General features: G+C 33.4%; 3 protein-coding genes across 3 annotated transcripts; 2 read left to right on the top strand and 1 right to left on the bottom strand.

Moving 5' to 3' along the window:
* Window positions 1–16,304: 16,304 nt before the first annotated feature.
* Window positions 16,305–26,250, top strand: LOC143085096 (heat shock 70 kDa protein 12A-like). The gene is made up of 5 exons (XM_076261281.1): window positions 16,305–16,431; window positions 19,221–19,606; window positions 22,230–22,451; window positions 24,462–24,618; window positions 25,103–26,250. Exons 2-5 carry the CDS (start codon window positions 19,289–19,291, stop codon window positions 26,155–26,157), a joined length of 1,752 nt encoding a protein of 583 aa, XP_076117396.1. The 5' UTR covers window positions 16,305–16,431; window positions 19,221–19,288; the 3' UTR covers window positions 26,158–26,250.
* A 9,813-nt stretch (window positions 26,251–36,063) lies between these two features.
* On the bottom strand, window positions 36,064–45,941 carry LOC143085091 (heat shock 70 kDa protein 12A-like). The gene is made up of 5 exons (XM_076261275.1): window positions 45,818–45,941; window positions 44,381–44,716; window positions 43,145–43,363; window positions 41,389–41,548; window positions 36,064–38,373 (listed from the first exon to the last, which is right to left on the bottom strand). Exons 2-5 carry the CDS (start codon window positions 44,696–44,698, stop codon window positions 37,319–37,321), a joined length of 1,752 nt encoding a protein of 583 aa, XP_076117390.1. The 5' UTR covers window positions 44,699–44,716; window positions 45,818–45,941; the 3' UTR covers window positions 36,064–37,318.
* LOC143085094 (heat shock 70 kDa protein 12B-like) lies at window positions 45,899–56,145 on the top strand. Its single transcript, XM_076261278.1, has 5 exons — window positions 45,899–46,006; window positions 47,952–48,322; window positions 50,553–50,771; window positions 52,109–52,265; window positions 54,965–56,145. Exons 2-5 carry the CDS (start codon window positions 48,002–48,004, stop codon window positions 56,014–56,016), a joined length of 1,749 nt encoding a protein of 582 aa, XP_076117393.1. The 5' UTR covers window positions 45,899–46,006; window positions 47,952–48,001; the 3' UTR covers window positions 56,017–56,145.
* The last annotated feature ends 12,982 nt before the right edge of the window (window positions 56,146–69,127 follow it).

Genomic DNA, 69,127 nt, shown 5'->3' with positions numbered 1-69,127 from the left:
TTTATTGCCGAGCTTTCGCGATTAACTGACTTTAGAGACACAAAGTGCCTATTTCTGTATTGGTCCAGGTTAGATGTTAACTGTACTTTTCCTGAGTCCCGAATACAACTGATGGAGAAGAAATACATATCCAAAAGGTAATAACAAAATATCATCTTATTGACACATGCTATTACTTATTGAAGGTATACATTTCACGTCAAGTTATATCCCTCCCGAAAAGTATCACAGAATATAGCCTTTTCAGAAATAAGATTTCCTTGCATTATAGCAAGTATTTTCAAATTCAAATTCAAATATTTTATTGGATAAAACACATATGTTAAATTGTGTAATCCAAGTGTACACCATACATGACATATAAAACATGACAAATAATGTACACCATACATGACATATAAACATTACAAATAATGTACACCATACATGACATATAAAACATGACAAATAATGTACACCATACATGACATATAAAAAATGACAAATAATGTACACCATACATGACATATAAAACATTACAAATAATGTAAATTAAATGATGCTTAAAATATCAGCACAACGCAATTGAAAATCTGCAAATTTGATTTTTCTTGTCTAGCCGGGATCCGAACTCGTGCTATAGGGATGTCGAGACCATGCACTCGACAACCTAGATGGAACTTAAAATTCAGTTTTTCGGTGGCCTAGTTTTACCTTCCCGCGTTAGTAGAGCAGATGAGTTGTAACACAGTACACGATATGTAAGGCATGAAGATGGAATTGATTGCAGATTAGCTATCAAAATTATTAGGTCTTTCCACTTTTCTGTGGAAAGACCTATTGTTTTTCTTCTGATTATTTTTTTTTTTTTTTTCTTCCGCCTAATTTTGTTCTTGCGATAAACATTTGTTTCGCAATATGTCGCTTAGATATTTGGTATATGATATCGAACAGTTTATGCACTTTTGAAATTTACCCTGCGTAAACGAATACTTTTCTTTGTAGGAGTTATCTCCCCAAACACTGTTTTCCTTGTTAGCGCATCTCCTTCGCAACCGTAAAAGATTATGACAAATTTATTTTACAGAATTGCTCGTTATATCCTTCGCATGATTTGTCCTATTTTGACCGAAGCGATATGACCGCTCCATATGAGAGTTATTTCCCCTTATGCATCTGATATAAGTGATATGAATTTCTATCTTATAAATCATAAGTGATAGAGACCTAGGATCTTTTGATTTGAGGTCCTTGGTCCCAAAAAATGAAAATTAGGTCAAGGTCAAAGGTCAAGGTCATATTCTAATATTTGAATTTGGCTTATTTTCACTTATATCCAAAGACTGTATAAGATATCAAAAAATTATTTTTACTAAATTGTTAGTTGCGACATGTCGTAAGATGTTAATTTTGATTGCAAGCGTACGTTGAATGTAAAAGGGAGTTTTCTCCCCTCTTGTATTTAAAAATACGCGTTTGGTGATATAACTCATTAACTAAATATAATAAAGACCTATGGTCTTTTGATTTGAGGTCCTTGGTTTATGACCTTGAAACTGATCTCAAGGTCATAGCTTAATTTGACGTTCTAGATTTTGACCTTTGCTTTTATTCTATATGTATACATGATAAAGATATACAACTTTTAGAAAAAGATATCAAACCATTTAACCTTGTAAAAAACAACCGGAAGTGACCTTTTGTAAACCGGAAATAGCTATTTTTTTGTACTTTTTAATATAAAAGTATATAGAACCAGATATTTTTGGAATCAGTGTCAAGTAAATATTCAAATATAATCGGAAGTAACATTTTTCAAACCGGAAGTAACAAATTATCTCCCTTATTTAAAAAAAATGTATGGAAACAATATATTTTTGGAATCAGCTTACTAGGAGCTATCATTTGACGATTGAAATGACATTTTAAACTTAGTTTCACAACTTTTCATATCCAGTGTCAAGAATCAGTCCGGTCCGTAATGCGCATGCGTCGCTGGTCATAGATTTTATCTATGAATTCGATATATAGAAGTCAACGGGAAATATATTTCAATTGACGATTTAAACATTTTCTTATAAAAAATTTGTTTCACCTTTGTTTGCATTATGTTCTTCAATATTTTAGCAAACAGGTAATATTTTTATTTATTTTTTCGGATTTTTCTTTCTTGATGCCAATTTAACTTTAGTAACAGTCATTGTTACAAATACTTACATGGTAAAAAGTAATTGATAACCATAAGGGCACATCTTTAAAAAATATTTTAAAATACTAAATCAAAGTACATTTATTTGACCTTGTTATCATTTAAAAGTAGAAAGATTGCAGAATCTTTTGATATAAGTTTCGACATTTAAAAATATATTACTCTTGATACCATCTTTAATACAAAAATTAACATTTTACCAATATTCAATGACGAGCGTCAAGATTAGTGTAAAATGATATACACGAGCACTAAGATGTCATGCGGCGCTGAATATATCATTATACATCACAAAATAGATTTTTCGTATTTAAAATAAGTAATTTATTAATGTTTTAATTGGTCCATATGTTTAAAATTTTTTACTGTACACGTTATCTTCGTTACAACTTAAATTATATACACATGTATAAGTCTATATGTCGTATTAAACATAAATAAAATATTTAAAAAACATTGGTTTAAAATTAATCGTGCACTATTATTTTCAAATTAGAAAAAAACAACTTGAAATACATTATAGTCAATATATTTCAAATTTATTTACATGAACATTTTATAAGTATTAGCAGCTTACTATACAAATATTCAAAATTAGGTAATAGTATAATCTCTATGACTATGAGAAGGTCACAACGTGACAAAACCAATAAAGTTAAGAATAGGTTAATTAAAAAGAAGTAAAAGAGAGATGCAGGTACATGAGGATATACTAAACAATAGTAGGTGGTCGACTCTGGTATAAGGTTGTATCAATATCAATTATTCATCATCATATATCTATATATGGCCAAGAGATTCAGTGTACGAAACAATGAAACAAGAATAACTATATATTTTTCTAGATACGATGGCAAAACAGTACTGTAAATTGTTATAATAATAACGTGGAGCTTCTCTGTACCGGTTATACAATATATAACGTTTCCTTCAAAGATATGAGAGTTTAGTAAAAACAAACGAATATTTCGTGATAGAATAATAAAGGATATCGGGTATCAACCCATGACAGAAATATATAACTTTGATGACAAATTATTTCTTGAAAGAGAAAAAAAATAAACACAGCATAACTCTTCACAAAAAAAGAATGACCACTGTCGTATCCTTTCTTTCAAATTAAACACAGAATATAGTGCGTGTGTCATTTATTACTTTGTAGCATGTACTTTAAGAGATCACTTTTGGGTGGTGCTTTAGATGAAATGGCAAAATGAAAATGTCAATATAATACTTCCATGATCTGTACATAGTATGCGGTAGTTGCATTGTCCACTTGTAATATTGTAAAGTAAAATGTTTGATAACCTCCCGCGGAGTACATGTATGATAGGAGATAAACAACTTGTAAAAAGTCGATCCATACAATATTGATACTTTTTGCCAGAATATTTTTCTCTAAGAACCGCATCTCACATTTGTGCAATGATTAATGTGAGTTTGGTTTATTTTGTTCTCTACTATGCATAATTAAGACTGTTTGGTGTCGAGACGCGACATAGCGAGTTTATTTCATAAAGACTTGTTTATTACGCCAATATTTTTATAAAGAAAATTTCAGTTAACAATTCTCGTATTGGTGCTTTTGGCAAAGAACCCCCCCTTTTTCTCGATGGAAACAATTTGTATTTTAATTTTATTCCATATGTCAACTAATTAACGCCTTATTTGCCATGCATGGCGTTGTCAGTATTTTTAAGATTGTTTTTTCGACTTGTTAGTCATGAGTGTCCCCTTGGTGTCTGCAGCCTCTGTTTTGAAAGATTGACCCGACGGACTACGCCATCAAAAATAAGAATATAAAATATGATTGATCATTTTATATCAATCAACGAAGAATCTGGGCTATTCTTATGACCAACACTAGGCTTCTTTGTATGTCATTCTCTATAGGGGTATTAGTACTGAGTTCAAATTGTATTGTTCCAACTTCTCTTGTATCCCACAACCCTTTTAAGTAGATTTTGCGCACTAGTATTCACAACTTGAGTTCATAGGCTTACAAGTTATTAAAGTTTGAAATTTGTATTAAGTATCGTACTTTTATGGTTATAGGGCCTGAATAACTTCAGTTTGCGTTCATGTCAGAAAAAAAAAACGAGCCGCGTCTGTACGGGCTATCACAAAACAACCATTTCTGGTCGTAAGCATTACTTTCTTTACGTGTATAGACATTTTATTGATAACTATTCATAATATTGCAATGGGATTGAATTGTAATATAGCCTAACGTCTTATGGTTCCTTCGTTAACATATAGTATTGGATTGGGTCAAAATAATTGTTGTAGAGAAAAACACACTTATTTCTTTAAATGAAACTTATGTTTATGTACGAATAATATGACCGAATTCTATGATTATATATATTCGTTCCAAGCCAGGACCATGTAGACTGAGTATTGCCATATCTAGGCGTTATTTGGTTATTTCTGTCATTTGGTTGCTGTCTCATTGCTGTTAACATCATCTTTTATTATAACTCAATTAAAACACATTTATGTTATGCTTGCCGTGACGTGACGACTTTCAAATTGATGAATGTTGCTCGAGTAAACGATTGCCGATTTATCGAATGAGCAAAAGAATGGAGAGCTATAACTATTTAACTGGCAAACTTTTATATCAAAGATTCAAATTACGAAAAGAAAAAAAGGACAAAACCGACCTACAATTATTACTTGAGCGAAATGTTAAGTGGTATTAACACACACCCAGATTTTTAAAACAAATCCCCATCATTCCTCGAAAAAAAAATGATAATAAAAAATGTAATTAAAAAAATAATAATATAAAACTTTAAAAAAAAAAAAGACACGTTGTTAATTGTAACAACCAGCTAACGTATCAAAACTGAAAAAAAAATAGAGAATGGAAACAGGGAATGTGTGAAAGGGACAGCAGCTTGTTATAGATGCGTTCATAAGAATGGGTTTTACGAAAAATTTTAGAAAACTATATCCAAAATGTAAACATAGTCGGTTCTTGATATATTATCAATTTCCATGATATAATCAGAAAATTTATTGTGAATGTTTATAACATGAATTTTAAGATAAGAGACAAAAATTACAAGGTGCTAATTACCAGACCTCGATATTTAACCACACACGCTGGGATGGATTGATAACAATGTATGCTAGAGTTATCAGTCCTTGAAATAAATTTATTGACAAGATTGGATTACCTCCATTAAACCGGACTAATTCTTGGCAATGCAAAATACATTGTTTTGATGGAAAGACCTTCAATTGTTCTCTGAACAATTGGTTTTTAATTATTATTATTATTATTACAAGGCATTTTTATAGCGTATAATATAAAACTACAATTACTCTAAGCGCTGTACATGTTAAAACAAAGTACATACACGATATTACAAAGTTAAAAATATACCAAAATATGTTTAAAAGCATACAGCATCAAATCAACTATAAAAAGCTTAAGACTCCAGCAACTTGGTTAAAAATGACTTAAAACAATTATCAATGAATAAGTAAAAATTTGAAAACTTGTTATCTTAACTAAATATTTCTAAAATTGCTGAATTTTTGTTTTTAAAAATAAGTTACTAAAATACTCCAGCTTGTAAAAAAAAAAAATTGTTATATCAAAATATACAGAAACACATGAAATCAGACTAAAATGTACAAAATATTAAAAATCAACCACAGTCAAATACAAACAATCACAGTTCCAGGTCTTAACTATGAGTAATCCACAAATGCAACTTTGAATAGACGCGTCTTTAGTCCTTTCTTCAATAGTTCTAGCGATTGTTCATTTCGAAGATTTGTTGGAAGGCTATTCCACATAGTCCCGGCCGCCACATCGAACCTCTTTTCACCATACATTTTGGTCCGCGCATTTTTTGGCATCTCAATTAAAGAAGCATTTTCAAATCGTAACGATCGTGCTAGTTTATAAAAAATGTATTAGTTCACTAAGATACGAAGGTGCAAGTCCATGCAAGGCTTTGAATGCGTAAAGCAACATTTTGTAATGGCATCGGAATTTAAATGGTAGCCAATGAAGAGTCATAAGTGTTGGAGTTATACGTTCAAACTTCTTTTTTGCGGGTCACTAGTCTGGCAGCTGTGTTCTGAACACGGTGAAGTTTGGATAGACTCGAGGCATTCACACCATACATCAAAGCATAACCGTAATTAAGTCGCGACGTAACAAGAGAGCATACAAGAGTTTTGCAAGCGTCCTCCGTTATATATGATCGAATCCGTCCTATGTTACGAATCTGATGGAAACAGGATTTGGTAATTGCATTTGTCTGTTGCTGCATGCTGAGGGTTTGATCGAGAAAAACTCCAAGATTTCGAACACAGGTAGATTCACTTAGTATAAAATTATCTGTCGCAAAGAATCGTAGGATGCAGTCACAGAAATAATTTCATGCATCTGATAAGTAAATTTGTTAATTCAACATGCGTATTGTTGTGAGTCTGGTTTTTTCTACATTGGCTAGATGTAAAGGGGGAGGGTTGAGATCTCAACAACATGTTTAACCCCGCCGGAATTTTGCGCCTGTCCAAAGTCAGGAGCCTCTGACCTTTGTTATAGTCTTGTATGATTTTTAATTTTAGTTTCTTGTCAGTTGTGTATAATTTGGAGTTTAGTATGACGTCCATTATAACTGAACTAGTATACATATTTGATTAGGGCCAGCTAAAGAACGCCTCCGGGTGCGGGAGTTTCTCGCTGCATTGAGGACTAATTGGTGGCCTTCGGCTGTTGTCTGCTCTATGGTCGGGTTGTTGTCTCTTTGACACATTCCCCATTTCCATTCTCAATTCTATGATAGCAGATCAATCTAATTAAAAACCGATCTCTCATCGCTCCTGTTTCTGATATGTCGCGTGGGAGATCTAACGAAACCCGCTTTGAGGTCACATGTGAGTGACCTCGTAGGTGTGTCTTTTTTGACCAATGAAATTGAGTCTTCTACGATCTTGGAAGTTTAACGTAAGGCAAAGGGATGTAACTCATTTTATTTACGACGAAATCGTCAGTCAAAATAATTCATAAACTTTTTTGATTGGCTTATTAATAGGTCGTCAACTCATTTGCATATCTTTATAAATTCATAACTTTTAGTTCGCTCACATGTGACCTCAAAGCCGGTTTCGTTAGATCTCCCAAGCGACATATCAGAAACAGGAGCGATGAGAGATCGGTTTTTAATTAGATTGATAGCAGATCATCTTTATATTTCAATTTTTTTGTCGTTACCAACTTTAATATCAGTTAGTATGACTAGCAGTTATTTAAACATTTATTTATAGGATATACAATATAATTGATAAATCTCCAGTTATGTATTAAGGTTGGAAGGAATCCTTACCAAGAACACCATATTTATAGGATATACAATATAATTGATAAATCTCCAGTTATGTATCAAGGTTGGAAGGAATCCTTGCCAAGAACACCAAGACTATTTTTCATAATCATATTTTAAAACTTTTCAGAAAGAAGTTCATTTTTTAGTTACGGTTTGTCTGCAATTGTTTGCACCTGTCCTAAGTCAGGAATGTGATGTTCAGTATTTGTCGTTTGTTTGTGTAGTTTATACGCGTTTCACGTATCTCATTTTTTATATAGATTAGACCGTTGGTTTTCCCGTTTCAATGGTTTTACAATAGTAATATTTTGGGGACCTGTATAGCGTGCTGTTCGGTGTTCGTGTTGAAGGCCGTTCTTTAAATGACCTAGTATAATGATTTACTTTTATAAATTGTGACTTGGATGGATAGTTCACTCTTATATCTATTATACTAAATCTGAGATCAACATTTTAGATCCATGAATGATTAAAGGTGAAGGTAATGTCAGAGTTAATTTTTGATAGAAATAATGGGGTTTACAGTACGTGCTCAACACTTTGAACATATTTATCTAGATCATCATTGAGTAAAAACTCATTTAATTCACCCATGCAGCTATTTCAATCTCCACATACCAAAACAATACCTTTGTCACTATAGTTATTTACAATACTTTCAATAATATCGTGAAAAATTGTGACTTGGATGGATAGTTTTCTCATTGGCACTTAGACCACATCTTCTTATATCTATTATACTAAAATCTGAGATCAAAATTTTAGATCCATGAATGATTAAAGGTGAAGGTAATGTCAGAGTTAGATTTGTGTCAGAAGTTTGTTTTTAAGGAAAAAAACATAACCCACCCCCTTTTTTATGAGTTAAATGGGTCGTTCCCTTACAGACCAGCAAAATGCCGATGACAAATTACTTTACTAACATATGATTTCGTTGAAATGAGCAGATAAACAACTTTCCTTCTTTGTATATGCATTCGTGATACGTGCTTCCTTGACAGTTTGTGTTTGTAATTGCAAATCAATTCAAATCAAATCAAATCATTTTATTGGTGTAAAATCCAAATATTGGATTGTTTCCAAGACAAACATGACAATCATTACAAACATACAATATTGAAATTTAAACAACATTCAAATTCGATAAGACTATATTTAGATGTTTTGGAGGAGGTGATACTTTTGCAAATTTGATTGTACAAGTACAAAAAATTATAATGCAATTGTTATAAAATATATCATAACAAATACTATACTTTGTTACATCGACTAGTTTTTCTTATCAGCCAGGCTATTTCTTAAAACATAGTAAATCATTAACTCCGTGACAATCATTTTAGTTATGTCATACTCATTAAATGTAAACATAAATGCAAATTTTTACTCATCAGACGTACATTTTGGTGAAATTTGGAACTATACTCTCTACTTCCTGAAAAAGTTTTTGCCTTTATTCTTCTAAAATTTGACATTTTAAAGCAAAATGATATTCATCTTCTACCTCCTTTTTACAGAGATGACATAATCTTTTTTCCAAAGGTAATGTACGGTATCTACCCTGTTCAATATTTAGATAACTATTACTAAAATTTGATACCATGTATCGATCTAGATCTATTAATAACAAAAAATCTAATTGTATTATTTTTTTTTATTTTTTGTATGATCTTATTTTGTTTCCATTAGGGTTATTTTGGTCGTTGAAAAGACTGTCTTTCCAAAAATCTGTATACCTTTCAGACCGACCGTGCAAGGGCTGTATAGCCAATCAAGGTCGTTAAAAACTTCCATTTGTACCTTTCAGCTAATTTTTACCTACAGCATTAATAAGGCATTTTTTGGAGAAAGTATTTTGATTTTCCCATACATGATTGAACCCTATGTTTGAAAGAGCATTTTTTAATTTGCTCGCAAAACCATTATTTAAATTTAAACTACATTTATAGGCATTTGAATCATAACCATCTTTTTTGCATTCATCAAATGGCACCAATAGAAGCCTTTACAGCATCAATAGTAATAGGTAACATACCTATTTCTGCTAAACTGCTGTGTTACTGCAGATTTATTTACACCAACAAGATATTTAGCAAATTTTATTTGAAATTTTGATGTTGAACAAGACAAATGTCTACATCCCAGACTTGAATTATCTTTAACTAACATTTTAAGTGCCCATATTTCACTGCAATAAAGTAGTATAGGTTTTAAACATCTTTCAAACATTTTTAAATGTGGATAAATATTAATTTTATTTGAGAGTAAGAGCTTTCTAATGCAAAACATTGCCTTTGAAACTTTTTTGCACAGATGATTAACAGCAAAAGTGAAAATTCCTGAGGGCTTTGTGGCACCGTTAAAGTCCATAACACCGCTAAAGTCCACAACAAATTACCGCTAAAGTCCACAACGCCGCACAAGTCCACAAACTTTCCGCTAAAGTCCACAAGAAAAAGCCGTTAAAGTCCACAATAACAAGTTCCGCTAAAGTCCACAAAAAAGCACCGTTAAAGTCCAAACATTTTTTTTTACTCCCATTTAGTATAGATCTAATGAAAAGCATGGACTTTTGTTCTTGGAAAGTATTTCTTTTCAATTTGAATTATATTTTTGATAAATGAAAAGATTACAGTATCTAATTTTGATCCCCATTGGCATAAATCTGATCTTTGTATTGCGATTTTCTATCAATCAAACAGACAACATTTCTGAAAAGTTATCTAGCTATGGTTCGCTTTTTGTATTCTTTAGTAAACATTAATTTTGTACATCCACAAGACACTCAAACATAGCGTTCTGTTAGGCTCCACAGCAGCCAAAAACTGTCCGTTAATCTCAAAATAGACTTTGAACCATAATTTTCTTGTTTGAAATCAACATATTGATACAGAATTTCACACATTAATGCATTTTGAAGTGCTAAGCAGATTTCCATCACTCATTGGTTTGCATGTTTGTTTTGTTTTCTAAAACGAAATTGTATTTGTTTCAGAATGCGTTGAAGATGAATTGAATAAATTATACGCGGATGCGATTCTATATTGTGTATTACCCATGATGACAAGTATAAACTATTTTATTTCAACAATGCTACATGATATACATTGTGTATGTTCCAGATAATATGAGTACGCATACGGTCTGGACCGTATACGTTTACACGAACGTATGCTCGGCGAACGTATGCTCGGCGTGTATGAGTATACTCGTACGGTCTAGGTACGAGCTCGACATTACACGTGTATTTGGACCATATGAGTTGATTTGTCAAATATCAATAGTTAAAAAATGAAATAAAAACTTTAACTGAATACAAAAGTGGAGCTACATTGTAACTTTATCAGTTAATCTCCTGTATTTTAAAAATATGAAATTGAGTTCAAATGCTCGCTGAAATTGAAGTTATTGGAAGTACATACGTATATACGTTTTTAAAATGTTCAGAACTTTAATAGAAAAAAACGTCAAGCCAGTAAATGGTCAGAAGGATGTCTCACCTATAATTTGTTGTTATATATATCATCATTGTATCATGAATATCTACGTTTTTCATAAAAAAATATTTAGGGACTATTTCATGCAAGATTTTAATCAAAATTAGTACCAATGGAAGCTTAAATAAAATACCCAAATATTTATATTCATTGGTCAAATCATCTGTGTGTTCATTTAATTTAAAGTTATAATTGTTTAGGACTTTACCTGATTTATTAAACATCATAACATTAGTTTTGTTTAGATTAGCATGATATTATGTCATTCTTTCTGCGCATATTGGTATGTGTGAAATGTTAAACGAAGAACAGCCGTAACATTATAAAGAATGGTAGCATGATTTCATATTAGCATATTAAACAGTTCGAGCTTAGTATCAAATGTGCCTACATCGCACCTCCTTTAGGCCAATTACCCCGGACTCCAGTATATAATTAAATAAACAATGTATAAAACTCCAATTCAAGTATAAACACTACTTATTACATTATATGCCACTGTCTTTTTCGTTTGAAGCTGAAATTCCAAATTCCAAATTCCAAATTCCAAATTCCACATTCCAAATGTCATTTTATGAATCACGTTGTTTTCATTGTAAAAAAATAATATAAAACAAGATAAATTCATGTGTTTTTATGTTCGTGTTTTATAGAAACAAGCGTTTAAAAAAAATGCCTTTATTGAGGAAAAGATATCTCTGGATTTCTTTTTCATATGAAGTGTAAATAAGAATTAATAAGAATTTCCCAATATTTTGCCAGAGCTGAATTTGAGATGTAAGCAAGATAAATGACGGGTTTACTCCAGCAAAAAGGTGTGAAATAATAAATTTATAGGAACTTGTTCGTACTTTTTTTTGTTTGCCACAAGAACACGAAATCGTATATATACGATATACAGTGGCACAACTTTAAGTCTTACAATGGGCTAGACCATGTCCCTTCAAAGAGCAATAACAAAAGCGCCATAATATGCACGGCACTCTCCCTATACGTGACATATTATTTAACATCCAACTTTCGTATAATTAAGGAGACATATGTCACAGGCGAATCACTGCAAAATCTGAGTTGTCTATGTTTAGGCGTCCAGCAGCAAATATTTCATGCATATTTTTAACAAAACCGAAATTAAGTAAGTGGATAATTCAATGATAGGGAAATAAGGTCTACAACTGTCGGAAGGTATATATTGAGTAGAGTCAACAATCTTTTGAGTAGAGTGCTACGATTTACCCTTGTACACAACGTGTTACATATCAGCAAGAATATCCTCTAGTTATTGTATGCGTAAGGAAAAGAACATGATATTTATGAATAGGACTATCACAATAACTACAATTCGATCCTTCATTTGCTCAAAGTCTAATTTATATGTCGCACATCCGTACGTGCGCAATTAAAAGGTCTATCACATCAGGAGATGATTGGACTAAAAGGAATGATTTTCTGGTATGTTTAAAATATAATAATGATGCAAATCGCATAGAATGATTTGAAACAAACAAATGAAATGAAAAGCCACAACACGTTCATTAAAAAAACAAACTTTAACGGTTTATTGAGAAGCACAATTTTTAAATATGTGATAGTATACCCTGCTTCGTCCTCTGCTCTCCAGTCTGACTGCTTCTGATGAACAGCACGACAATTTGTTTTAAGCTTCTTCAGAATCCTATAATATTCTTTTAAATCCTTTATATCCACATTTTCATTTCTTCACATGAATGAAACAGTAAAATTGCCATACTAATTTATGATCATATTAAAGTTCTGACATTTGTAACATTTGCTGATTTTCGGTACATGAGGAGGAAAGAGGAATTAAAAGTCATTGAAAGCAATTTAAAAAAAATGAATTTAGTCCCAAAAAAAATGCAGATTTTGAAAACTTGAATATTTTTTGATACAAATGGCACAACTTGGCTCAAATGAAATTAACAGATTCTATAAAAAAAACAAAAAAAAAACATTTGAATGGTATTTCTCTGTTCCTGACATGTGTGGGGATGAACTGTTCAATACAATGTGATCCTTTAACTATAATATGTGCTGTATATACGGCTGCAGTGCAGGCGATTTGGTGTCACGATATCACAGTAGCATGGGTTCGAATCCCGGCGAGGGAAAAACCAAAAATTTGCGTAAGCAAATTTACAGATCTAACATTGTTGGGTTGATGTTTAGACGAGTTGTATATACATTATGTACACAGCCATATATCACCATCATTGATGGCGATCCGATGGATACATCTGTTGTAGGGTTGTCACTGACTCAGACGTACTTATAAATATAATTATTTTCTGTGACTGTATCTTACATTAATTTTGTAGGATCCTTTACTATAGATAATTTAGCTGATCTGTAACAATAACATCTTCATGTCTTATATATCATGCACTGTAGTACGCCGCTAGATTAAAACTGACGTGGAAAGGTAACACACGGCCAGCGAAAGCTCTTTTTGAGAGCCCAGGTGGTCGTGTGGTCTAGCGGGACGGCTGCAGTGCAGGCGATTTGGTGTCACGATATCACAGTAGCATGGGTTCGAATCCCGGCGAGGGAAGAACCAAAAATTTGCGAAAGCAAATTTACAGATCTAACATTGTTGGGTTGATGTTTAGACGAGTTGTATATACATTATGTACACAGCCATGTATCACCATCATTGATGGCGATCCGATGGATACATCTGTTATAGGGTTGTCACTGACTCAGACGTACTTATAAATATAATTATTTTCTGTGACTGTATCTTACATTAATTTGTAGGATCCTTTACTATAGATAATTTAGCTGATCTGTAACAATAACATCTTCATGTCTTATATATCATGTACTGTAGTACGCCGCTAGATTAAAACTGACGTGGAAAGGTAACACACGGCCAGCGAAAGCTCTTTTTTGAGAGCCCAGGTGGTCGTGTGGTCTAGCGGGACGGCTGCAGTGCAGGCGATTTGGTGTCACGATATCACAGTAGCATGGGTTCGAATCCCGGCGAGGGAAGAACCAAAAATTTGCGAAAGCAAATTTACAGCTCTAACATTGTTGGGTTGATGTTTAGACGAGTTGTATATACATTATGTACACAGCCATGTATCACCATCATTGATGGCGATCCGATGGATACATCTGTTGTAAGGTTGTCACTGACTCAGACGTACTTATAAATATAATTATTTTCTGTGACTGTATCTTACATTAATTTGTAGGATCTTTACTATAGATAATTTAGCTGACCTGTAACAATAGCATCTTCATGACTTATATATCATGTACTGTAGTACGCCGCTAGATTAAAACTGACGTGGAAAGGTAACACACGGCCAGCGAAAGCTCTTTTTTGAGAGCCCAGGTGGTCGTGTGGTCTAGCGGGACGGCTGCAGTGCAGGCGATTTGGTGTCACGATATCACAGTAGCATGGGTTCGAATCCCGGCGAGGGAAGAACCAAAAATTTGCGAAAGCAAATTTACAGATCTAACATTGTTGGGTTGATGTTTAGACGAGTTGTATATATATATCGAATATATATTATACTACCAAATCATTATTCAAAAAACAATATTTTATTTTTCTCTGTTTCTCTGTTTTTGAATTACTTTGTTGAAGGGAATAAGTCATGCGTAGTATTTATAAGTTATGTTAACTAATTTTAATATACTTGTCAACGAAAATCGATATTAGAACTTAAAACTTTACACTGAAACATGGTCTGCATAAAATCTTGAATGCCTTTGTAGATATTTGAATATTGTATTCTCATTTATGATATTAATTACTTCCAAAGGCGGATTTAGGGGGAGGGGGCCTGAGTCCCCCTTTTTTCGGAAAGAAATGGTTGATTTTAAATGGATTCACTGAAGCATGACTGCAGCAGGCCCCTTCTTATGTAAGACATAATAGTGTCCTATGAAAAAGTGTCCACATGGACACTTTTTCATTGAAATTTGGTGTTTAATAATGTCCATTGCCATGGAATGGTGTCCTTCAAAAGGACAGATTTTTACTGATAACAATATGAAATAGTGTCCACTCACAGGAAAAATTCTCATAGTAGTTGCTATTAAATTGTGTCCTCCAAGGGAAGTAATACAAAGGTCATTACAAAGTTTTATTATACTTGAATTTTAATTAAAATATGAAGGATTGATGAAAAATTGATCAATATACAAATGTACATAAACAAATAAATAATGGATGGAAGTGAATATAGAGAAATTTAAGTTCTAAGAAATTCCCAGCAAATGGTAATGACAATGAAAGAATAACAATAAAAAGGAAGTGTGAAATGAAATATGAAGAACTTTATAATATTTATTATGTCAGATAAGAAGGCAATAGAAAATAAATAATGTCCATTGCCATGAAATATTGTCTCCTAAGTGGACAGCATTTTACAGCATCAGTTATGAAATATGGTCCATCTGCAAAACAAAATTTTCGTAGTGAATGTTATTTAATTGTGTCCTCAAAGGAAAAGAAAATGGAACAGCATCTAACATGTATATAAATATATTAAAAAATATAGATATGAAGATAAGGATGGTATGAGTGCCAATGAGACAATTTTTATGTCAAAGTAACATTTAATTCATATTAATGACAAGTTCGTAATTAAAGTTAAAATGCGTCCAGTAATAACAAGGCAATGGATATCATTTAATACTTTAATCATATTAAAAAAATCCCTGGCGGACACAATATTTTGGTAGTGAATAATGTCCATGTTCATGGACCCTTAATTTTTAAATGTGTCCGGTGGACATTTTTCATGGAGGACATTGTTAAATCCTACACTAAGGCAGTCAGTCAGCCCCCTCTTACAAAAATTTCTGGATCCACCACTGACTGTCGACTTTAAGTTTGTCATAATTTTACCCCTACGATATTTTCTCACTTTCCAATTTGGGCAGATTAGTTTAGTCATATACATTTGCTTTGTTAATGAATGTTTTCATTGGATAATTTCACAGTTTTTCTTATTTATTATATTTTATGATAAATAAATTAAAGCAAAAACTTGTGTATTGTTACTTTTGTTGACTAGTATATTATTGATATTTTATCACCTGAAAATAGTCAGGAATTAACAAGAAAACAACAACAAAGTATCTTTTAAGTAGGTATGTCTTCCATTATTTTTTTCAATAATTTAAGAATCATGATCTATAATATTAAGTTTGTGAATATCAAAGATTCACTATAAGCTTGTACAAAATAGGAAAAAAATTTAAACTTCGTTTAAGCCAGGATTTACTGTAACAGTGAAATCAATATTAACACACCTGACTGAATTTACCTTCCGTGTTTAACGTACCTGATCCAGGCGAGATTACACAGAAATAAAACAATTATGGGAGATCATCTTTAATCTCTTGGACAACAGGAAAGGTAGGTTTTAATATTTTTATTCATTTTAAGCGTCTGAAATTAAGAAAAATGTAAAAAAAATAAGGATTATATTCTATTCATATTTCTACTTTCGATTTCAATTACTTTTCAGTGATAAATGTAAAACAAAACAATATGAATAATAGGTAAGCTGTAGTGCATTACCCTCAAATGACTCGTTTTGAATGCTATAAGACAATTTAAAAAGTTCAGATGGGTGATTGTACATTGGTCTAAATATCAGAATGGTTTACATAGCAACAGATCTGGTACCTAGTCCTTTTAACTTCCACTTTCGTTGGATTTATAAATTGGTCAATTTATTGCATTTTTAGACTTACCGTGAATGACTTTATATATGTCATTTAAGGCAAATAAATTGCAGATGATCATGGAAGATTAACTTTGATTGATTGTCTGTCTGTCTGTCTGTCTGTCTGTCTGTCTGTCTGTCTGTCTGTCTGTCTGTCTGTCTGTCTGTCTGTCTGTCTGTCTGTCTGTCTGTCTGTCTGTCTGTCTGTCTGTCTGTCTGTCTGTCTGTCTGTCTGTCTGTCTGTCTGTCTGTCTGTCTGTCTGTCTGTCTGTCTGTCTGTCTGTCTGTCTGTCTGTCTGTCTGTCTGTCTGTCTGTGTTTGTTTGTTTGCCTTTATTTTGTCACAGGGGTGCCGTTTGCATTCGAAAAAAAAAATATCCCGATTCATGATAATAACTCTGTCGATTAAATGTTCGTATTGCTTTTCTATTTACGCTTAACCGCAGGAAAACATATATTTATAGATATGGTGACCCATGGATATATTGTTTAACAAAATTGCCATCCATTGATATATGATAGACTGAAGCTTTCTACTTACCCATATATTTAACATCCTGAAAAAGAGACATGTATCATAATCTATAATACTAAAATTACGAGGTCCAATTTATCAGCCGTCATCACGTAAAAACGACGATTAAAAAAATTCAACTTTATATATAACTAATATAGTACAAAGGTGTAGATTAAAAATTACACCACTCCAGGCCCTTATGTTTCCACGTAATTAATATCGCCAATAATTAAGAAGTTCCGGGTCGAGTCCGATACCGATACCAATAGTATATTCACCAGTTACCGATTACCTTATCTGTACGTTCCGCATCTGACAGGCGCATCACCAAATGGTGTATTCAGGATTAATATGCTATATAGACAGTATTACAAGGGTCATAATCACAGGGTTGACACTACTTAATTGTCAAATTGTTACATATTGTAGTATTTTAATCAGTTAGACTTTCTAAGATAACAATACGAATACTAAAAATCTGGACTAAAATAAGGCGTAAAGGTACAGTATTCAATTTGTTAGCGGCTATGACGTAAAACAGCGAATCAAAGAATTCAATATTTATAACTAATATAGGACAATGCTGTTGATTAAAAAATACTCCACTCCAGGACCTTTTGTTTTCCAAATAATTAATATCATCAATAATTTATAAGTTCCAGTTCGACGGGTTCAAACAGAAAGATTTGAAAGCAGAGAAAACTGTGCATCTTATAATCAGCATGACTTTATCAGATGAAAATGCTAATACTAAAATAAGTCTTGCGCATAGTTATATACTTCATAGGCGGATTTAGGGGGGGGGGCCGGGGGGCCCGGGCCCCCCCTTTTTGGGAAAAAATTTGGTTGCTTATATAGGGAATCACTGAAGCGTGACTGGAGCGGGCCCCCTCTTAGGTCAGTCAGTGGGCCCCCACTTATGAAAATTTCTGGATCCGCCACTGTACTTTAATTCAGTCACGGACCCGCGATATACGGGTGTGTTCTAGTAGAACTTATTCAAACGAGTAACTCTACATTACCCATTGACCTTTAAGTGTGTGCAGCCGTCTGTGTCCTTTAACTTGAGCATGTCAGACACTACAGTGATTTCATCACATTTCCCCAAATCTGAGTTTATTTCTGCAGTGCCACTCGCCTATCTAAATGTCCATCACTCAGTCTTACTATATGTTCAGTAGTCTAATAAACATATCTTTCAATCTGTGTATGTGTCCCCAAATCCGTTTACACTGTTCTCCACATTGTGTTTTATCAACCAATCTGTCGACATGCCTTTCAGTCTTTCGACATATTCACCAGTCTGTGTGTCTCCTCCATTCTGTCCATATATCAATCAGTCATTCGACATGTTTATACACTGGTATAGATATGTGTCCAATAGCCTGTCAACATGTCTTCAAGCCTTCTATACATCCACCACACTTTCAGTTTGTCCACCAGTCTCTCCAGGGGTCCGACAGTCTGTTATTATGATAACTGGTTTGTTTATGTCCACGATACTTAAGTGGTAACGTTAAACCATTTAAAAGGAGGGGATAGGCATGACCCTAATTCCTCATCACGCTGAGTGGGAAAAGTGGGATAATGCCATTTTTCCCGATCGATCCAGTTCTGGAGGGGGAGGCAATAGGACAATGGTCTATATACAGTACTATTAAATGTTTTGTTGGTTGACTTTTTTAGTTTTTGTTACTCTACCGTAAGTAATATAATTTGGATTATTATTTTGTTAATTAATATCAAGAATAAAATGTTTTTAATTGGAGGTTGGATGATCATAAGATCTTTGTGTCTAAAAAATGATCTTTTGGTCATCATGAAAAAAAATATCTGAATTAATTAATTTCTGAGCCAGAATAGGCGGTTGTATTAGTCTTCTCATTTATACTGTCTTGTATATTAATAACAAAAAAAATGTAATTAGAAAAAAAGAAAATGGGCCTTCTCTTTCTTTCAGATGTAATAGAACTATTGGACAGGATTATATTTATACTTGTTTCTGCTGTTTGATAACATACAACAATAATGGCTTGTGCAGAAGTTGTGTCAGAACCATTGTTAGTGGCCGCCATTGATTTTGGTACCACCTTTTCTGGATACGCCTTCCAGACTCGAGCAGACTTCAAGGATGACCCATTGAGGATTCATGGGTACAGCTGGACCACTGGATCAAATGCGGGACTATCACTTAAAACGCCAACATGTGTTTTGTTTGATCCCGCCCAAAATTTTTATTCATTTGGAATTGAGGCTGAAGATAAATACACAGAGCTTGCACAAGAAGAGGACCACGCAAACTGGTACTACTTCCGTCGATTTAAAATGAATTTATACAAAAGCCAGGTAATATTACGTATAGGTAGGAAATAGTGGGGAAATACTTTTTATTATATATTTAATTAAGGCAATGAGTTCAGAACTCTAAAAATAATGGCAAACGTAGAACCGTCTGACTATGTTGTATGGACTTTGCTCATTGTTGTCTTGTTGGCCGTACGGTGAACCATAGATGTTAATTTCTGTGTCATTTAGTCTTAATTGTGGAGAGTTGTCTCATTGGCAATAATACCAAATCTTCTTTTTTATTATATATTATATACGGATTTGACCAAATATCAAATGAAATGTTAAAATATGGTTTTCTACATTTTTCTCAACCCCTTTTGAAAATATTTAATAATGTCCTAACTTGTGGAATTTTTCCTAAAATTTGGTGTAAAAGTTTTTTAACTCCTATACATAAGTCAGGTGACACCTCAGAACCTAGCAATTACAGGGGAATTGCAATAATTAGTAATATTGGAAAGTTGTTTACTAGAATATTAAATAATAGATTAGAAAAATATTTAGAAAAGCATGGCATTATATCCCAAGAACAAATTGGTTTCTCTAAAGGTAAAATGACTAGTGATCATCTTTTTGTCTTAAAAACTCTAATAGATAAACACACACAAAAAGGTTCAAAACCATTATACACATGTTTTGTTGACTTTAGAAGAGCTTTTGATACGGTTAATCACACAGGACTGTTTTATAAACTTAGTAAAATTGGAGTAGGAACTCATTTTTATAATATAATCAAAAGTATGTATTCTAATAACATACTATGTAAAAAAACACGAAACATGTTAACTTCAGACTTTAGATCATATATTGGAGTAAGACAAGGAGATAATCTTAGCCCAAGTCTCTTTAAAATATTTATAAATGATTTTAAATCTTTATTAGATGAAACCTGTGACCCAGTATTGCTATCAAATGTTTCATTAAATTGTCTTCTTTATGCTGACGATCTTGTACTGCTTTCTGAATCTAAAAAAGGCTTACAGAATGCATTAAATAAGCTGGAAATTTATTGTCAAAATTGGGGGTTAGAAGTTAATTTAAAAAAAACAAAGTCTGTAGTTTTTAATACATCTGGCCGTATTAAAGATGCACAGCTTTCATATAATGACACGTACATCCAAAGTACCCAACATTATACTTATCTTGGCGTAACTTTTAGTGCATCTGGCAGCTTTTCAGAAGCCAAAAACATGTTATATAAAAAAGGCTTAAAAGCATTCTTTAAATATACAAAATATTTTACTAATTATAAACCTAATATCTCCACTCTAATGCACATTTTTGATCACACAGTGAAACCTGTATTATTATATGGTTCAGAAATATGGGGCTGTTTTAATTCAAAAAAGTTAAATAATGACACAGAACTTAATTATTTCTATAGATTATGTAAAGATCTAAAAAATGAAAAAGTGCATCTAAAATTCTGCAGATTTACATTAGGAGTGAATAAGCACGCGACAAATTTAGCCATATTTGGCGAATTAGGTCGTTATCCTCTAATGATAGATATTTTAACAAACATGATTAAATATTGGAAAAGAATTCATATTAAAAATAATATTTTATTAACAAATGCATACTCTCTCTCAAATACATTATCTAAAGCTGGGAAGAATTGTTGGGCTAGTAGTATTGATGCTATCTTAAAATTACTTGATTTAAAAGAGTATCAGGTGCTCTCATCTAAAATAAACATTAGAAATATGGTGAAAAGGAAATTATATTTAAAGTATTGCAGCATATGGAAGAAAGAATTATTTAATGATAAAAGACAAAATAAGACCTCTGGAAATAAACTTAGAACTTATCGATTATTTAAACCAAATTTTAATTTTGAGCCTTACTTATTGAAATTACCATATATTCAAAGATGTGTTTTAACAAGATTTAGAATTGGAGCTCACAAACTTGAAATAGAAAAAGGTCGTTATTTTAATATTAAACTAGAAAATAGAATATGCAAACTCTGTAATGAGGAAATAGAAGATGAGATGCATTTTCTTTTAACATGTAAAACTCTGGATAATGTTAGAAATCCCTTTCTTAGCAAAATATATAGTAAAAATAAAAATATTTCAAAACTTGATAACAAATCTCTTTTTATTTGGCTAATGGGAAATGAAGACAAAAACATTTTGATAATAATTTGTCAGTTATTAGAGGTTTTAAATATAAACAGAAATACAATATTAAATTAGATTTCTCTATATAAAATTATGTATGATCAAATATGCGTTTACATAAGTTATTTCTTTTACATTTGATAAATTATTAGTATTTACTACGAGGTGTTCTGTCCAATAAAGGGACCAGAATTACAGACTATTGGTCAACTTGTATTATATATGTTTATTATTTACAAATTGCCTACTTCATTTTCTTTAATATTATATCAATCAACTAAATCAAAATCAATCATATTATGTACTTTGTTTAACCTATTTTGAATTTACTTTACATTATGTTTGAAAATTATATTATAATTATTCTGCTCATTCTGGGCGCCGTGATTGGCAAATAAAATATTTGTTTGTTTGTACTAAATCGATAGAATATAGATAAAGATAAAAGTTAAAAAAAAAAAAGCTTTAACGTTGATTTTTGTTTTCAAATCTAGGACATTCCACGTGACTTAATGTTAGAAGACGACAAAGGTAAACTTCTCCCAGCAATGAAGGTGATTTCGGAGAGTATAAATTTCATGAGGGAACATTTAATGAGAGAACTTGGTAAGAAAGGACAGTCTGTGATAAGACCATCCGATATTAACTGGGTTCTCACTGTCCCTGCAATATGGAGTGACGCTGCTAAACAATTTATGAGAGAGGCAGCTGTTAAGGTATATACATAAAACGATTTCTACTTTTGTATTTCATTTGTCACATCTGATATGCACTGTTTTATCAACATGAAAAAATTGGCTATTTGGACCATGCTGTTTGTCTAAGTACGTCGGTGTTTTATGTTTTTGGTAATACATGTTATGTCCTTTAAATTTTTTTTGAACTTTTAACATGGCTAGGATGCATCTTGTAATTCAGTGTAACTTTTATTGTTTCAGAGTTATTTACCCACATATTTAATCTGACATTAAAAACTATAGCCATGTGATGATTATAGACTACAACCGAATAATTTATATGAAGAAAAAAATATTTATATGATATATTTTAAATTTGCAAACTATGATAGAATTTTTGACGGAATTGGCGGAATGAAGCTTTGTTTTAAGCCCCAGTCCCACTAGACCACGATCGCACCACGCTCACCGCGATCTAAAATAAATTTAGATCGTGGTGAGGTCGCGGTATGAGCGGCATGAAAATGTAAATTTTCGTTGCTTTCACGATGCTACTACGTCCTATCTACGCTTCTACAAAGACCCCGCTACGATTATACCACGTTCTCATCGCGCTTATTCTGCGACCTCACTTCGCTTATCAAGATCTTTCTACACTCTTCACGTTCTCACTACGACCATACCACGAGTTATCCGATTGCAACACGATCTTACTGCGATTATAAAACGTTCTTACCACGATTATACTACGTTCATAGCGCAATCTTACTACGTTCTCAACAATAACGTCAACATCGTGTTCCATATCAATACAGTTCAATTCCTTCTATTTCTGATTAAATCGTAGATTTCTCGGAAACAATACAGTCATGCCACCAAAATCTACCAGAACACGTGGGCATGGTGGTAGGAGTTGATGAAGAGGCAGAGGGAGCAAAGTAACGAATCCTGATCAAGCAGAGATTTCGGACTGACCAATCCAACCTAAATTACAACCTATTGCTGGTCCATAAAGCTCAATGACGATATTTTAGTGAACGATAGCAGAGATGACATAGATGTATCAATATATATATAGGAAGATGTGGTATGAGTGCCAATGAGACAACTCTCCATCCAAGTAACAGTTTATAAAAGTAAACCATTATACGCCAAGGTACGGCCTTCAACACGGAGCCTTGGCTCATATCAATCAGCACGCTATAAAGGACCCAACATATTACTAGTGTTAAACCATTTAAACGGGAAAACCAACGGTCTAATCTATATAAAAACGAGAAGCATGGTTTAGCCGTTAGAGCAAATGGATAATAACATTTAAACAAACAAAATCTAGGGAGCTTTTTATATATTTTCTGTGAAAATGACAATAAGAATAATGGTCGTAGTGTGAACGTAGTCAGGTCGTAAGAAGAGCGTGATGAGGACGACAAGGGCGTGAACAGCGTGGTATAGTCGTAGTGGAAGCGTAGTTGGGTCGCAGTGAGAACGTGATGGTCGTAGTGAGGTCGTGATAACGTCGCTGTGCGATCGTAGCGTAGTCTCTCCGAATAGAATCACGCTTTCGCTACGCTCTCGCTACGACTGTACAGCGACCTTTGCGATCTTACTACGATCTAAGTGCGCTCTCACTACGCTTCGACTACGACCTGATTTCGCCACGACCGCACCACGATTGTTTTGAACATGTTCAAAGTTGGCCACGCTCTATACGATCTTGAAGACCTCACCACGACCGTGATACGACCTTACTGCGATTTGCACGATCGCACTACGCTCATCAAAATTTGCATTTTTTTCACAGATCGTAGTGCGATCGTGGCGTAGTGGGACTGGGGTATTACATTAAATAAAATGAGTCTGTAACACAGTAATTTCTTCGGATGAGATTTCTTTGATACATTTTATTACTGGTGTGGTGAAGTTTAATTAGAAATGATCTTCACAAATTTACATGTGATTAAAAAAAACCTACTCAACCGGATAAAGCGTAGATTGATAGATAATGTATATTTCTAATTCAAAATGACATTGTGCTAAAAATTTTAGGGAGGCATACCTAACAGTCAGTTAATGCTGGCCCTTGAACCTGAAGCAGCTTCTATCTACTGCAAACATATCCCTAGTGAGAGAATGGTTTGTGGCGGGAAATCAACTCTAGATGCCTTTTCTCCCGGAACTAAATACCTTATTCTGGATGCTGGAGGTTGGTTTATTCAGTGGTTAATAATTAAAAACAAACATATAACGGATTTTTTTCAACTTTTTACTATGTACATGATAACATTTATGGACTTTATAACTTATCAATCATGATAATGTAAGACTGACGATCTGTAAGACTCTAATTTGCATTAAAGATACCATATTTGTTCAGTATGTTTTCCCATTTAAAGCATAACTCATATTTTAGGAAAGTGAAGGAAAATAAACAGAAGGCTAAATATGTTTAAAGCTATAGAGGAAACCTCCAATAAAAAAAGAAAAAAAGAAAAGGTTGTAATTAAAAAAACGTTAAAACACACTTTGTCCTTGGTTATTATTCTAAGTATTCCTATTGCTATTAGAATAAAAATAATTATCCGTCAGTTGCACAATTTTTCTTTAAAAACGTAAGACTAAAATTACATAATAAACATACAATATAAAAAATGTATGTTAATATATGCGTGTGCTTTTTTATTTAACAGGTGGTACAATTGATATTACTGTCCAGGAAGTACAAACTGACGGTACTATCAAACAACTGTATATGGCCAATGGCGGTGATTGGGGTGGGACCAAAGTGGACGAAGCTTTCGAGGCATTCTTGGAAGATTTGTTAGGAGCGCCAGCCATTTCCCGCTTTCGAGAAGACGACAAAGCTGGACATCTTGATCTCCTCAGAGAATTTGAAATAAAGAAGCGAAGTATTAAACCAGACTCGTCTTCGAAGGTAACCTTCAAAGTACCAATATCTTTAAAAGAAGCACACGAAAAAGAAACCGGTCAAGATTTGAAGGAATCTATGTCAAGGTCAACAAAACGTGTTGCATGGGTTGGTGACAAGCTTCGAATGGAAGCAGATTCGGCAAGAGAACTGTTTAAATCACCATGTGAATACATTACGGAACATTTGGAAGACATATTTGGTGACCCGAAAGTAAGAGGAACGAATATTATACTAATGGTGGGAGGATTTTCCGATTCTCCGATGTTACGGGACGCAGTGGAAAGGGCGTTCCCGGCGAAAATCATCATCATTCCAGATGAAGCTGGATTGGCGGTTCTGAAAGGAGCAGTCCAGTTCGGTTTCGAACCAAGAATAATATCCTCTAGAATATGTAAAGCAACGTACGGAGTTAAGACTAATTCGCCATTCAAAGAAGGAGTAGACCCAGAAGATAAGAAAGTGATAGAAGAAGGTGACGTCTTATGTTCTGATCGTTTTGATAGGCACGTAGAAATCGGACAACCCGCTGGATTAGATGAAGAGTTTGGGGAACAAGTTTACGTACCCTGTCGGTCAAATCAAACAGCGATGAGAGTAGAAATTTGGACATCATTACATAAAAATCCAAGATATACCACTGACCCTGGCTGTATGTATCATGGTGAATTGAATGTCCAAATGCCCGACACCACCGGGGGAAAGAACCGTAAAGTGGGCGTTAAAATGATTTTTGGGAGAACCGAGCTGCAGGTGCGCGCTGTAAACAAAACAACAGGAGAAGAAACAAAGGCTGAGTTTGACTTTTTGCGATGAATTTCATTAAACATTTGAACGAATTATATTTACATTTATCGTTTTGGTAGAAACACAATTGTAGAATTATTACTATTAAAAAAGGAAATCTTGCATTCAAATTTATAAAACATTTTTATTAAATTTCCTTCTGATTATACAATAATATCAATCAAATGTATCACATTAGCACACTGTATTAAAAATTGAAATCAAACTACTATAAAACTCCTACATGACCTCAATAGCTCATGAAAAAAACCAAAGTGATAGTTTAGTTTAAACATATTTCATTGTTCAAAATGACAATTGGATTAGACACAAATTTAATAACTTAGTAAGGTCTTCTTCAAGTGATGCCCCGCACTACACTTTGAAGTAACTGTATTATAACAAATTAGTAGGACTTTCTTTGAGATATTATTGTATCCGGGAGACACAGACAAAGTGTTAATTTAAAATGCACAAAGTTGGGCATGGGAGCACATTGGTCTATGGTTCTCTATATGAGGCCTTATCCGGAAACGCTATATACCTCTTGTGCAAGAAATGTATACTAGAACACACCCGCGAAATCGCGGGCATTCAGAGCGTAGTTTATAGTATGTAAAGTGTTGTTGGAAGAATTATGTAAAATATTGAATGACTGGAGAATTTCAGCAAAAGTATCATAAGTCAAAGGTTATTGGGGACAGCGAAATGTGGGTTTTTTTTATCCCTCCTCCTTTATTTCCAAATTCCCAATTTTGGTTTTCTATCCATTTCAATATGAACATAATACATTTAGTGGGGAATTTCAGCAAAAGTATCATAAGTCATAGGTTATTGGGGACAGAAAAATGTTTTTTTGTATCCCTCCTCCTTTATTTCCAAAATTCCCAATTTTTGGTTTTCTATCAATTTCAATATGAACATAATACATTGAGTATGTTATGAACATTTAAGTAAGGAGCCTGTAATTCAGTGGTTGTAGTTTGTTTATGTGTTACATATTTGTATTTCGTTCATTTTTTGTACATCAATAAGGCCGCTAGTTTTCTGGTTCGGATTGTGTTACCTTGTCAGTTCAGGGCCTTTTAAAGCTGATTATGCGGTGTGGGCTTTGCTCTTTGTTGAAGGTCGTACGGTGAACTATAGTTGTTAATTTCTGTGTTATTTTGGTCTCTTGTGGAGAGTTGTCTCAACATGGCTATCATACCACATCTTCTTTTTTTGTAATCAATGAATTTTGTAAAAGATTTAATAAATGGAGAATTTCAGAAAAGGTATCAAAAGTTCACATGAATAATTTTAGCGCTGATATAAATCTGCATATTATGAACATTCATTACTATATAAATATAGTGTATTTACTTTCAATTCTAAGTTTACTAATCGATCCATGGTGGTCATTGATATAGTATACAGACCCTCTCTATATGTTATGAACATTGATTGGCGTACTAAATTATAATCCTGGTACTTTTGATAACTAATTAAGTAAGGAGCCTGTAATTCAGTGGTTGTCGTTTGTTTATGTGTTACATATTTGTGTTTCGTTCATTTTTTGTACATCAATAAGGCCGCTAGTTTTCTGGTTTGGATTGTGTTACCTTGTCAGTTCAGGGCCTTTTAAAGCTGATTATGCGGTATGGGCTTTGCTCATTGTTGAAGGTCGTACGGTGAACTATAGTTGTTAATTTCTGTATCATTTTGGTCCCTTGTGGAGAGTTGTCTCAACATGGCTATCATACCACATCTTCTTTTTTTGTAATCAATGAATTTTGTAAAAGATTTAATAACTGGAAAATTTCAGAAAAGGTATCAAAAGTTCACATGAATAAGTTTAGCGCTTATAGAAATCTGTATATTATGAACATTCATTACTATATAAATATAGTGTATTTAATTTCAATTTTAAGTTTACTAATCGATCCATGGTGTTCATTGATATAGTATACAGACCCTCTCTATATGTTATGAACATTTAAGTAAGGAGCCTGTAATTCAGTGGTTGTAGTTTGTTTATGTGTTACATATTTGTGTTTCGTTCATTTTTTGTACATCAATAAGGCCGCTAGTTTTCTGGTTTGGATTGTGTTACCTTGTCAGTTCAGGGCCTTTTAAAGCTGATTATGCGGTATGGGCTTTGCTCATTGTTGAAGGTCGTACGGTGAACTATAGTTGTTAATTTCTGTATCATTTTGGTCCCTTGTGGAGAGTTGTCTCAACATGGCAATCATACCATATCTTCTTTTTTTTTTGTAATCAATGAATTTTGTAAAAGATTTAATGATTTGAGAATTTCAGAAAAGGTATTAAAAGTTCACATGAATAAGTTTAGCGCTTATAGAAATCTGTATATTATGAACATTCATTACTATATAAATATAGTGTATTTACTTTCAATTTTAAGTTTACTAATCGATCCATGGTGTTCATTGATATAGTATACAGACCCTCTCTATATGTTATGAACATTTAAGTAAGGAGCCTGTAATTCAGTGGTTGTAGTTTGTTTATGTGTTACATATTTGTGTTTCGTTCATTTTTTGTACATCAATAAGGCCGCTAGTTTTCTGGTTTGGATTGTGTTACCTTGTCAGTTCAGGGCCTTTTAAAGCTGATTATGCGGTATGGGCTTTGCTCATTGTTGAAGGTCGTACGGTGAACTATAGTTGTTAATTTCTGTAAAAAAGTCAGGATAAACTAAAAAAAAAAGGCAGGACCGAACAGAGTGAAAAATAAAAAGGCAGGACAGAGATTACAGCTAAAAAAAATTCAGGACAAAATTTTTCATCCTAGCCGTGGATAGTAAACTTGAAAATGATAGCAGATAGAATTCTTAATATACAGTATACAGAAAAAACGCAAACCGGAAGTCTAATCAGACTTAAAATTTCGTCTAATGACGGGACAATATCCGGATGCCTTTTTTCTCGTTTTTCTCCCAAAATAACTCAATCTGAATAATCAAATGAATGGATGACAAATGCGACTATGCACTGTACCTATAGGACACAGAGGCGTGTTGATTAATTTATTGTGGAAAGAAGAGAAGCGACACCAAAAATGAGGTCTTCTCGTTTAATAGTATAGATACTCTTAAAATGAAAATGTTCAACTATATCCCAAAAGAGCAAATATCAATAAAAATTAAAACCCTGACCATATGCATACCTTTAATGTATCTACATAAATCTCTACACACTTTCTGCAACAAAGAGCACAATTCTTTGTATTTCAATATTATAATCATTGTCTCTTCTCGGACTTTTACAGATTGATTGATGCATAAGAAGTTTTTACACTTAATCCGATTGATGTGTCTCGATCAATATTTAAGTCCGGGAAAACAATGTTTATTTAAAATTTCATGTTTTGCTTTGAACTAATTTCAGTATCCATGAGTAATCTTATTTATCGGTATCGTGTTGGTTTTTGTTTATCTTTTTTTTTTGCTGATCTTTCAAGTTATTGGAACTTTTTTTTATGCGGTATGATTATTTGTTATATTGGTGTACCACATTTCCAGGTTAATTGGATAGTTGAACGGACACAAATATGTTAACCTTCAACATTCTCTAAGTGTGTCTGTCTAAAGTCAGGAGTTTTTAATTTTTAAAACAAAGTGGTTGTCGTTGCTTTTTCTCTGCCATATTTGTTATTTCGTTTGTTTTAGCGTAAATCAGACCAATGTTTTTTCGTAAATGTTTTTTTACCATCTATATTTGTGGTGCCAGGACAATTGACTAAGCGGTATATATTTTTCTCTGTGCTGAGGTCACACGCAAGCCAACATATACATGTAGCATTTAATCCTCATTTTTGTCTGTAATGTAGAGATTTCTATCAATCGAACAATCGTACCACATCTTCCTATATTTGTACTTAACAATTTAAACATTTCTTGGAAAGAAAAATATTTAAAAAAAAAGCAAAATTGACGTCTTTAATATTTAAAAGTGCTGGATATGTAAATATAATTCCTATTAGGCAGATTACGTGCTAAAGATAATCTGCTTTCGGTGTCTGTCGTTATATTCTACTACTACTTGTACCTACATGTTATAGTTAATGACCAAGCAAGTCGGTATATAGAATTTAATCTGCACAGCTCAGGTGACCCTTATTAACCCGAACGACGTAGGAGTTCGGGTTAAAGGGTCATCCTGAGCGCGTGCAGATTAAATTCTATATACCGATTTGATTGGCCAATAACTGTTTTAACACATGACGTCATTAATTTACATGAATGTTTTAGATGTGGACGATTTTCCGCAATCCACGGATCCTAAGAAAAGGGGAAATACGACTTTCATTGGTGAGTTTTAAATTGACAACTTTTTTGGACTTTTTGTAAAATTGCGATTTAATGGTAGATTTTTTCTTAATGTTTCTGTTTAATCTATTCCCATTTTTTAATTTAAATAATAAGTGACGATTAAAAATTTGACAATTTGAGTACCTTCCAATCGTTGTATGAAAAAAAAATCATAACTGAAAGGGTTATTGAGTTTAGATTAATTGCTTTTGAATATCTTTCCATCAATGATGTGCTGTAATAGAGAAAGATAAACCGAGGAAAATGTTATATTACCTAAATTTTAAATGTTGAATAAACAGAAAATACGTTTCTCTTTCCAATCTTTTCCTCCCTCTCCCCCAAATTTCTTTGTATCTACTGTATTAATTTTTAAGACACGTCCATCTAAATGAAGTCTGATTGATCTCCAGCTAGGAATAGATATTGAAAAAGTCGTTATATTAAATTCCATTGAGTCTAAAACTAATCCAAATCAGATTTCTTTTATTCGGATATTCTTAGATACATTTCTTTTTTGGCGGAAATGTCCAAACATTGTTTTAACTCTCTTTCTGACTTTAAAACACTGCTTTAAAAGATTTATGTTGTACGCAAAATATAATAAAATTTGTATGTTCAAGCTAAGATGAAAAAAAAGGAATAAGAAAGGATTTCTTTTTTCCTATTTTGAAACTACGATGTTTGTACAAAGTTAAATTTTGTCGCAATTTCAAGGCAGAAGACGGATTCGGGGGTGGGGACGAACATGTCGTTCACCCTAGGATTGGACAAAGTATCGTGTTTTGCCTTAAAATCGTCAATATTGTTTTAGTCTCGCTACACTCGGTGATATATTTTTTTAATTTGATAGAATAACGCCCCTGTCAACATCTAGGAACCGCCCCTAAAGGTAAAAATAGATTTGAACTGTGCAGTATATCTGAGGTAGTTAATGCACACCTTTGCTGTGCATTATCCAGATTATAGTACAGTAAGATCAAAGAGATTTTGCCCATGTCATGTGTTAACGTACATTTAACCCGGAGATTTACGTATTGTCACACTATTTATAAAGTGTGGTTTGCTTTCAAAATCTTTTTGTTTGAACCCGTCCTGGTTTTCTTACTACTACTGACACTACATGTGACAATGATTGAATTAAGAAGTGCCAATCCGAAGTTTAGTTTTGACTATGACCCGTACAGTCCCCAATACAGCGTTTGGTGATACGTACAGATTAGGTAACAAATACTTTTGGTATCGGTATCGGATTCGATTTTTTTTATATCATTGTTGGAATCATTCCATCGTACATGTCCGCTACAAGTTTGTTTCGAAATTCAAAAGAGAAAGCCGCTTCAAAATAGGATGAAAAAATAAGTGCAATTAAAAAATATTTAAGAGGTAAAAATATATACCGTTTTACAACTTAGAAATGTTGTATTAAACTAGAATCCAGAAAAAATACCAATAATAATGTTTAGTAAGGATCACTGTTTTAAAATAGCATAGAGATTTTTTAACAAAAAATTTAATATTCAGTTGGTATTTCACAAACAACTTTATATGTTTTTCAGGTATGCTTATCGAACTCCTCGCTTACATATACATGAAAACAACGATAGTTTTAGGAGTGTATTAAAAAAAACTAAAATAATTGCATTAAGACATAATTGGTCCGTGTAACACTTATCAATTCAAAGTTTTAAAAAGTTTTGAAACTTTAGATTTTTGGAATTTTGATCAATGTTTTAAAATATCAAAATTTCAAATTGTGTAAAAGTTTTGAAATTTTGAAATTTTACCCAAATTATTAAAATATTAAAATTCTAAATATCGTTTTTAAATTTGATAGTTTAGGATTTTGATCAAACTTCTAAAATATTAAACCTTACGTGCAATGTTGATTATTTCACTTTTTGAAAGTTTGATATTTTAAATTTTTGATTAAAATATCAAAAATAGAAAAGGGGCAAAAAGAGGGGTACCTGTAAAAAGCGAAACGAAATAAAAGCGGAACGAAACGAAACAATATGAATTGAAAACATACTGATACTTAAAAGTTAATGTATGAAATAAAACCACAGACAGACAGTTGTAAGTGGTGAACAATTAGATGACAAAATGAATATTTCTCAAAAGAAGAGAATTCATTTCAAAACAAGACTTACGGATCTGATATTGGCCATTTTACTTGCTGGTTTTTCTAGCACCCATAGTCTAGGAGAAACAGGAGTAACAGTAAAAACTGAACTACTCGCAGTAGGTCAAATAATATGTTTAGGTTGAGCAAGTATATATATTTTCTACTGAACTTTAAGCAATAGAACAGCTCAATACACGGTGTATTATCTCATTTGATTTCAATTTTTTCTGTTTTGCTCTACGACTTCTTACTTTCTGCAATCATGTTGGCTAAAGAATACATCATTGAATCTGTTCTTTGTAATTTGTTGGCCCTTAATATTCAGCTTTGAGCGTTCCCTAAGAAGGTCGATCTAGAAAAGCGCTTCGGTCGTAACTTTTAACGTTATGTTTTCATTTTTATCGGTTGTATGACGATCATAATTATATTGCCTTATATCAATGATTTTAGTTAATATTTTTTTTTGGTACGGTAGGAATACTGAATGCATGGTGTCCCAATTGAGGTTGTGCTAGTCCACAATGTGGGAGGTTTTTGATATATATATATATATCTTATTTACGCTGAAATTAAGAGTACTAAGACCAAATATTAGTAGATTGGAGCCAAGATACTGTTACAAGGTATCTACATAAACTCATCATAGTTGGATACCGGGATATAAATTTTGCCGGTTTTTGCGCTAGACGCGCGTTTCGTCTACAAAAGTCTTATCAGTGACGCTCGATTCAAATCAAGTTAAAAAGGCAAATAAAGTCAAATAAAATTAAAAAGGCCAAATAGATTAAACGTTTATATCAAACTTATAGCTCTGGTTTTGTAAAAGTTGAAACCATTCATATATATAAACGTATACCATAAACATTATTTTCAGCATTCATATGTATGTAATAGTTGCCGCTGTACTACATTAAGCGCCCATCTATCTATTTGTAGATGAAAATTCTGTTCAAATTAAAGTTTATATCAGCGATATACTTAACAAAATTGATAGCGCTTCGACAAATCAACAACACCCCACTTTTAAAGTTAAATGGTTGCTCCCTTTTAGACAACGTTTGGACTAGTTATCATATACGTACATGTAGCTCCATTATGGGTCCTAGATCAACCACTGTTTTTAAATAGTAAATAAAAGGAAAGGGATTTTTTGTATTAAGGGATATTATTGTTCCGTATTTATATTTTGTTATTTGAACATTTTTAAGTTATCGTACGACAATCGACTTTTAGCAAACTAAAAGAACACAGGTACATCCAGTCAGAATGGGGCGTGTAAAGAGAAACCACAGTGTCAGCTGCATGATGGATTTTTTTTCAATTTTTGGCCATACACCAATGTTGCTCTCGAAAAACCAGTACAATGTAAAACGCTGAATTTTAAGTAAAGAATTCAACTACGGAACGCTGAAAACAGAAATTTGAAAGTCAAGAAAAATAAGAACCGAAAAAAATTGAAGAGGTGTTTGGCCAAAGTGAAGTTAAAACATATCAAAATCCATCTATAAGGGCTACTTTGTCCAAGGGACTGGAATCTTAAGTTTCTTCGTAATTTGTACGTAAACAACCTATTTTAAATTATTGATTTGTTGTTGCCAGTGACGCATATTTCATGAATGTTCCGGAATAAATTAGCAATAAATACAACAGGGAGAGAGTGTGCATAATGAAGACATAACCTTTCAATCCGTTTAACTGAGGTCTGGAGCTGGCGTATGGCAGTAACTGCTAGCTTTATATGTAGTAGTCCTTTGTTAATTTATTATCATTGTCATTTTGATTAGTTTCGTTTGTTTCCTATTCTGACATAGGAATTGAATTCCTTTTCAAGTGCGTTTTACTGTTCGTATTACTGTGTGTTTTTCATTCTTTATTGGCTAGAGGTATAGAGGAGGGTTTTGATCTCACGAAACATGTTTAACCCCGTCGCATTTGTGCGCCTGTCCCAATTCAGGAGCCTCTGTCCTTTTAAGTCTTGTATGATTTTAATTTTAGTTCATTGTTATATTTCGAAGTTTAGTATGACGTCTATAATCACTGAACCAGTACACTTTTTTGTCTAGGGGCCAGCTGAAGCGCGCCTAGCTCAACGTTCATTGCGACGCTATACATTAAGTATTCCTTCCGTGTTATTTCTTGGAACTGAAATAAATCATTAAAGGCAATATATTATCGTCATGCAATCGATAAAAAAAAAAACGTTTAAAATTGCATGCATGCGACCAAAGCGCTTTTTCTGGCTCTTCCTTCATCATGAACGTCAAAAAGGCGAATAATACTATTTGGTTTACTGCGAGTTGGTCAGTTTTCACTGTTACTTCTAAATGTTGGGCACTTGGAACACCAAATAGCTCTGAATTATTATCTCAAACGCTAACTTTATATAAGAGATTTAAATCAACTTATTTAATTCCGGTTTAAATAGGTTTAACAAATTATTTTTGATAGATGCACAACCTTAAAATTTCAGAATACTGTTATCCCATGCGATGTCTAATATGTTTTATATATATAAAAAACAGGCTTCTTCTTTCCATTATTTATTTTGTAATTAAAAATGATTTGATATATTTCGTGCTATTTACTTATAACTATGAATGATTGTTATCAGAGCCGTGTTAACATCAGTGTTTAAAGGTACCCCTCTTTTCGCCCCTTTTCTATTTTTGATATTTTAATCAAAAATTTAAAAAATCAAACTTTCAAAAAGTGAAATAATCAAAATTGCACGTTGGGTTTAGTATTTTAAAAGTTTGACCAAATTCCTAAACTATCAAATTTATAAACGATATTTAGAATTTTAATATTTTAATAATTTGGGTAAAATTTCAAAAATCTAAAGTTTCAAAACTTTTTAAAACTTTAAATTGATAAGTGTTACACGGACCATATTTTAACAGGCCTATTGAAATGCATCTTCATAAAAGTTTCGATTGCATCTTTGTACGCACTGTAGTATTATATTACATGGCACACATGTGTTCTTCACCTGCTTCGACATTTTTACGAATAACCCCATTTTACATAAAGTAAACAACAGGACAATAACTTTATTTGAATGGGCTTTCATACACAGAAAAGGTAAAATTCTACAAGTATAAATAGTGATATGGAATTACATAATAACGATTATAATATAATGGAACATATGCGAGTTTCGATATTTTATTCAACTATAGTGATGCTAGAAACCAAATACTTCAAAGTGAACATAACAAACCTTATGGTGGAGATACAAAGATATGCAAACTAAGGCTTCAAACCAAAAGAACACATGTACAATGTACGTTAGTCACATATTTTCTTAGAAACCAACATAGACATCTGTACCTGGACTGTATAATCCTCGACACTAACAAAGGGACCCATATTACTGCGACGGGAAATATTTGAAACCAGCAAAAGAACACATGTGTTGTTGGTATATAACTTTAAAGGTACCAAGTACCAAAGTTTCGAAGGGGAAGAAACATAAAACTAGAGGCTCCAAGGAGCCTTTGTCGCTTATCTGATATTTTTATTTATAATTGATGCAAGAAATAGTGCAGCAGTTATTTGTTTGCTTTATTTTCAAAGATATATAAGTCAAAAAATGCATTTCCACCCTCCCCAAGGTACTATTTTTAGCAATGCTGCCATGTTAGCTGGCAGGCAGGATCATCGGACACATTTTTTAACTAGATGCACTAAGGCTGAGTGTGGCCAAGTATGTTTAAATTTATCTCGGTTGTTTCATAAGATTTTTTTTTAAAGATTACAAAAATTTACGAAAAATTGTAAAAAAAAACCAAACTATAAAGAACAATAACTCCTTAAGGGTCAATTGACCATATTTGTCATGTTGACTTATTTGTAGATCTTACTCTGCTGAACATTATTGCTTTTTACAGTTTATCTCTATAATAATATTCAAGATATTAACAAAAAACCGCAAAATGTCCTTAAAATTACCAATTCGGTGACTGCAAGCCAACAAAGGGTTGTCTAGTTCATCTGGAATATTTACAGCAGATAGATCTTAACCTGATGAACATTTTTATTTCGTCAGATTTGTGCTCTAAAAAGGTTGTTTCAGAGATATAAGCAAAAAACTACATTTTACCCCTATGTTTTATTTTTAGCCATGCCGACCATCTTCGTTGGCAGGCGGGGTCATCGGACCCATTTTTAAACTAGATTCTCTAGTGATGATTGTGGCCAAGTTTGGTAAAATTGGCCTAGTAGTTTCATAGGGGAAGATTTTTGTAAAAGTTAACGGACGACAACAACGACGGATGCCAATTGATGAGAAAAGATCAATTTGCCTTTTGGGTCAGGTGAGCTTAAAATGAACCCCCTTACCTGGGCGTACTCAAAAAGTTTTAGAGATCAGTCAAATAACATTATTAAATTATTAGTAAAACAACTGCCTACGACGTGGCACAAACTTTTCAAAAGTTGACTGTAAAATTATCAAACATCATTATCATTTGTTTTTAATGTTCTTCTGACAAATATAGCTATTGGATAAAAACTGTTAAACAAAATCACGGGAATGATTTTTTTTTTGGTACTGATAAACAGATATATAAGGGAATATTTTTTTTAATCGTTTTCAGAAAAATTTGAAAGCCCTTTTAGCAGTAATGAATCTATAACTACAGTTATAATGTAATTAATGAAATTCACGCGTAGCGACATATAAGTATAACAAACTATAAACTATATACTGTACTTTAAATGTACAATGAAACTGTCTCAATAAACTATGTTTACAATGCACGTAATTTACTGTAACGTGCTTCAATTTTTTGTCCAGTTGACTTAATCGTTGCTTCAACAGCTATATCAGTCCCTCCAAATTTCATCCCGATCTCGACGTCCCGATCAGGACCAGTTACGTCTGACAAATCAACCTCAAATTTCCCGATATAAGTACAATCTTCTTCATCGATATATTGTGGATCATCAGAACGAGACGAATAGAGAGGAAGTACAATTTTACTCGCGTTTTCTTTTAATGGATTGTATGTTTTCGTATTGGTTAGATCCCCGCACTCCATCGGTTCTCCTCTCCCGATATGCTTTCCAAATCTATCCCGGCAATACATCTTATTATTAGTAAAATGTTTCTTATCTTCTGGGTCAGTATGTGGACGGAACTGCATATTTGTACCGAATCCAAAAGTGTATCGAAGGATTCTTGGACTTATAACCTTTGGATTAAATCCGAACTGAACTGCACCTTTGAGCACAGCAAGACCTGCATCTTCTGGTATTATTACAGTTTTGCTTTGAAATGCCGACTTTATTGCTTCCTGCAGCATTTGTGATTCAGAAAAACCACCAACCATTAAAATGATGTCTGTATCGACAACTGCTCCTTTCTGGAATAAATCCTTCAGATGGTCAACAATGCGTTGGCATGGTTCTTCAAAGAACTTTTTAGCAGTGTCGGGATCGACACGTAATTTATCACCCACCCATGACATTGATTTGTTTGATTTGAAGGAACTTTTCAGCGAAACTCCTTTCACTTCTTGAAATCTTTCACTTAAACTTAATGGAATTCGAATTGTTATTTTAGCTGTGCTGTCTGGGCGAATACTTCGCTTTTTCACTTCAAATTCTCTACACAGACCTAGATAATCGACTTTGTCATCCTTCCGGAATTTTTCCACCGTATCTGATCCAACAATATCCGTCAGGAATTCGTCAAATGCTTCGTCGACTTTAGTTCCGCCCCAATCTCCACCGTTGGCCATATAAATCTGTTTGATGTCGCCATCGTCTTTTATTTCTTGTACAGTAATATCAACCGTTCCACCTAAAATAAAAATAAAAGTACTTGAATAAAAATAATTTGATTGTTGTGTGAGATTTGATAAAATACTTTTACTCCAAAAGTAATTACAGCATCGCGGTTTCTGTGACCATTTTATAAAAACTACCGTTTGTTTTAACAAAAAAAAACATGTGGCACATTTCCTATGTTCTTGTTTTACTCAAAAATCAGTAAGGCAAATGTTAGGTTGATAAAAGCTAATAGAAGACTAAATGATGTATATAAAATTTATTTTTGCAATTTTATATAGTACTGATTCCAATTGTAAAACAATATAAAAACAAGAAAACCAACGGTCTAAATGTAATTGTCTGTTTCGATAATATCAGTTCTTTTTATAAACATTTGGTTTTGGCCTCGATCAAATCAGAATTAAGAATTGTATCCCTCTCGTGATTTTGATTCACTGTCTGTGATTAGGTATACGTTTAGTCATTTTCGGTTTGTATCCTACCGTAGTCTAAAATCGTTCATCTTGTCAGTTCGTTAGGTATTTGTGTTTGAACTTAACACACGGGGAAACTCCGCATTGACGTCACTACGCTACTTCCGGCTTAGAAAAACAATGTAGAATACGTTTTTTCTAAACTTTTGAATAAAAAAACATTTCTGAAGGTAAGTTTTCATTGTTGTTCTCAATTATTGCTAAAAAATACCAAATTTCTAATGCCCGTTTCAATCCCGACTTCCGAATGTCTAAAAACATTCTAGAACTTCACAAAATCCCACTTCCGGCCTCCATTGCTTTGTGTACATTCCATTCAGCGTCATCAATCTTGTGGCAGGCAATACAGGTCAAGCAAATCGTATTTTTAGGAATTTTAAAATGACATGCTCATTACGTCTTTCATGATTTTCCCGCGAAAAAATCCCAACCAAAATGAAAGGAAAACTGATTGAAAAAACGATGCCCATGCCATAATTTTGTACAGGAATATAGAGTAGGTTAATGAAAAATAATTTACATTTATTTTTCATAGAATTTTCTTTTTATTCATTATAAAAAGATCGATATTCTGACCATCATGACTGTAGTTAAATATTCATACAGAATTCCACTGATGTCAAAAGGGATGGCAAAAAAAGAGTTTTCCTGTTGAATAAAACCCAAAATTATTGCAAACTATTTTGAAGCAATATCCCACAAAGAAATAACGTAATTGCCGTAGACTGGAAAATCCCCTAATTGACAGTAGAGCAATTTGATTGGGTAGAACGAATTGACATCACGTGATTTTGACGCCATTGAAATTTAAATGTAAACAAACAAGGTCAGAAGGTTCAGTATGGGACAGCATCGTACATTTAGTTACTGACAAATAATTATGAGTTACCAAGCTTGACAATGCATGGTAATAAAAAATGAAAGCTAAGTGTACAGAAAAAATAAGAAAAAAATAGCCTTAGGATAACGACTTATCATTACACCTGGATATCATTGTTTGGCCTTGCTATCTCTGAAGAGACATTGATTTTCAAACGGGAATATGACACAATAAAATTAGAACCGTTTAATGTAGTATCTATATTTGCGAGAGCAAAAAGGTGGTCTCATAAGACAGGCGGTTTTTTAATACAGATTCAATCTATATGAAATGCACTGCAAAGGGACATACATTCGAACTCATAGCACAGTTTTTTTCTTAATACAGACGGTCCCTTAAGAAGGTTTGTCTGTATAATTATGCATTTCTGCAACAATTTAAAAATGTTTGAATCTTTGACCAAAAATAATTCAATTTGAATCTGGAAGACTACTCTCCGGGGTATGTTAGTTAATCAGAGAAATTGGCCCCAAATATGTAAAACGTATGTGATTTAACATTTGTTGGTAATGGTTCTATAGATGCTTGCATATTTTGGCTTTAACATTGATTCACTGATAGGGTCTTTGCATCGGAACTAAACACATTTATTTCTTAAAAAAAACAGTTGTTGGCATGACACGGGTTATGTTCTTCTCATATATTTTATGATAGTATGATACTAAACCCCTAACGGGAGGGATTGTACCTGATATTCATATGATGAAGACATAATCTTTCAATCAGTTTAATTGAGGTCTGGAGCTGGCATGTCAGTTAACTGCTAGTAGTCTGTTGTTATTTATGTATTATTGTCATTTTATTTATTTTCTTTTGTTACATTTTTTGACACCAGACTCGGACTTCTCTTGAACTGAATTTTAATGTGCGTATTGTTATTCTTTTACTTTTCTACATTGGCTAGAGGTATAGGGGGAGGGTTGAGATCTCATAAACATGTTTAACCCCGCCGCAATTTTGCGCCTGTCCCAAGTCAGGAGCCTCTGGCCTTTGTTAGTCTTGTATGATTTTAAATTTTAGTTTCTTGTGTATAATTCGGAGTTTAGTATGACGTCCATTATCACTGTACTATTATGCATATTTTAGGGGCCAGCTGAAGGACACCTACGGGTGCGGGAATTCTCGCTACATTGAAGACCCATTGGTTGCCTTCGGCTGTTGTTTGCTCTATGGTCGGGTGGTTGTCGCTTTGACATATTCACCATTTCCTTTCTCAATTTTATGTTGTGAATGGTGACAACATAGGTTTCGGCATGTATATAATACAAGTAAAGACTATTTTAAATCGTCTTTTTTCCCAAGCACTATTATGTTTGGAATGATCTCCCGGAGGCAATTTGAATGTCAATCTCCCTAGAATCCTTCAAAAGTGGTTTCTTCACCTTAACATTTGGAAGATCTTGTCTGGCTCTCTAACTATTGTATTTTAGCCGACGTACAAGATGTGAATATGTTTAGCATTAAGCTACAACTTATGCTATTTTAATTGTAATTTGACTGTGACAAACATTTTATTTTTAACTACAATTGTCGATCTCCATTTTCATGTACATAGCCTCACAATTCCGGGATATTCCACACTCAGACACGGAGTCTTTCATGTAATAGGGGGAACAGTAATAATGGTTCGGTAGATACGTGTTTTAATGGTTTGTTAGATACATTCATTTACCTCCTGCATCCAGTATTAGATACTGTGTTCCCGGAGCAAAAGCATCGAGGGTAGATCTTCCACCAGTAGAAAGAGTTCTATCTACAGGTAAGTTTTTACAGTAGATAGATGCAGCTTCTGGTTCTAACGCCAAAATGAGACGACTGTTGGGTATACCTCCCTGACAAAATAAAATTTGATCTACAAATTTCAAGATTATTGTAAAAAAAGTTTTTCCATAGAAACAAGCCGAAGCATTAAAAATATAATCTATGATCTGACATTTTGGATATAAGATTGGCACTATACTCTATCCTCCTTATTGCTAATTTAGCTTTCAACGTGATTGTCAGAGAATCAGCTATTGCCGACAGAGGACGGATAATATAAATCGGGGTAATAAAATATTTCGAGTTTAAGAAAGAAAATAATGCCATAGCCATAAAACAAAAACGAAAAGTCGAAAACATAAAACATAAAACATAAATAAATCAATAGATATAGTAAAATGTGGTATGAGTGCCAATGAGAGAACTCTCCATCCAAGTCACAATTTATTATACAAAATTTTACAAAATAAAAGGAAAATATTATAGGTCAAGGTACGGTCTTCAACACGGAGCTTTGGCTCACACCGAACAGCAAGCTATGAAGGGCCCCAAAATATTACTAGTGTAAAACAATTCAAACGGGAAAACTAACGGTCTAATCTATATAGAAAAACGAGAAACGAGAAACGCTTTAATGAACCACAACAAACATACTTCAATAACACTCTAGAATGACCAGTATGAGGTCCCACATTACCGCAGGTAACTTCTCAAGACGCTTAAGCAGTTCCTGATTCCTTAAAAACACCAATCGATTCGTGTTGCCTATGACAAATACAACGTTTAAATGTTGTCTATCACAAGTAAAACGTTAAAATATTGCATATGGCAAGTAAATAATTTTAACACCCATCGTGTTGCATATGACACATTTAACGTTTAAACACAGTTCATGTTGCCTATGACAAGTAAAACGTTTAAACACCCATCGTGTTGCCTATGACAAGTTAAACGTCTAAACACCTCTCATGTTCAAGTTGCCTGTGATAAGTACAACGTTTAAACATCCATAGTGTTGCCTATGACAAGAACAACGTTTAAACATCTATCGTGTTGCCGGTGACAAGTACAACGTTTAAACATCCATAGTATTGCCTGTGACAAGTACAACGTTTAAACATCTATCGTGTTGCCGGTGACAAGTACAACGTTTAAACATCTATCGTGTTGCCTGTGACAAGTACGTTTAAACACCCATAGTGTTGCCTTTGACAAGTTAAACGTCTAAACACCCATCATGTTGCCTGTGACAAGTAAAACGTTTGATGATGAGTAGTGACAGCAATAAATGATAAGGGCAATGATATATCGTAGAAAACGTTCATTTCACTCTGAAATATCGTATCAACGTAAAACAGACCGTCATTGTTGCTTTTGATGTACATTCTTACACTTTATGGAATTAAATAAAATTTCGCTTAAAATCAGTTTACCTTGCAACAAAAGAAAACTGAATATAAAGACATGGAAGACCTATGTATACATGGATATATCTTCTCCAAACAAAACAGGCCTAAAAACAAACGACTTTAGCTACAATTTGTAAACGTTGGGCCTTAAGTCATGTCATAATAAAAATTATGATACTTTAACGTTATATCTGACATGTTTATATCTAATATTTGAAAAAATATACAAATCATCTTTAACAATAACCTAATACATACAGCATTAGCAGCTTCCTTCATGAACTTTTTAGCTGGATCTGGCCAGATGGCTGGTACGGTCAACACCCATTCTACATCACGTGGTTTGATTTCATCGGCTTTATTCTTTATATGGTCCTCAAAGTGTGTTCGCAGGAATTTGATGCTTTCTGCAAACACTTTTATGGCTGGCATTTGTAAACCATTTTCTCCTTCCAACATGAAGTCTTTTGATAATTCCTGCATACATAATAAGATATTCTGTAAAATTGCTGTTTCGATTTATGAACATTTTAGTTAAAATCTTAATTACAAATATCGGCATTTTCTGTTGAATAATAAAGTACGGCGCACTTTGTTACCAACTGCCTTCAAGCCCCCGTCCATCCCTGAATCCGCCACTACAAGTACTGTTAAAACCCATGTTATTACCTAAGCTCTAAATAAACATATGTGTGTCCTATCTCAATGAAAAAAATATATAATTTGGTTGGTAGGTAAAATAATTCTATTTAAAAAAAAAACTATCTTAGTCACAAAGACAATATATGAAATATTCTGGAAGCAAACGGTGCTTAACCAAAAATGTTGGACCTAAACGGTTTTCGACATAATTTACCCATACAAAATGAAGGAGAAAGCGAAAATTTCCCACCTCATTGACGTAATGTCAAAGTAAATGTCTATTGCATATAATGCATAACAACGTCTCTGTTTTTTTTCTATTTCTGATCAATGTGAATTGACCTAACCTATCAGATCTGACCAGGATTTGTATGTAAAGTGTTTTTAACAATAGTCTTTATTTCATGTTCATTTTTTAGGACAACATTGATCTATGTATCTATGAGTATGGTTTGTGATGCAGGAGAATGAGTAGAATTCTACCTCTTGATTGTTGAATAAATGAAGTATGCATAACTAATATATATACATGTAGTTGACCTATAATGGTTTCCATTTACAAATAGTGACTTGGATGGAGAGTTGTCTCATTGGCACTCGTATCACATCTTCTTAAATCTATAAATATGTATATGAGCATCAGCACGTGTTTTTGTTTGACATTTTCTTTCATGATTATAACAAAATCATTTCGGATTGGTTGAAAAGTTTTATTAGGCATTTGTTTAAGTTTTTAACTGAGTCAATTAAGCAGTATGTTTCAAGAACTACATTAAAAAAAGCATTGCACCCGGCTTGAGTTAAGATACATGTATGTTTACACGCAGCAGCATATATAAGTCATTATGATACCTCTTTGCCATAAAGCTGCATTTTGAATCTTCTGAAAAAATACCAGTCACCATGTTCTTCATCTTGTGCTAGTTCTGTATATTTATCTTCGGCTTCTCCACCGAAGGAGTCAAAGTTTTGTTCGGGGTCAAACAAAATACATGACGGTGTCTTGAGGGAGAGCCCCGGTTGTGAACCCATACTCCAGTGACAACCGGCTACTTTTGAGGGATCATCTTTGTAATCATTTCTATTACCAAAGGCATAACCAGAATACGTTGTACCAAAGTCTATTGCTGCTACAAACAGAGACTCCGAGATTGTTTCACCAGCGGCCATACCAGTGTACTGCTACGTCTAAAATTATGCCAAGCAAATATGTTCATTTCAGGTGCATTTTATAAATCCAGCATTTTATAAGATGACTTAAAAATCATACAGTTTGAGAAAATGTAAGAAAAGTTGTAAAATAATTCATTCGAAGTTATTTAGAAATGCTTAGTTGAAAATCTTTTTTGTTAAAAACATCCATATTGGTCCATATTGCGTTATGAAATGAAATCATTTAAATAAAAATGCCGATAATACCTTAACAAATAAAATGACGAATTAATCATGATGTTTCAATTTTCTGTATAATTCATTTTTTGTAATAATTCGAATCTTACATTCGAGAAAATAATCAGCAAAATTACGTTAATACCAAAGCCACAGTCACTTGAATAAGTGACCATTTCTATTTTATTATTTTCTTTGTTATATGAATTTTAAACTTTATAGTAGCCTAGTTATCAAATGTTTCTTTGTTAATTTGACTTTATTAAACACGCTAAGCACATGATGCGCTTAAAATATCTTTTTAAATGAATGTCAACAATGAACAATCATTTAACCGTATGTTTTCTATTTTAGCAAGGGTAGAGAATTTCTATATATATTTGCCAAACTTTGGTAAGAGCTTAAACAATTTTACAGTACATCTGTATACCATATATATACATGCATGAACTTTGAACATATCTGTTAAGGTCTTCAGAAATTTCAAATACCTATAATAAAGTAGCCTAGGATGCAGGCATAGTGAGAGATTTCGCCGTTAAAAAAAACCATGCATGACTCGTTATATCAAACACAATACATTGCAGTGTTGGTTACTATGGAAATGTACAACCAAAAGCGTTATAAGCCTTATTTTTGTCAAATCATATATTGTCTAGTTTCTATTCCTTTGTAAACGAAAATGCATTTGTAAACCAAAATCTCCTGGCTATGAAAAATGGTAAACCTGTGTAAATTTGTTTACAAATAGTTTAACCGTTTTTTAATGAATGACGTATACATTAAATAACTTTCGATATTAAAAAAAAGGTTGCATTGTTTTATTATTACATATGTTTAAACACATTTTAGCAAGTATTTGAATTGCCTAGATTTCAAACTATATCAATCAGTATATACCTGTATTTCAGGAAGCTGGAATCTTGTGTATTTTTGGGTTGTCACCAAATCAACAACAAGGAAGCTAATTGTTCACGTGATATGAACGTCATTGATCTAGTAAAAATACTTGTGTCTTATCAGAAATTATACAATAGAGATTTATATAGTGTTTATTGACGCATTGAATCTGCTCCGTAAAATAAAACGGTAAGGTTTTGTAAGATATCCCTATTCTGAACATAATTGCGGAATATTTTTGTTTTTAATTGATATCGAATACTTTATTATCTAAAAATAATTGAATAAACTGCTGATTAATAACAAAATAATATAATCAAAGGGTAATGTTTTAGCCCATGATGGTTTTATATGTCCGTGACTATAATGTAATCATTATAAAATTTCTGCACATCATTTCGTAGTGACACATATTTTTATTGAATGTACAATGACAGTTGTTTAAACATGTTTAATTCATATATGTAATAATAGATCATGAAGTTGAATTTGAAACTGAAAGTAGATACTTCCCAGAAAGTCATATAATTATTTATACAACTTACTGTGGAAAATTTCTCCCTTGCACCTTGCCAAAAAAATCTTCACAGGGACATTATGCATCATTACTTGCTTACAAGTAATATAGTAAATTGTGAAAACTTTCAACAAACAAGTAATAAAATTACCTTTTTTAAAGATGAAAACGTTAAGTAGGTCAGAAATGTCATTTCAGAAAGCCTGATTGAATTGTATTTCGTAATCTTCAACAGCAGACGAGGAATACTTTTGATAAAGATATAAAATCGACATGCCAGACAAAAATAGGTATAACATAAAAGGGGACAGTAAAACCCCATAAGTCGCAGAAAATTAGTCAACACAATGACCAAAAGAAAAAAGTCAATAAAACACTACACATAAAATTTAAGAACAAAATCCTTCATGGCATGTTCTATTCCAGAGGCGGATTTAGGGGGGGGGGGGGCTTCCCCCTTTTTGGGAAAAAATTTGGTTGCTTATATAGAGAATCACTGCATGAAGCGTGACTGGAGCTGGCCCCCTCTTAGGCAGTCAGTGGGCCCCCACTTATGAATATTTCTAGATCCGCCAGTGTATTCTCATTTTAACATGTTAGGCATTTAATATGTACATATTTTACACTGAGCGTTAACTATCGTTAACGTTAGTCTATTTTATACAGTATCGTTATAGGTCGAAGCTTACAAAATACCTTAGAATTGCTTAGTTGTTCTCGTGTCCTCCCCGTGTAGTATGTAACTACAAACATATTCATTTCAATATGTTTAAAAACTTATAGCAAGGTAAATATTTATGTTGTTTGATAAACAATACAAATATACGTTTATGTATTACTAAGCACCTAAAAATATGTATTTTATCAGAAAAAAAAATGAAAATAATTACGAGAATGTAAACAGTAAGTTTGTGTGCATGTATTTAACATATTTTGTGACGATTAGGACGTCATATAAGAATACAGAGATAAGCAACACGAAACGGGGTTATATCGGATGCTTCAGAGGTTTGATAAAATAGAAAATTCCTGCACCTATATTGACTATCCTCGTTGTGATCCTTATAAGATACAGTAATGAATCATATATACAGTGGTCTGATACGTTAATTCGTCCTGAACATGCATGAAATATTTGCCACTGGACGTTAAGCAACCAACAATATCAATCAACTGACACCGTTAACAACAAATCGGAATATGTTTCTTGTCTAGCTTTCAGCAGGACAAACTCACAACCCATCCATGTATAAATGCAGATTCCCTACATCAAAAAACGAATGAGAACAAAACAAAGTAATATGCTGTTTGTTGTTGCTGTTGTATTTGTTTCAGCACAGAGATAGTATTAATAAGACAACCCTGTTACGACTAGACAACCCCACAGCTAGATATATTGAAAACAAATGCTGAAAGAACCCCAAAATTAAGGGATGTAATCAAGCGTTCCAAACGGATAAGCTTATTTTGTCAAAAAGTGGCATTCGTAGTGTTTTATGGCAAGTATAAATCTGGTGATTAGAGAGAGATAAATATTATTAATCGTTGTTGGGCCAAACTATTATATCTAGTACGATGCATCTGTTGTTGTTTATATAGTATACTTCAATATTATAGGATCGACATAAAACATTAGATGATAATTGAAACTGAAAACTAAAAAAGAGATGGCGAATAGTTATGAAACTACATCTGATTCTTTGTTGGTTGCGGCCATTGATTTTGGTACGACCTTTTCTGGGTATGCATTTGCCTTTAAGAGCGACTATAAAGAAGACCCTCTGAAAATATCCGGGTTTACATGGACGTTAGGTTCTCAGGCAGGACTTTCTCTGAAGACTCCAACATGTGTATTGTTTAATGCCAGAGGTGATTTTGATTCGTTTGGAGCAGAGGCTGAGGAAAAGTATACAGCACTTGCAGAAAGTGAGGATCATCACAGTTGGTACTTTTTCAGCAGGTTTAAAATGCAGTTGTACAAAAATCATGTACGTAAACTATGTATACTTTAAGGGGTCAACCAACTATAGGACCAAAACGCATAAACTAAAACCCTAATTATAATAAGTCATGACGTTGATGCTGGGTTGCCTTCTTTTTCACATTTCATTGCATTTCCTTTTTATTTTTTACCTTTTAACCCACAATAGTATCAACTTAAGTACCAAAGGAACCGAAGGAATCAAAGCGGTACTTAACTAATGTATGTGAGATTTATATTTTAAATGAATCATTCAATAATATTAAAGTGGATGAGTCATGAACATGATGAACCGAACAACAAGGTCAAAATATCATTTTCAATAATTGTCTGCTCTAAACTGTCCCGCGTCTAGAGAAGTTGTGTGAAAACATCTTTTAAACAAAGCTAACAACAAACCGCCTTTAACATCACATTAGTTACTAAAGATATAATTCAAGACAACCGCTTACGAGTCTCCTTGCGTTAGACAATACATGGGCATTTTTAGCAATGTACATGAATGCAGAAAAACGTTGTTGATCCAGAAATAAACACATTAAGGTAGTTGGGTTATTAGGTCTTTCCACGTTAAAGACCTTTTGTTTTTCTTCTGATTATTTTTTTTTTCTTCTGCCGTCTGAGATGCTTTTTTGTCTTACAACATATCGAAGGGATTTTTGGCCAATGATGCTGTACAGTAATGGGGATTTCAAAACTCACCCTGTGTGACCGAACACTTATTCTTATTGGGGTTATCTCCCCGCGTCTCCTTCTTCTTGTTATCGCTATATCTCTAAAACCGTAAAAGATTTTAGCAAACTGTTTTCACCAAATTGTTCGTCTACTCTTAAGAATGATTTGGTTAATTTTGACTTGAGTGATCAGAAAACACCTTATGGGAGTTATTTCCCTTTGAAAATTTACGATAGACGATTTGTTGGATAAATTCATACTTTGTAATTCGTAGAAGCCTGCAGTCTTTTCAAGTGATTTGAAGTCCTTGGTCTATTTGAAGGAACTTGAGGTCAAGGTCAAAGGTCAAGGTCAAATGTCAAGGTCAAAGGTCATGTAATAAATTTTGAATTTTGCTTGTTATCGTTATTCCAAAGAAACTGTGACGGTAAATGATATGATGTGTTTGCCAAGTAACTGTTTACAAAAAGGTGCAACTTCAACCTTTTTAAGTCGAAGAGGTTTGGTTAACCATTATAGGTGTTTTCTCCCCTTTTGTATTTGAAATCAGTATTTCTCCACAACCATACAAGTGATTGACCTGGGGTCTTTTGATTTGTGTTCACTGACCTATGACCTTGAAATTGAGATCAAGGTCGAAGGTCAAGGTCATATTATAAATTTTGAATTTTGCTTGCTATCATTATTAAAAAGAAACTGTTTCAGTAAATGATATGATGTGTTTGCCAAATAACTGTTTACAATAAGGCGCAACTTCAACCTATTTAAGACGAAGAGATTTGGTTAACCTTCATGGGAGTTTTCTCCCCTTATGTATTTGAAATCAGTATTTCTCCACAACCATACAAGTGATTGACCTGGGATCTTTTAATTTGAGATCACTGACAAATGACCTCAAAATTGAGGTCAAGGTCAAAGGTCAATTGGACGTTCTAGATTTTGACCTTTGCTAAAATTCTTTCTGGTTCATTATTAAATAATTAAAGTCTTCTGCATAAACTTATTAATCTTATTTTTTTTTTATCAGTTTGATTTACCACATTACATCAACACGGAGTGACATTTTCTAACATCGTTTTTTAAATTTCATTCTTATTATCGAGGTGGAAAGACCTTCAATTGTTCTCTGAAGAATTGGTTTTTAATTTATTTTTGAATTCATAATGGGAACACCTAGATCACTATCCTGTAACGATACTGTTTTGTATGGAACACCATGAATGCCTTATATTAATGATCAGCATTATATTCAGTGCTCACAACATTATATGCAGTGCTCACAACATTATATGCAGTGCTCCCAACATTATATACAATGAATTAAAATTTGAGAAATTAATATGTAAAAATAAATAAAGCTTTTCTAATATTTTTTTCAAATGGTTCTTTTTTAGATTATTGTATGTTTTTCATATTTTGTAAACAGTATGACCATATAAGAAAGCCTTAAACCAATATCAAAATGAAAAGAAAACATGTGCAGATTTTCAACCTAATGAATTTAGATTAGTATAACACTAACAATTAATATAAGTACAAAATATACCTGTTTTTCCTTGAAGGAGATACCACGTAATCTTACAATAGAAGATGACCAAGGAAAACATCTGGAAGCTATAAAAGTCATTTCAAAAAGTATCAACTATCTACGGGGACATTTAATGGAACAAATAGTCAAGAGAGATATCCAGATTAAAAAGACAGAGATCACATGGGTTCTAACCGTGCCTGCTATCTGGTCAGATCCAGCCAAACAGTTCATGAGGGAAGCTGCTGTGGAGGTAATTAATTTATACGTAGTCATAATATACCATTTATCAATAAGTAGTTGCAAAGACTTGGGTGAGGTAGGGGTTCCTACTATGAGGGGGAGGACAGGGTGGTACCCTTCTCCCTTCTCCCACCCCTCTTCTCCTTTCTCCTACCCCTCTTCTCCTTAATTTTTTTTTAATTTACCGGAAAAAAGAGAGATATTTTATTTTTTCATATTTTATTTTTTTCTCCAACTTTTTCTCCTTTCTCCCAGCCTTCCTCTCCTTTCTCCTACCCCCTTTCTCCTTTCTCCCACCCCTTTCTCCTTTCTTCTACCCCTTTATCCCTGTTTCCTTACCCCTGTCCTCCCCTCTACTATGTAATGAGTGGTAAGATGTGTGCTGCAGGAACAGGTGACTTTTCAAGGTTCTCGATATTGTAAGAATGATATATATATGATAAGATGAACTATATGTGACACAATTACTGATTGAATAATAAGTATTTGTTGTTCTCAGATGGGAACGCAATTACAGTAGTAAATGCATCAGATATTTTTCAAATCTAGTTATATCTGCATGAAGTAGCATAAGAATAATAGCTTACGGTAGAACATTTGCCCAAAAGTATACGTAAGGGTATGTATTTATATTAATCAAAGTATATGATAAGGTCGGATACTCAATCTATCGGCTGATCGCGCCTACCATTAAATGTCGAAGTGCCCTTCCATAGCTAATACAATGAGAGACAAACTACAAATATGCTAGGTTGAAATTTTACAAAATAGGCAGGACATGAGTTTTGAGACTCTTTGCAAAAAAAGGTTAGGATGACAATTTATGTAAAAAAAAAAGTCGGGATAAACTAATAAAAAAGGCAGGACCGAATAGAGTAAAAAATAAAGAGATTACATTTAAAATATGCAGGACAACATTTTTCATCCAAGCCCCCATAAAATTCAAATTGTAGCTCCCTTACATGTTTAGTATTGTGTTCAAGTTCTATAACGAGTGTATTTTATCAATACATGTGTACATGTATAGATTCCATAAACTTAATTGTACAGTGTAAACGTATGTGTTATAGACTGTTAGTAATGTATAGGATCCTACTAAATTGACCATGATAATAGTTTGGTTTTGTTAAGGTCAATTGTTGGTTATGTTTGTTTTTCTAATGGCCGAGAGGTTTCTGGATAATTGATTATTTTCCAAAAATGTAACATTATACTAGCATTACTTCACAATATATAAATAATAGTACAGTGTATTTAAATAGTTGATATTGTTTAATCCACATGTCCAATGTGGTGGAAGCACTTCAAAATCATAAGTTTAATCGTTGAGAAATTCTTTATTTGCAGGGAGGCATCCCCAACAGCCAATTGATGTTAGCCTTGGAACCAGAAGCTGCTTCTATATATTGTAAACATCTTCCTACTGAACGTTTAGATTCTGGCGGGAAATCGGCCCTTGGAGCGTTCTCACCAGGCACAAAATATCTTATACTTGATGCTGGGGGTATGTAATCTTCAGGGTTTATAATGAAGTGTATCCCAAATATGTGAGTCTAGAGGTATCGTCCACAGGCACTTGTTTCTATCCATAGGAAGGTCGACTATCCATATCTTTTATATGGATAGTCGACCTTCATATGGATAGAAACTGCCTGTGGTATCGTCTCAAAAAATCAAAAGGGTAGTACACATGTATTTTAGGTAAATTTAGCAGTGTTAAAAAAACGATTTAACAAATGCAGTCTATATCATTTATGGATTTTTTTAAAGGTAAACGTTTTAAACATCTATACCTGAATGAGTTTCCCCTAATTGGAATCTATTTTAAAACTAGTAAAAACAAATTGAATGGTTATTATGTTTGTTCCTTTATATTGAAGCAGAAGTCTAAAGTAAAAGACAGATAAAAGAGGCGAAAATTATCTAAAGGTCACCCAAAATCCTAAACTGACATCTCCATGACAAAAACAAACATTAAAAACGACTAAAATACAAAAGTACAAGCATCGAGCAACTGCCCCCCTCCCCCCAAAAAAAATCTGGCTGTATTATTAAGTGCTCAAGAAGGGTACGCATATCCTGTTATTCATATGGCAACCGTCGTGTTACTCCGTGAATAATGTCACATTCGAGGAAAAAAGGAGATTTTGGTTGCAATTTGAAAGTATTACTTCTAACTTCACCACTTGAAACACTTGGTTTAATAGATTTCCTGTAATCAGCGACTTTCCATAGAGAATTCATAATATGTAACACAAGTTCTTGAATATCTTATCAGCTGGGAGATATATAATCTATATGCAGTTGCTTAATAAAAATAGAAAGTTCACAATTGCAAAGCTAAAATCATCTCTTTTTATTTAAGGTATGTTGTCAACCTATCCCCATTAACAATTTCTAGATAATGGCAAATATACGAAGTAGACTATTTAGTATTTTTTGTATCCTTTATTATTGCAAGTTCCATGGGATGTAGATGTTTTCAACATAGTCATTTATTATTAGTTGAGAGGAAATGGTCTGTGATGTGACACGCGAAGTTAAAGGATAACACTAGCTTCTTTTTGTTATTTTTACGCTCCTGTGTGAAGTATACCTCATATAAACAAAATAAACAATTCGAAAAGAAGATGAGCATATAATTATGTAAAAATATGTTGTATGAGTGCCAATTAGACAACTCTCCATAAGTAAACCATTATAGGTCAAGGTACGGTCTTCAACACGGAGGCTTGGCTCACACCGAACAGCAAGCTATAAAGTGTTATTAATAATGGGAATGTCGATTGTTTGTTATAAAACACGTCCTCCAAGCGTGACAGATATGTTGTAATTCAACAAATAACACAATTTGATAATGTCAGTTTCAGAGAATTCTTTGTTTGAATCAGAGTAGTTTTCACACAAAGTATGATTTCTCTCTCCCTAAAACAAGATATGTATCTACGGTTTTAAGCTCGGAATTGAGTATACTTGTGTAAAGGATAGAAAAGTCCTATGCGTTTATGCTACATGTACTTCTGAAAGAAAGAGACTTGTATGTACTCTAACAGATCTTTGATATTTTAAGAGTTCCTATCTGATTCAAATCGAGTAGGTAGGTTCGCAATAACAATAAAACCCGGCATTACTTGTTGATAAAATGAATGCTAGTATAGTTTAGAAAAAAGGTTTCGTGGAGCTCTTAGAAGACCCAAACATACAACTTTGCTTGTTAGGATGAAGGTAGAACCAGTTCTTCATTTTTGGTTGAAGTTCCAAAGAATTTGGGATAGATCGATGATTATTCGGGTTTTCTTTTGGAAGTGTCACGGTGGTAAATATGTTGTTTCCAAGTGAATTTTCAATACATGAAGCAATTATGAAATGTTATTTACACAAAAACATGATGTTGCTTGTGGCTCCGTCTGCCAGACAACAACATTTGTTTCGTTTTGGTAAGACAGGTGCTTGGCAACATTTGGATCTTTATAAGTCAATGCATCATGATATGTCTAATCATAGACCAATTGGCATTCAGTTTTAATTTCAATAAATTATCACAAGCCCAGTAGCAGACATGAATTGTCATTGATATGGTTATATTTATAAATTTACTGTTTACAAATTTTTTAATTTTTTGAAATACTAAGGCTTGTATACCTCAGGCATAGATTACCTTAGCTGTATTTGGCAAAACTTTTAGGAATTTTGGTCCTCAATGCTCTTCAACTTCGCACTTTATTTGGCCTTTTTAACTTTTTTGGATTCGAGCGTCACTGATGAGTCTTTTGTAGACGAAACGCGCGTCTGGCGTATATACTAAAAGTCCTGGTATCTATGATGAGTTTATTCACCACACTGCCTAAACCAATTCGAAAAGAGTATCTAGTCGCCTTCTCCGCGTTTAGTGGATTGACTAGTATACTCCTCGGTTTAATCCATCAGTTGTTTAAAGTTGTGTTTCTAATGGGTAAATTTAGACTTGCGACTTCTGGTGCCTTTCGATAAAATATTTCACAGAGACGTGTTATTGACAATGTTCAGGTCCACGTAAAAAGTGGCTAGCCGGATAAGATAATTTAAAAAATAGAAAATATCATATGCTGGTCTGAATTGATTGGTTGTACTATTATTTTTTTTGCGTTAGTCCGCCAAGATTGAAATGCAAACCAATTATGACTTTACCATTTTTAAAATCTACATTAATGTTTTTCTTCGCAGGTGGTACGGTTGATATTACTGTCCAGGAAGTTCAAACGGATGGATCCATTAAACAACTGTATATGGCCAATGGGGGTGACTGGGGAGGAACTAAAGTGGACCAGGCGTTTGATGAATACATGATGGAGCTGGCAGGACCTACGACTGTTTACAAATTCCGGGATGAAGATAAGGCTGGACACTTGGACCTTTGCAGAGAATTCGAAATCAAGAAGCGTAACATCCAACCAGACCAAACGTCGAAAGTGACATTCAGAGTTCCTAGTACTTTAAGCGAAATATTCAAAAGGGAAGAAGGTACAGATTTTAAACAGTCAGTGTCTTCATCTAAGCGAGTAACATGGGTGGGTGACAAACTGCGTGTTGATGCAGCTTTGGCGCAAGGGTTTTTCGATTCAACCTGTCAACACATTGTTCAGCATTTGAAAGGCATATTTAAAGAAGAAAAAGTAAGAGGAACAGATACAATACTAATGGTTGGTGGGTTTTCCGATTCTCCAATGCTTCGAAAAGCTGTTGAAGTAAGCTTTCCAGATAAAAATATAATTATTCCACACGAAGCTGGTTTGGCAGTATTGAAAGGAGCGGTTCAATACGGTTATGAACCAAGAATTATATCTACGCGGGTTTGTAAGTTCACATATGGAGTTCGGACAAACTCCAGATTCAAAGAAGGTATTGATCCCGAAAGCAAACGAAAAATGGTAGATGGAAAAGCCAGGTGTAAAGATTCCTTCAGTAAACATGTAGAAATTGGACAAGCTGTACATATTAATGAAGCAACGGAAGAAAAAATGTATTACCCGTTGCATTCTAAACAGACAAGTATGCTAATATCCATTTATACCTCAACAGAGAAGAAACCCCGGTACACGGATGACCCCTCATGCGACTATCTAGGGGAACTTACTGTACAGATGCCAGACACCCGTAGAGGAAAGGACCGTGAGGTATCAGTTCAACTAACGTTTGGAGGTACAGAAATAGAAGTGAAAGCCACAAATACAGGAACGGGTGAAGAAACTAAAGCAATCCTTAATTTCCTTCGTTAGACAAATTACTGTGATATTTAATTAATTTGTGTTGTACATTTTTAACTATATGACAAAGAACTCCAATGTACATTGCAATCATTTAACCGAAGTAATGTCTTATAAGTAAATATATGCATATTGATTTTAGTTGTTTGCATTTCTTAATTTCGTCAACTTCTCAGAAACTGCCACAGGCACTTGTCTCAGAAAAGAAAAAGTTCCTATACACCTTAATATAACATTAAGGTATAAAAAAAAATATTCTGAGACAAGTGCCTGTGGAAACCGCCAGGCATCAAGTTACTTGGAACAGAGCAGTAAAATACATGTGTTTACTTTCCTTTCTCTACTGAACACAATAATGGATGTTTAATACAAAAAAAGCGACCAATTCAATTTAAAACGAACTTTCTTATTTATAGGGGATTGAAATGTTAAAATAAAAAAACTTGAAACAGAAGGTCCATCTTTTTATGTGTTACAGGGCTGGTAAAGTGTATACACAACTTTTCTGTATTTTAACTTACCACCAAATTATTCTTCGACTTGAGGAGGTATTCATAACTGAAAAAATGTGTTGCTTATATATATACAACTCGTCTAAACATACCGAACAATGTTGGATCTGTAAATTTCCTTTCGCAAATTTTTTGTTCTTCCCTCGCCGGGATTCGAACCCATCCATGCTACTGAGATATCGTGACACCTAATCGCATGCACTGTAGCTGTCCCGCTAGACCACACGACTACCTGGGCTTCACAATAATAAAGCTTTCGGTGGCCGTGTGTTACCTTTCCTCGTCAGTTTTAATCTAGCGTCGTACTATTTTTATTTTTAAATGGTAATTTAATTAATTACATTGAAAAAAGCATGTAATGCTCAATTACTTTTAAATTACATTTCAAATACATGTACTTTATGGTGTTAAAGATAAGGATTTATGTTTAATTATATAATGTCTGTAATTTATTCTGAAGTTTTTATATCATTTATCTGATCTACAGAATTTTTTTTTAATAGTCTTTAAATTAAAAAAATGTGAGAATCATTATTAGTGTTGTTCCGTTTTTTAAGAAAGAAAGCAAGTAAATATCTTGGAGTAACCATCAGCAACAACCTAACATGGGTAAAACACATAGATAATACAGTAGGCAAAGGAAACAGAACGTTGGGATTTATACGTAGAAACCTCAAAGGCTGTACAAAACCTGTAAAGGCAGCTGCGTATGTATCCATGGTAAGACCTTCAGTGGAATACGCAAGCACAATATGGGACCCAACCGCCCAAAATAAAATCAAGGCAATAGAACAGGTCCAGAAAAGAGCTGCACGATTTGTGAATAACAACTACACAGACCGAACACCTGGCTGTGTCACAAATATGGTTAAAAATCTTAAATGGGAAAGTCTCGAAGAACGGAGGAAAACAAATAGATTATGCATGCTATTTAAGACCCAGCATGATCTTATAGATATAGACCGTCACCAATATTTGACACCGAATGATAACCGGACCAGAGGTAAAAACCGCTTCTTCCAAGAAAGAACAAGTACAGACACTTACGGCCAATCTTTCTTCCCGAGGACAATCAGGGACTGGAACAACCTACCAACAACAGTTACAGCGACCAACACCGTTGAGGGATTCAGAGCTGCCCTGAAGGCATGCTCTGAAAGGAAGTAGGAAAACCCAGTTGTACATAATTTTAATTGTATATTTTTGCGAACGTTTTAAATTATTTGTAAATAGACAAGAGAAAGCTTTCTGTGTTGCCCGACACTGCGTAAAGTTTTCGCGCGGAACCATGAACATTCAATGTTGAATCCGGTTCCTTACCTGAAAGAAGAAGAAGAAGAAGAAGAAGAAAGATCTTTTTCCTAAATAGATTGACAAGTAATTAATCACCTTGTTAAACAAAAATACAAAAAATTGTGTCACTGTGAATAGACAGTTCATTTAGAATTTAAAATCCCTGATGTCTGCATACAATCATTTTGTCAAATTAGAATGTATACACAAAAGGATTATAGAAATAAAAATTAACAGCTGTAAAAACAAACAGCAATTAATCAGATTGAAATGTCCAGGGGCAATGCCACTATTACATGTATTTTATCGAATTAGCAAAATATTGCTTGTATTTAGACATTATATACATTGTTTGTACTAAAAATTATTTTCAATATTGTGACTGTATTTGGCAAAACTTTTAGGAATTTTGGTTCTCAAAGCTCTTCAACTTCGTACTTTATTCGGCCTTTTCAACTTTTTTGGTTTCGAGCGTCACTGATGAGTCTTTTGTAGACGAAACGCGCGTCTGGCGTATATACTAAATTTAGTCCTGGTATCTATGATGAGTTTATTTACAACCACTGGGTCGATGCCACTGCTGGTGGAGATTTATTTCCCCGAGGGTATCACAAGCCCAGTAGTCAGTACTTTGCCACTATTACATGTATTTTATCGAATTAGCAAAATATTGCTTGTATTTAGACATTATATACATTGTTTGTACTAAAAATTATTTTCAATATTGTGACTGTATTTGGCAAAACTTTTAGGAATTTTGGTTCTCAAAGCTCTTCAACTTCGTACTTTATTCGGCCTTTTCAACTTTTTTGGATTCGAGCGTCACTGATGAGTCTTTTGTAGACGAAACGCGCGTCTGGCGTATATACTAAATTTAGTCCTGGTATCTATGATGAGTTTATTTACAACCACTGGGTCGATGCCACTGCTGGTGGAGATTTATTTCTGCGAGGGTATCACAAGCCCAGTAGTCAGTACTTTTTGTGCTGACATGAATTGTCATTGATATGGTTATATTTATAAATTTACTGTTTACAAATTTTTGTAAAATACTAAGGCTTTTCTACCTCAGGCATAGATTACCTTAGCTGTATTTGTCAAAACATTTAGGAATTTTGGTCCTCAATGCTCTTCAACTTCGTACTTTATTCGGCCTTTTCAACTTTTTTGGATTCGAGCGTCACTGATGAGTCTTTTGTAGACGAAACGCGCGTCTAGCGTATATACTAAATTTAGTCCTGGTATCTATGATGAGTTTATTTACAAGAACACTTTTTCAATATTTTTAAAGTCAAATAAAAAAATATTTTTAATTTAAATGACTTCATTTCTGAGCTGTCAAAATACCCCTTGATGTATTGGCAAGTTAATAGGAACAAATTCCCTCTCCTATCAATATCATAAAACTTCCATGTTCTGATCAAGCGATATTTAGCACATTAGCTCCTGTTCAAAGACTATTTTCAATTGCTGTTTTCAGACCAGACAGATTCAGACTAAATGACAAGACATTAAAATAACTAAATTAAATGATTATCAAATGCAACGCTTGAACTATGTTTATATGAATATTTTACACATGCATTATATATGCAATGTACATGTAACCTTTTGTTAAAAAATATCATGATGAAATGTAATGTGTAATTTAATTAATTACTTCAGTAAAGTAATTGTAATTTAATTAATTACATTTCAAAAACTGTGTAATGTGTAATTAGTGTAATTGATCATTTTTGCAATGTAGTGTGTAATTTAATTAATTACATTCCAATGTAATTGACCCCAAGTCTGCTCACAGATCAGCTAAATTATCTATTGTAAAGGATCCTTCAAATTAATTTAATATACAGTCACAGAAAATAATTATATTTATAAGGGAGCTACCATTTGATTTTTAGGGGGGGGCTAGGATGAAATTTGAAAAAAATAGGCAGGACAGGAGTTTTGAGTAAAAAAAAAAGGCAGGATGAGACACTTGCAAAAAAAAAAAAAAGCCAGGACTACAATTTAGGTAAAAAAAGTCAGGATAAACTAAAAAAAAAAGGCAGGACCGAACAGAGTGAAAAATAAAAAGGCAGGACAGAGATTACAGCTAAAAAAAATGAAGGACACAATTTTTCATCCTAGCCCCCCATAAAAATCAAATGGTAGCTCCCTAAGTACGTCTGAGCCAGTGACAACTCTACAACAGATTTATCCATCGGATCATCAGCAGCGATGGTGATACATGGCTGTGTAAATTATGTATATACAACTATACAACTCGTCTTTGTATCAACAACAAATATATATATACATTGATCAACAGGTTATGGTTTGATAAGAGATTTCAACAAGAATGTGTCCTCAGTACACGAATGCCCCACTCGCACTATCATTTTCTATGTTCAGTGGACCGTGAAATTGGGGTAAAATCTCTAATTTGGCATTAAAATTAGAAAGATCATATCATAGGGAACATGTGTACCAAGTTTGAAGTCGATTGGACTTCAACTTCATCAAAAACTACCTCGACCAAAAACTTTAACCTGAAGCGGGACAGACGGACGCACAGACCAGAAAACATAATGCCCCTCTACTATCGTAGGTGGGGCATAAAAATTCTCTTTTAATATGTATCTCATTATTCCATATATATGCAAGACCAAATTCATCCAAAATTGACTTAAAGAGTAAAGTAACAATAATTCCAAACTCCAAGGAAACGTCTGGTCGAAAGTCCCTTAACTGTTTACAAAATTTAGAATTTTTGAAATACTAAGGCTTTTCTACCTCAGACATAGATTACATTTATAGCTGGATTTGGCAAAACTTTTAGGAATTTTGGTCCTCAATGCTCTTCAACTTCGTACTTTATTTGGCCTTTTTAACTTTTTTGGATTCGAGCGTCACTTATGTGTCTTTTGTAGACGAAACGCGCGTCTGGCGTATATACTAAATTTAGTCCTGATATCTATGATGAGTTTATTCATATCAAATGGCAAAATCTTAAGCTCAAACAGATCAAAGGAATGGAAAACAGCAGCTGTCCTATTCCTGACTCGTTACAAGCATTTTCTTGTGTAGATAATGGTGGATTAAACCTGGTTTTGTAGCTAGCTAAACGGCAGTCCCATAAAACTCCATTAAATTGACAACAATGTGTGAACAAAACAAAGACATTACCAGTAAAAATGACAAAAATAGGACTACAGCCTATATGCAACCCATTTTGTTAACTCTGGCGAAGTTGTGTCATCAGTCTATATCAAATATTAGATATGTATTTTCCGTTAAAAGAGTATCATATCAAGACATAATAATTTATTAATGTAAATGGGATATAAAGCGACCGAGTTCCTATTATACATTGCATGAAGTACTTTATTTTCCACATACAAGAATACCTGATGGTTAGAATGCCTTTGATGCTTTCTTTTTGTTTTAAAAAGATAAAATTTGTGATATTTGATAAAACTTGTATTCGACAAAAAAAAAAAAAAAAACATAATGAGCTGAATACAATTTTTATGTGCAAAAATTAATAAAGAAATCTTTAATTTGTATTGAGACTATACAATATAATCATTCATTATCACTGAACTAGTATACATTTGTTTTAGTACGGTGACCGAGTAGGGAAAAGTCGCTTATTTAAGGAGTTTAATTGTCATTCGGACTATACGGCTATAAATCACAGTATTGGTAGTTCAAAGGTTAAAGTTAACATTTTGACTTGTCGTCAAAAATCGTACGGTGCAATTTTCGTAAAATGGACTTTGAAGAACGTTAGTTTACTTGAGCGAAAAATCGACTAAGAAAGTTTTGAGGTCTACATTGTAAAAGAACATCCGTGTTATGATTTCTGTTGTTATATACATTGTTGTTACACCTCATTTTAACGATTTCAAATATGTTTAGCAAAATTAATCCGTTATTAAAGAGTTTATGTAAAAGATTACCACTACGAATATTTTGCATTTTATAGAGTATGTTTCAATTTAATTTCTTCTTTTTTTTCAAACGCAAAATGTAAAATTATTAACATTTATATGATATTTCATACCTTTATTAATCAATAATATTAAATTCATTTATCTCAGAAGCATTATTTCAGCAATTCAAGCCAGACACAAGTCATGATGCTAATATGACGGAGCTATTTGAAGCTCATACATAGCCTCTTATAGATAAATATAAGCAATGGGGATGTGCTGTATCACTTACATTCAAATACTAGGATGTTTTCCTTGAAGCAGTAAACATTTTGCTTTCAAATGTTAGTGCAGAACGAGAGGGAAATGATCAATTCCTTGAGATCGTCATCCCAAATGTATCCTTATTATTTGTGTAACCAAACGTATAAATTACTGAAGGTGGCTGCCAGTTTACCTACTCGATATGCTTCAACTCTCTGAGATTTTTATAGATGGCTACTTTGCTTTAAGACAGACTCCTGGACATTTTAACTGTACATGGAACGCATGCTTCAAGAGGCGTTCGATTTATTTGCTCACAGCTGTAGATGAAGGCTTGAATATGTCTAAACATTGTATCACTAGTGCTCTTTCTTTAGATCCAGTGAAGGAGTTTTTATAGTCCAATATCAAAGTCAAAACTAAAAACGTTTGAACACATGACCACAAAAACATACCTTAAATATAAATCGGGGGAAATACTTTTAGGTCACATAAATCCATCACTTGTATTTGGACGTGCACTGAATTTGGCAAAACGTAGAGATGATGTTACCGTAAAACATGTTCTGTCGCACCCTGTAGGTCCCATTCGAATATCCTTGTTTTTCAAGATGACGGCACCATGAGAAAATCATGCAAGTCTGATTTGGTGAGGTAATAAGAATCTGAAGTCTGTTGTGCACTTTCCTAACATTCCTTTGTACCATCTCTCTCAACTTACATTAGAGATAATAGACATTGGTTCAATGTATTGATATTAAGCTTCCACCAAAGTGTATCAGAATATTGAGGGGAGAAGTATTCCTGACTGCAAAACTTTGAAATATCCCCTATGATTCCACCTGATGTGAAATTGTCAAAGGCTTTTATTCTAACACTGTTAATGGCTGTCGTAACTTGTTTAACACTCAAATGGAGACCTAGGTCGATACTCACTGCCTTAAACTTTGACACGAAATTTAGAGAAATGGGAAAAGAGCGGAAAACAATCATACGGACCTCTAATACAAATGTGATTGGTCTGTGTGTTCACTACTTTAAATATATGACACATTCAAGCGAGTTGTGATTGCACATTGGGAACATTAGCAGTGTAAAGGATGGGCGGAGATTTTCACCTTTTCACTATTATGTGTCTGTTTTCCCCAACAATTTGTTAACTATTAAATGCTGTACATGCAGTTACCGGATGAGACACAACGTTGTCTCTGTTTGGAGTAGGTAAAACACACTGTTTACAAGATTTTGAAATGACACGCAGGACTATTTCAGTGGTTTTTAGAGTTTCGGTAATATTGACAAAGATAAACCCCCTGCTTGGACATGAACGTTAATTTCAAAGCTTTATGATCAGAAAACTCTTTTTAAAACTTGCCACCAGTAAAGATGTAAGTTTATTCGGGTCAACTCCCTGTGAGGCGGAAGTGAAACAGCATGTTTCACGTACTTCGTTTCAAACTAAAAATCAAAGCGCTGTAAGCGCTGAAGGCAGTTAACCAAAAACCAAGGCAACCATAATTATGAAAACTGGCAATGTTGCCTCAACATTAAACATTCATATATAGTACATTCATGTTTATCTAATGATTTATTTATTTTAAAAGGCAAATAATTTATATGTTATCAAGGTTTCAAAAGCAATGCATATATGAGGGAGGTTAGGATTTGTTATATTGTCCCATACATGAATATATATGGTTTAGGGGTGGGGATCTGGACCATTTTTAAATTCTAAAACAGGAAGGGTGGGGTGACCCCAGCGACTCTTCCTATATTTCATTTGATTTTTCATATTGTAACAAACATGAATATATATGGTTAAGGGGTGTGGATCTCGACCGTTTCCAAGTTCTCAAACAGGAGGGGTGGGGTAACTCCAGGGACTCCCCCTATATTTCATTTTATTTATTATATTGTCCTATACTTGAATATATGCAGGGGCGGATTCAGGGGGGGGGGGGGTGTTGCGGGCTTGCACCCTCCTTAAATTTGCAAAGCATGGGTTGTTCTCAGCTTAATAAAGAATATTCCGATAATTTTACCTCAAATTTTTTTTAGCCTCGCTCTGCTCGGCGAAAATTTAAGTTTGTGCCCTCCTTACCTAAAATCCTGGATCTGCCCCTCATATGGTTTAGGGGTGGGTAGCTCGACCGTTTCCAAGTTATCAAACAGGAGGGGTAGAGTGGCCCAAAGAATGCCACCTATATATCATATGATTTACTTACATTTAGGTATACATAATATAGTTGCATTATTTGTGAAAATAAAGAAACTTTCAGCTACTTTAATTGACCCTTCAAAATTGAGAAAAACAAATAACCCTTCGAAATTGCAGTAATATGTTACACTTTAAAACATACCTGCCAATTTTTCAAAATCCCCATGGGGGTTTTGCGTGCAAGATGGATGTCAGAGTCCTAAAAAAACCCTTAGGGGGGCTTCAAATACCTTTTAATGTTGTTTTTTTTTTGCTTCTTCATACTTTTATAAGCCTTAAGTCATTGCAAAATTAATTGTTTTGTTTAAATTGTGGACAAAATTGCTCTTTCAAAATTTCAATTTTGGAGCCTCCATGGGGGAAATCCCCCGCAAATAGTGACAGTTGGCAGGTATGTTAAAAGCATCTCATATGCATTATCATCATTTATCACTGATAAAGAAAATTTAAACTGTGACCATGAACATGTATATTGTTAGATATACTGTTCCCAGCTGTCACTTTGTATTGGATTTTTAAATTAAAATTTGTCAAAAAGTAATTTTGATTTTCTGTATCAAATATTATTCTGCTTTTTCTTTCTTTTACATATATCTTTTGGTTTACAATTCTAGTGTTTATATTCATTTACCATGCATAGATTTATTTTTTCACCTGCTTTGATTTATTTTGTAATTGATCTCCAAACCCGGAATTATCCTTATCCGCTTCCGGAATCGGATCCGATATTGTAAAATTTTGTCTTCACGGCCGCCATTGTTAAGCGTTTACAATGTTGTTTTTGTCAATCAGATACGATTTTACTCGAATTTATACAATATTTGTCGGCGATTTTCTGTATAAAGCTAGCGGTTGAACAAAATGAACATCGCTGTCATGAATAATAATGATAAAAATAAGTTTTTAGCTCGTTTAATTGGAGACTTTGGTGACTTGCATGGAAGGTTTGCAAAGAAATTTCTTATTTTCTTTCAAGTGGAAGGTAACTACGTCGGGCGTAGCTAGAAAACCAACTATCCTAGTCGAAATTCCGCTTGCAAAAGTGGAAGGTCGCGGACCTCGGACCACCGCTAATTTGCACACCTGCCTCCAAATTGAAACTCTACGAAAATTTCTTTTTTCTAATTTGAAATTGCCGCCAACAGCATGAACAGTTGAACTTATTATATAATAGACTACTGACGTAATTGTACTACGTATTGATGACAAACAATATCCCTACGACTTTTGCCATTTGGGAAATCTAAACTACTTGTCTTAAGAGATTTTCGGCGATTAAATATTTCATACAATTGTTCCTTGGCATCTTAGCTAAAAGCACAAGTCATAATGAACTACACAAGGATTCTTAATAAGCACTACTTCCTATGTGTAACTTCAAAACTTTTGGATAAATCGACGATCATTTAAGGTTTTTCTGGTCATATTTTTTGTAATCCAGAATAAAAAGTATTAAAAAAGTGTTCAATTAGTTATATATGTAGGACTCAAATCTATGGCGGGTTCCAAATCTATGGCAGATTCCTAATCTATGGTAAATGTGACGTAACAAACGTCAAACAATTCAAATCTATGGCAGATTTTTGTTTTTATTTTCTCCAAATCTATGGCAGATCTTTCAAATGCGTCACAAGTAACCAACGCAATATTACGTCGCCGTCGCCGCCTCCGCCAACGATGACAGAACCCATTGAATTGAACACCATGTATAGATTACTTTTTGTTATTTGTCAAATGTTAATCAAAGACAGATAATAATATGTAACAAGGGGCTCACCGATTTTAACAAACAAATGCACATGGTCACACTTTCCACTTTAATTAAGATGTGGCATTTTATACAGAGGAGGGACAATATGTGCTGTACCGTCCAAATTCCGCAATGAAGGAAGGCATCGCTGTTTTTAGTAGTGGATATTTTAAGAAAGGGGTTATAGTAACTAATCAAACGTCTACGACTAGCAAAGTATATTAAGTGAGAGATGAATTTTACAGTATAATACAACTTTGACTTAAATCGTCATCAGTTAAAAAAGTAAATATTATTTGAAAAGTCAAACTGTTTAATTCTTTTTATTAAAAGTGCTTTCTTGTTTGTTTTAAAGTTACTTCAATATTTACTAGTTAATTTAATAACTGGATTAAACAGGTACCATACACAGATTAGGACATGCTTATTTGTTACCGGGGCACATCATTTTAATCATGAAGTCTGTATTATAGTATAATTCACTTCTACAATAAGAATGACCATTATGGAATGTTTTATAGACTTGCTTCCGTTTAGCTTACATTTCCACTTGTTTAAGAAAAGTCATTGATCGTATATGTACTGCCTTGTTCTCTATTTCCACCAAATCTGCCATAGATTTGGAAAAAACAAAAATCCGCCATAGATTAGGAAATAACAAAACTTGCCATAGATTAGGATTTTAAAAAATCTACCATAGATTTGGGATAGCATGACGTCATATTTACCATAGATTAGGAATCTGCCATAGATTTGGAACCCACCATAGATTTGAGTCCTACATATATAACATAGTAGCGAGCTAGATAATAACAATGGCAAGTATTTCAGCATTTATTGGGTAGGACACAAATCTAGGGTGCTCGCATAATGCAGCTTAACTGCATAAAAATGGACCGCATCACACATTGCTAAAGTAAAACCTCTTTTCCGTTAATTTTACAATACGGTTGGTGAAAGGTATATGATTCCTTACACCCCGTGTATTTTGAAGGGCATATGTCAGCAGAATTCCTGTAGGATCTTGTGTTTTCATTGAAGGGAATATCTCCATGTAAAAAAGTCAGGTGTTTGTTCACAACAAAACCCTACATGTCCGGAGATTTCCTACTGTAAAGGGTCAGCATTATGTAGAAATTTTAAATCATGTTCCTTGACAGATGAACTAGAAGATACTCCTGGTATAACTCTGTTGTGTGGATCTCTTTGATAAGATTTTTGAGTTGTAACTGTTTTCGAGGTATTGAGTGTTTTTTGGTTTTAATGAATTATTTCATGAGCTTAGGCAAAATACGCCTTCATTATAGAAGGCTTCTTCAGGTAAAATAATAATATTTATCGTGTATTGCTGAGGTTGAATGTCAGCCGGCAAGGTAACTACTGTAACTTTAACAGAAATTGTATAGAATACATCAAGTGTTTGAAACACGCCAATTATAAGAATAAATTGATTTCCTAATTCATTATTTTTTTACTTTTTTGAGATAACTCATTGTTAATTGATTTGAAAACATGTCTGTATCTGAAATTTAACCTTAATTGGTGTATATATCTTCAAGTTTTAAAAGTATGGAAGAAAAAAAGGAAAACACAGAATTTGATCTTTGACCTTATTTCATGCAAAACTGTTACCACATTTCTTTTTGACGACATCGATATTATAAAAGTACTCATTTTTCCGAATCCAATGATATATAATATAGCCATATAGTATGTTTGACGATTAAATATAAAAAATATTGGGTCTGGTCACCGTACTATTTAGGGCCCAGCTGAAGGACGCCTCCGGATGCGGGAATTTCTCACTAGATTGAAGACCTGTTGATGACCTTCTGCTGTTGTTTTTTTCTATGGTCGGGTTGTTGTCTCTTTGACACATTCCCCATTTCCATTCTCAATTTTATGAATTAAAACCATTTGTTTAAAACACTTTACATACAAATCCTGGTCTTTAGATCGGATAGGTTGGGTCAATTCACATTGATCAGAAATAGAAGGACGTTAACGTTACTATAATACACTAAATGAAAATGCCCACAGGCATTAGTATGATAGTGATGGGTGTAATACATTTCTGCAAATTTCCTAAAATTGCGATTTTCCCCAAAGTAAATGTAATCTACGTCCCCCCCCCCCAACATGCATTCTTCTTTTCCGCATTCCAATTGATCAGTTTCTTTTCATTACATAATTACATAAAGGAAAGAAATGTAATACCTCTAAATTCTTCTCAAAACTAATGCTAATGCAAATTCAGAAACAAACACGTAAGTGGGCCCCAAACCTAACCAAATTCTAGGACCATGGGACAACAGAACAAAACAAGGACTGAACAAAACAATAATCAAACAACGCGTATGATCAACACTTATTTACAGGCCTCTTACTTGGGACAGGCATATGTATACATAGAATGTGGCGGCATTAAACAGGTTAGCAGGCGTCTTAACTTTTCCCTAACCTATGACAAGTTTTTTTTATGGTTTTCAAAATTACAGTTCAATAGTTTTCCATTTTTTTTAAACGTTTCCTGATGAATAGTTAAGTTCAACTGACCAAATCAGTTATCACTACATAGATCACCTAATTCATGTTTTGATTCTACTCTTTTACGTTCAAGTTAGTAGGTTTCTTATTGTTATCCATGAAAGACACCAAAAAAACGGGTTACTGGTCCTACCTTTTTATTCGTAATGTGTTTACACTCCGTGCGATGGGGAGCTTGACTATATTTATATTACAACACATAATGTCTTTTCCCATTTTATATGATTGGGTTCCGGTCTGTCTGACATAAAATACACATAATATCATATCCTCAAATTCGTATGTTATTACACAATAGTATAGATTTACGATGTTAACACAACCCTTATAGTATTTAAATATACACTTACAGAACAGAGAAATTAAAGTTCTGAATGTAAAAGTGAAATGAAGATGTTTTGTTTTCTGTACTGTGAAAGCAATTGTTTGTCTTTCATTGTATCAGATTTTTTATACTATCAAAATCCTTGTCCAGAACAAAATAAACACAAGAGTGCACACACTGAAATGTCTCGCCTTCTTTACTAATCATTGATATTATGTTGATAGTCCTAAGTATAAAGCTTTATTACAACTGTCACATAAACTTAACATTAACCAAGATAGCTAAACAAAGACCAAT

Source organism: Mytilus galloprovincialis, chromosome 8 (genome assembly GCF_965363235.1).
Source record: "Mytilus galloprovincialis chromosome 8, xbMytGall1.hap1.1, whole genome shotgun sequence".
Classification (NCBI taxonomy): Eukaryota; Metazoa; Mollusca; class Bivalvia; order Mytilida; family Mytilidae; genus Mytilus; species Mytilus galloprovincialis.
Note: the sequence above shows the minus strand (reverse complement) of the source record. Positions and strands in the feature narration are given on the sequence as shown.

Coding starts and splice junctions, on each gene's coding strand:
- LOC143085096 (XM_076261281.1), top strand. CDS start 19,289: ATGGCTTGTGCAGAAGTTGTGTCAGAACCATTGTTAGTGGCCGCCATT. Junction 22,452..24,461: donor TGAGAGAGGCAGCTGTTAAG/GTATATACATAA, acceptor TAAAAATTTTAG/GGAGGCATACCTAACAGTCA. Junction 24,619..25,102: donor CCTTATTCTGGATGCTGGAG/GTTGGTTTATTC, acceptor TTTATTTAACAG/GTGGTACAATTGATATTACT.
- LOC143085091 (XM_076261275.1), bottom strand. CDS start 44,698: ATGGCCGCTGGTGAAACAATCTCGGAGTCTCTGTTTGTAGCAGCAATA. Junction 43,364..44,380: donor TGCAGCTTTATGGCAAAGAG/GTATCATAATGA, acceptor TTATGTATGCAG/GAATTATCAAAAGACTTCAT. Junction 41,549..43,144: donor TGAAGGAAGCTGCTAATGCT/GTATGTATTAGG, acceptor TTATTTTGTCAG/GGAGGTATACCCAACAGTCG.
- LOC143085094 (XM_076261278.1), top strand. CDS start 48,002: ATGGCGAATAGTTATGAAACTACATCTGATTCTTTGTTGGTTGCGGCC. Junction 48,323..50,552: donor TGCAGTTGTACAAAAATCAT/GTACGTAAACTA, acceptor TTTTCCTTGAAG/GAGATACCACGTAATCTTAC. Junction 52,266..54,964: donor TCTTATACTTGATGCTGGGG/GTATGTAATCTT, acceptor TTTTCTTCGCAG/GTGGTACGGTTGATATTACT.